This window comes from Pelophylax lessonae (assembly GCF_965119305.1).
Source record: "Pelophylax lessonae genome assembly, chromosome: 9".
NCBI lineage: Eukaryota > Metazoa > Chordata > Amphibia > Anura > Ranidae > Pelophylax > Pelophylax lessonae.
In genome coordinates this window covers 100,433,631-100,505,719 of record NC_138776.1, presented here as the reverse complement: position 1 = coordinate 100,505,719, position 72,089 = coordinate 100,433,631, and the positions used below count along the sequence as shown (strand labels likewise).

Below are 72,089 nucleotides of genomic sequence, written 5' to 3'. Positions count from 1 at the left end.
TGGGTGGGAGAAGCCTCTACCCCTGTCCCCAGGTCTCACCTGACCAAGGCCCTCAGCTTACTACCATCATGCCTCTGCCTGCTGCATGATATTAGCTGGAGAGTGGTACAATGATTGTCTGCAGTGTACCGGGACCAATATTATGGCTGTGCTGACAATGTCTCTGCCTGGAAAATTCATTTGGACAAATGCTGCGGCTGTGCTGACAATATTCCAGACTATAGACTATATTCCTGCCTGCTGCCTGGAAAATTGCTATTGTAGTCGCTAAGCATATCCCTGCCTGCTGCCTGGACTAATGCTCTCCTCTGTGGACAACTGCACTACTACAACCACAGGTAATACTTTTTTTACACTTTCCTTTATAGAATGTATTTTGTAATGTATTTATTGCTATGTACATGCTATGTGTTAAAAATGTGAGGGGCCTTCAAAAATGATAGGTTGTCAGGAAATTAGATGTGCATTCTATGTAAAAGTCTCACACGTGTGGTATTGCCATAATTAGGAGGAGTAGCAGAATGTATTTTGGGGTACAATTTTTGCTATATACATGCAACCACTTACCGACCGCCTAACGACTATATACATCGGCCATTTAAAGCTAAATACTGGGGTTATGGCAGCAGATAGCTGCCATAACCCCGGTATTTTTTTAAACGTCGGGCGGTCGGCTTTCAGATAAGGGTGGTCCCAGTGGCAGATTCGCCGCCGAATCTGCCGCAACGGTGCATGGGATGAGGTGCCCCCCCCCCCTCCCGCCGCGTCCTAGACGTTTTCTCAGCTTACCGGACCCGCCGGCAGCGGGGAAAACTATCCGGTCCCGGATCCTCAGAGACAGGAAGTTGAGTGAGGGCAAGATGGCCCTCACTCGACTCTATGGTCTTGGAGGACCGGAGCTACGTCAAAAGTCGTTGCCTAGCAACCGGTTTAAAGGGCCGGGTTTTTTTTTGTTTTTTTTTTTTTTCTTTTTCAACAATTTTTTTTTTTTTTTTTTTTTAGTGTAGTTGTGAGGTGTGAGGTCTTTTTGACCCCAGATCTCACAATAAAGAGGACCTGTCATGCCTATTTCTATTACAAGGGATGTTTACATTCCTTGTAATTGGAATAAAAATGATCAAAACATTTTTTTTAAAAAAACTTTTTAAAAATAAAAAATTATTAAATAAAATAAATAGGAAAAAAAAAAAAAAATTAAAGCGCCCTGTCCCCGTTAGCTCGCGCGCAGAAGCGAACGCATACGCAAGTCCCGCCCACATATGTAAACGGTGTTCAAACCACACATGTGAGGTATCACCGTGATCGTTAGAGCGAGAGCAATAATTTGAGCCATAGACCTCCTCTGTAACTCTAAGCTAGTAACCTGTAGAATTTTTTAAAATGTTGCCTATGGGGATTTTTAAGTACCAATGTTTGGCGCCATTCCGCGAGCGTTTGCAATTTTGAAGCATGACATGTTGGGTATCTAATTACTCGGCGTAACATTATCTTTCACATTATGGAAAACAATTGGGCTAAATTTACTGTTTTCTTATTTTTTTATTCAAAAAAGTGAATTTTTTTCAAAAAAATTGCATTTGGAAGACTGCTGCGCAAATATGGTGTGATAAAAAATATTGCATTGATCTCCATTTTATTCTCTAGGGTCTCTGCTAAAAAAAAATATATAATGTTTGGGGGTTCTAAGTAGTTTTCTAGCAAAAAAATTATTTTAGCTTATAAACACCAAGTGTCAAAAATAGGCCCAGTCTTAAAGTGGATAAATGGACAACTTTGTGTAAAGAGCTACTTGGATGTTAGGCCTATGTATGTGGTCAGGCTGTGTAAAAGTATTACACATAAATATTGCATAAATTGACAACTTTGTGTAAAAAAAAATGCATTTTCATTTTCTTTCCACAGTTTCCAAAAGCTTGTGGAAAAAAATGACATGTTCAAAAGACTCATTATGCCTCACAAATTATACGTTTGGTTGTTTGCTTTCCAAAATGGGGTCATTTTATGGCAGTTTCCATTGTCCTGGTGCTCCAGGGCCTTCAAAAGTGCGATAGGTTGTCAGGAAATTATATGTGTAATTTCTGCTTCTAGAATGCCGGACGGGGCTACTTGAATGTTGGGCCGCTGTATGTGGCCAGGCTGTGAAAAAGTCTCACACATGTGGTATCGCCATACTCAGGAGGAGTAGTAGAATGTGTTTTGGGGTGTAGTTGCAAGTATACATATGCTGTGTGAGAGAAATAACCTGTTAATACGGCAATTTGTAAAAAAAAAAAAAATCTTCATTTTGCAAAGCATTGTGGGAAAAAATTACAACTTCAAAAAACTCACCATGCCCCTTATTAAATACCTTGGAATGTCTACTTTCCAAAAAGGGGTCATTTGGGGGGTATTTGTACTTTCCTGACTTTTTAGTGTCTCAAGAAATGGGATAGGCCTTCAGTACATCAGGTGTGATCAAGTGTGATCAATTTTCAATGATTCGCACCATAGCTTTTGGACTCTATAACTTTCACAAAGACCAAATAATATACACTTACTTGGGTTATTTTTACCAAAGATAAGTAGCAGTATAAATTTTGGCCAAAATTTGTGAAGAAAAATGACTGATTTGCAAAATTTTATGACAGAAACAAAGAAAAATGTGTTTTTTCACGATATTTTCAGTCTTTTTTTATTTATAGCACAAAAAATAAAAAACCCAGTATTGATCAAATACCATCAAAAGAAAGCTCTATTTGTGTGAAAAAAAGGACGCAATTTTTGTATGGGTACAGTGTTGCATGACTGAGTAATTCTCAGTCAAAGTGTGAGAGCGCTGAAAGCTGAAAATCGGTCTGGGCAGGAAGGGGGTGAAAGTGCACTGTAGGCAAGTGGTTAATGAGTCCCTAGAAATCAGAAACAAAGGTTTTGAAATTACAGCGCTCAATTATTTTAGGATGCGTGGGTGGATGCCATCTGGTCCAGGTGCTTTATCCGCCTTATTTCTGTCTAATCATTTCTGGACCATATCACTTTTGAGCCATTGTGGATCATTTCGGGCTGTGTCAATACCCATCCTTATTATGGTCATGAGCTCCCCCATGCTCCTTTGTATATACAGAGCTGAAGAAAGTATTTAATAAATGTGCTTCTCTTTGTCCCCAGTCACCCACTTCAGATTAATTTATAAAGGGCCTACATGCTCAGACCTAACCCTTTTACTATTAATATATTGGAAGAATTTTGGGGGGTTTGTCCCACTATCTTTTGCAATCTGTCTTTTATTTTGAATTTTTGCATCCTTGATTTCCTTTTTACATATTCTGTTATATTCTTTAGAGATATCAGTCCCACCACCATTTTAGCATCTCTCAGGGTAAAACAATTGAGATTAGCCAAATGACCCATCCTGACCAGTCAACTTTCCTCTCAATCTAAATAGCAACAGTTCCGAATGTGACCTATAAATGTCCTCCTCTGATGTCAGTACCTTTAGGATTGCAACATACACTATATTACCAAAAGTATTGGGACGCCTGCCTTTACTTGAACTTTAATGGCATTCCAGTATTTGCCCGTAGGGTTCAATATTGGGATGGCCCACCCTTTGCAGCTATAACAGCTTTAACTCTTCTGGGAAGGCTGTGTGTCTATGGAAATGATTGGCCATTCTTCCAGAAGCACAATTGGGAGGTCAGGCACTGATGTGGACGAGAAGACCTGGCTCACAGTCTCCGCTCTAATTCAACCCGAAGGTGTTCTATCGGGTTGAGGTCAGGACTTTATGCAGGCCAGTCAAGTTCCTCCGACACAACTTCGCTCATCCATGTCTTTATGGACCTTGCTTAGGGGATTGCCCCCTTCTGTTCCAACATGACTGCACACATAAAGACATGGATGAGTGAGTTTTGGGTGGAGGAACTTGACTGGCCTGTACAGAGTCCTGACCTCAACCCCATAGAATACCCTTGGGATGAAAATAAAGCAAAACCTTTCTTGACCACTGACTTTTAACTGATTTAAAGGTGAAAATTTGGGTAGATCAGTATTTTGACTTGATTTGTGACTTGACCAAAATAAATGACTTGACTTGACTTGCTTGACTTCTAGCAGGGACTCGACTTGACTTGCTTGCTTTTCGCCACAGTAACTTGAGACTTGCTTGAGACTTGAAGGTTAAGACTTGAGACTTGCTTGTGACTTGCACATGTGTGACTTACTCCCATGTCTGACCCAAGGTGCAGACTCTAAGTACCAGGTGGTCGTCACCAGAGTTCTTGATAGTGGACTGGGAACTCTAGGGGTCCCTGGTTTTCTGTCCTGCAAACTGGAACCAGGTCATGGCCACCAGGATCACCCACCAACAGGTTACTGGAACAGAATGGCTACAGTGTGGAGACTGTTTGTAAAGCAGAAGACAAGATAGTATTCAGGTCCAGGCAACAGAAAGGTATGTATTAAAGCTCTTTAGCTCTCGGGTATTTGGCAATAAGATATAGCATCAGCCACTTCAAAGGCAGCCACTTATTATATTGCAGCTTAGCAATTCTTAAATGTGATGGCTGCATTTGTTTCCTTCTTTAGGCTTTCTTTCTTCTGATTTCATCTGGTGATCCAGTCAGCAAGTTTGTTGTTTTTCACAGCACAAACTCTCCAGCAGAATGTATTGGTTTTTATGGATGAGACAAATCACTTAACATTGGCAGCGGTGATTAAAATGATCATCTTTTATCTATATATGCAAAATTTTTATCCAAAAAGGAAAAAAAACTGTTTGCTGCAACGGCTTATAAGGTGTGAGCTGAAATTTGGCTTCAATTTGTTAGTGGTTCTAAATCTGCTAATACAATTTACACTCCCCTCTCCCCCAGACTGGCAATGCTACAGTCTGCTGTGCCTCTTCTGCTCATTCCCCTAGAGTTGTGTCTCACTAACCTGACGTGTGTTACTGGCTAGATCACCAGATTAAAGCAGAGGGGAAAAGCCAAGGAAAGGAAAACAAATGCAGCCACCACATCCAATGATTGGTAAGCTGCAATAAATTTTTGGTTTTGGCTTTAATATCACTTTAAGGAGTTCCATAAAAGTTAAAATTGGACCATATTGGGCTTATTACCAGCTGATAACTGCACAGATATATGAGGCCAGGTTTACTAAAGGAAATTAACATAAGCCAGAATAAAGCAATATGGCATGTTCACACTGCAAACTCACATGAGTGCATAGATCTACATGCTCACAGTTAATGTTGTCCCTAAACTAGCTTGCATATCCTGCACTGATGTTTTTTATGCATACAAGCCTCATTTGAGAGACAGTCACTATGGGTACCAATGGTCTGTGATTGAGAATTAACAAATCATTACCAATTTGTTCAGAGGAGATTGTGTTATGGTGCCCTCTGGCAGGTGATGCATGCTCACCCAAAGCGCAGAATACGAATAGGTACCAGTTGGTCTTCACCAGAGATCCTGATGGTGGAGATGGGCTGGGAACTCTAGTAGTCCCTGTTTTTTTTTCCTGCAAACTGGCTCCAGTTCGCTCCCCCCCAGAATCGCCCACCTAGGGGTTACTGAAACAGAAGGGCTGCAGTGCAGAAACTGTTTATAAGGCAGTAGAAAAGAGAGTATTTTGGTCCAGACAGAGGTTATGGCAGGCAGCAGGCAAGTCAGAGCAGAGATCTAGGCAGGTGGAAAGCAAAAAGGTGGACAGGTCCAGGCAGGAGTCAAGGTAGACTACGGGCAAGAACGTAGTCAGGCAAATCTGGGTTGGCAACAAAAAGGCAACTAACAGGTATGTGTTATATTTCTTTAACTCTCAGGTAGTTGGCAATAAGATCAAGCACCATCCACTTTAAATGCCCATCAGTTAAGAGGACATACTCAGCATCAATATTGGGAACTCTGGAAGCCTTGGAGGTGTTCCCAAGAATCTTGCAAGAAGGAAGTAAGGAATCCTGGAAGACCCAGAAGAGATTCTGTGAATCCTGTTCAACCCAGCAGAAATCCTCAGAGTATTGTAACCGATTTGCTTGTTTGTAACCAGCCAAAGGTTTCAGGCTACAACTCTAAAACGTTTAGTCCCGGTTCACACTGGGTCAACTTATCAGGAGACTTAGCCGCCTGACAAGTCTCGCTCCATTCAGTGCAATGGAACCGTTATAATCGGAGCAACTCAAGTCGCTTCAACTTAGAAAAAGGTCCCTGCCCTACTTTGGGGGCGACTTGCATTGACTTCTATTAGAGAAGTCATTTGCAAGCCACGCTGAAGTCATGCTGCACGGGGCGGCTTCAGAATCGGGCGACTTTGAAGCTGCCTCAGTGTGAACCCAGCCTTAAGGATCTTGTCTATATTTATTAACTTCACAGTCCATAGCAAAAATATTTCTTCAACAATTTATGAAGGAACATATAATTCTTCAGTAAAAGACATTCCTTTGTTTATTAGCTGAAATCCTTAAAGAAGGGACCTTAGCATTCTAAATTTTTTGAGTTAGCCATTAAAATGCATCTCTACTTTTTTTTTTACAATATTATAGATGCAGAGTAATGCTTTGCAGGAATCTACAATAATTAATGTTCAAGTGCGCTGAGCTACTTACTTCCTACACAAACTACTAGATACACAGTATTTTAAACAGACCTCATTACCTCTTACCTTAACTGAGAATGATGATACTAGTGCCGTGTAAATATTAATGAGAATGTAATTGTTTCACATCTTTACTGGTTGCACCAAAAGTTAAAATCCACTTATTTCTATTTATCACAAAACTCATGTGTTGTTACCATTTAAAGGAAAACTGTAAAGGTTTATGCATTTGCGTTTATACATTTTAAACTGTTGTTTTATATTGCTTTTGCTTTTATAAAAAATGTTCTATCTTTATACAATTTATATTTCAGTAAAAATCTATTAAATAAAAAATAATTCTAGGAGCTAGTGATCGACTGATATTGGATTTTCGTTGCCAATACCGATACTGATATTTTGACCATTGAATATTGGTATCGGCCGATATTGGCCGATATTTTTGTACATTTATAAAAATTTTAATTTTTTATTTTTACACTTGACAGTTACTGTTGTGGAGGGATCTGGGGGTCTGAAAGACCCCAAACCCCTCCTCTGCACTTAAAAGCATTCAAAACAGCCATGACATCACTTCTGGGTTTTTACATGGAGACCGATCAGAATACGGCTTTGATCGGGTCTTCTCTTTGGCGGCCGTGCAGGTAGGATGCCCGGGTCTCCCGGTGGGACGGGAGACCTGGGCGAGCCACGGAAGGCGGCGGGAGGGGGGGGACGTCCTCTCCCGATCCTTGTAATCACAGCTGAGCGGCTTCTCAGCCGCATCAGTTGTCATTACAAGACAGCCGACCGTTGGCTCGGGACGCCGGTACTGGGGTGATGCCTCTAGCTGCAGGCATCACTCCAGTACAGCACTTTCCCAAAATATCGGCAATATCGGTAACCTCAGGGGCCGATTCCTATATATCGGGGAAAGTGCAGATCGGCCCTTGATATATATCGGCTTTGCCGATAATCAGTCGATCCCTCCTGGGAGCACTATGGGTTTGCAAAGTCAATGCAGCAGTAGCAGCCTGCCTCAAGGCTCTGTTTGTCTAAATCAGGGTTTCTCAACCAGGGTTCAATAGAACCCTAATGTTCCTTCAGGGGTTGCTAGTTGTTCCCTGGGCAATGTGCAATTTCTGCCTCTCAGATAAGTAACCAATGTGAACATTGATCTATTTAGCTATCTGTTAGAGAGGAATTCTTCCCAATGTCCACAAGTAAAAGGAGCATTCTTTCCACTGACCATCATACTAATGTAATGTGAGTTGTATAGTCATTTTTAGCAGGGGTTCCCTGAGATGGGAACATCATTTCATGGCTTCTGTTTTGAAAAGGTTGAGAAAGGTCTAGATGGAACTTCAGACTGAATTGGTCAATGAAGGATGAGTCACTGCTGATCAGTAATTAACTTCTGGATATAAATTGCAGCTCGAGCTATTGAAGCCTGTCAATAACAAGCTGTCTCAAACCCAGAAACATGAAAAGAAGTCTAAAGCTCCACCTGCTGATTAAAAAATAGAATGCAAAATATTATCAAGCATTATTTTACCTACAACACATTTTTTTTTAAAGTAGGTTTTTAATTCTTGTCAAAACAAGTATAACATAACAATTATGTAAAAAATATACCTTTAAATTCACACATGACCTAATTTCACACAGGAGAGGCTGAAAGAGATATACACATACAATATATTGGGCACTTTTTCCCAGTATCCAGTACTTTCCTGGCTTTTGAGGGAAGCGATAAAAATCAATTGATGAGATTACAGTCAACACAATATAAAGCTAATCAAAAGCTATATTCTCTCATGTCCAGTTGAAAAACAGATGACGAAAAAAAAAAAATCTTAACAGATGACAAAAAAATAATCTTTTGTTCCAAAATCCAAAGTTTAAAAATAAGTTTTGTTTTTAGATATACTTTAAAAATGGCGATTACTGTTGGGGCTCCAAAAGACTGTCCAAAAGCTGCAGAAGGTTGTGTTCAGTGCCACTGGAGTGCCTCGTCCAGTGATTATTGGGCTCGTTGAATGCTATGAACAGTGGCTCCCCTGTGTGCACATGTACTTGTTGATTTTGTCAAGTACAATGCAAAGCATCTCTATGGGACATGATTCTACTTAGATACTTTAGACTGCACTATACAAAGCTGACAAATATAGCCTGATGTACACAACGCTCAGACAGCCACTTAAGTGGCTGTCTACACCTGTCCTTGTGGCTGTCTATGCCTATCCTATCCTAACTAATTTATGCAGCTGCGCCCCTGCCTGGAAATGAGGAAGCATGCGCTGCTTGGAAGTCCCTGAGGATCTGAGCTGATCACAGTTCTTTGGAATGTCATTGTTGACTAGTATCACTACAACTGGACAAGTATTTTGAAGCCTAATTCCACATTTTGTGTTACTTTAAATAGTTCATTATTTAAAGTAACACAAAACCCTGAGTTAGGCTTTGAAGGGTCCCTTTTAGCATTATAATTACTACTATAATTATTATATTTATTTTGCATTTTAAAATCCTTTTTCATGCTTTTTTTTTTTTTTGTTTTGTTTTTTTAGTTTTCTTGTACAACACCTTCCCCTCCTTCCCAATACACACAATACACACATACACACACGTATTTTGTATATTTTCCTTATTTAATTGCTAGTGTTCATTTAAAATATTTGGTGCCCAACTAAAATTTGTTTAGCAAAAGAGAATTTTTAACATCTAAATAATGTGGAGAACTGATTGTTGGCTGCTTAGAGGATGGTTTATTATGATCAGCAGACAAATACCAGTTATGGCACTTTGGTTTGAATTTTTTTTTTTTTTTAAACGACTCAATCAAGAGAGAGGTGGGGGTGGCCATTGTTGGCCTGCTTTTGAAAATACTAGTTACAACACATTGTCTGATTTAAGAACATTTAAGTTTCAGACTTGGCACAAGCATGCTGTAAATGAGTGTCAGAAATCCTTATCTCTGTACTGGTCAATGGCTGGTGACTCAGGCAGCACTGAAGCCATATAATTAGCATGACAGCCAAGAAACTAGCATTACCAAGAGGAGAGTTTAACAAGGGCAAACTCCATTATTCTGTCATAAAGGGGTTTCTTTTTTATATTGTTCTTCGTCTGAGTTTAGCTAAGCTTGTTTCTTACTCATGAATCTCATCAGAGGCTCACTATGCCTTGCCTGTATATTTCCTTTAGAGCTGGTGAATGGTAATCATATTCTCAGATTTGTAGAGCCTGATTATTATATTTCTATTATTATATTTACTATTATTATTCCAATAAATACCTTGCTATCATGGTTAATTATAAATATTTATTTGCGCCTAGGTGGTTAGCATTTCCGCCTGAGAGCACTAGGGTCATGGGTTTAAATCCCAACTATGGCACTACCTGCCTGAAGTTTGCTTAGATTGTAAGATCCTTGAGGGCAGGGACTGATGTGAATGTATAATACATATGTAAAGCTCTGCGTAAATTGATGGCGCTAGATAAGTACCTGCAATAAATAAAGTTCCCTTATAGTTAGTGGGATATCAAGTATTATATACTTTTTTTTAGCTTTCAATATAGAAAACCTGAGTTGATTTAAGAGCCCAAAGCAATTTAAATTGTCGGTGCCTCCCAAAGCATCCAGTCACTTTTTTTATTTTGCATCTTGCCCTGGAAAAATTACAACTGGGATGTGATTGGTTTGCATGGGCAACACAGACACTTTACTGCAGTTTTTTTTTTTCACTCAGCCCCTCTGACATTGAATATATAAAAGAATGGATGGGACTTGCAAATCCCATACTGCCCAGATTAACCCAAGTGTCTCCAGCTGCTAGAGAAGGACATTTTCATGCATTCTTTCCCGACATGCCCTTCACAGCCCAAATCAGTGTCAGTATGGCCTGTATCTAATGTAAATAGAAATGTATGCTCTGCTAGATACCAGCAGCTGTGTTTTTCATAGTCTTGTACTGTCACACCAAGAAACCATGAAGGCCAAGAGAACACATACATAGATATCAACTGTGGGACTTTATGGATTATCAACACTGCCAGGCTATCTAAAGTTTAACAAGCCAAATGCAAGCCAATAACCAAGTAGTTTAGGTGATTCAAGACATCATTTGTCAGTTATAATCTATATACAAAAGGGGTTACCCCCCCCCCCCAACTGATTATTTAAGTCTATGTAAAGCCAAAATGTTTTTTTAATTGGATAGAATGTTTTAGGATTAGAACCCAAGCTTTACACCAGTCAGTTATTGTTTTAGACCTTTTCGCGCAGTGTATGGATCATTACCACATTTTGAGGCCAAATAATACCTTCTAAAGCCAGGATAGAAGATTCAGTTGTCTGCATTAACATGTATAGTATACATGTGACCCAACAACTAGCCAAGGAAGTTGTATATTGGGCCACCTGCCACCAAGAGGGACTTATTTAAAGTAGTCTAATCTGCCTATGCATGGACAGCAGTTTTCTTAGTTCAATTACTAACACTGCAGAGAAAATGCTATGCATTAGGCTCTCCCAACACTGATGTACAGAGGTTATTTACTAAGGGGGCTCACTAAACTTAGTCAATAAGGTGACACTGCATTCAAGTTCATTAGGCATTAGCAACAATTCTTTTTATTTTTCATTTCCCTTCACATGATTGGGTTTTCGCACAGCTTTACCATGTTCACTGAGCTAAGTAAACATTCTCTACTCCTTTAGTAAATCAAGCGCACTAACTATTGAAGATGTCTGCCGCCTGATCGCATTTACATTACATTAAACTGTACAGTGTGGTTGATTTACTAAAGAAGCAAAGACTGTTCATTTAGCAAATGGATGCCTACTTGGCTTAGTAAATACAGTCAAGCTGTGTTCATTTCAGTCACGAGGTAGCAAATATCCTGTTTTTTCTTTCCCTTGCACCCCTGCACACAGTTGGGTTTTAAAAGTGAACAGAGCTGCATCTTATTTACTAAGTTAAGTGAACATTTACTTTATAAAGTATACATGTTCTGCTATTCTACTAAAAAACACCACTATAGACAATGGCAGACTCTTATGGTCAGTTTCATTCAATAGCTAAAGCATGTCAGCTTGATCTCTTCTGGCAATAGATTACATTTAATATGTATGAGCTCAGGCCTATTAAGGCAATGGGGTTGATTTACTAAAGGAGTAGATGCTGTTGGTACATGAGATTAGACTGTGTTTACTTTGAATATTGAATCATGTACAAAGAAAATGAAATAAAGACAAAAAACAAGATTTTTGTTTGCACATGATTGAATGATTAGGGGCCATTCACACTCGCTTCATGCAAAAATGCTGCATTTTAGAGTACAGGCTGGTGCTTGTTGTGACAGAAAGTGAAGGACGGTGACATGCGCTGTTTCAGTGTATTGCATTGTTTTTTTAACTTTATTGGAGTGGGGCAAATTTACACTTCACCTATATCTCCGCAGAGCAGCACATTGTGATGCCTTGCACTGTGGTGACATGTGGTGCCACCTGAAGAAAAATGCAGCAGAACACAACTTCATCTCATTCCCTTAGCTATTTTCAAGTGAACATACATTATACAAAGTTATACAAAGTTAAAGTAATCTATTTATTTAGAAATACAACCCAGCTGCAATTGGTTTGAACAAGAAAGGAGAACAAGCGCTCTGGTTTAGGTTCGGTGGGATAGTGGCAATACTAAACATACATAGTGGAAGAGGATAAAAATTAGGGACAATACAAATGGACTATGGCTGATAATATAAGGAGTCGGGCTAAATATCAACATATATTATTATGTAAAAATCCATAAAAGTCCAATTGAGGTCCAAGTCCAACAATAGTAAATGTCAATAAGTGGAAGTTTGCTGCTTTAAGGGCTAGCTCCGAATCACAGATGAAGCCGGTACTGTGGATACATATACACAAAGAAAAAACAGAGCGCCTCTAAGTGCAGCAGTTTATTGTAGAAGAAATCACAAAAAAATTTGCAAAATTTGTGCAATTGGTTTGAAGGGCATTAAAGGTAGTTTGCTTAAAGTTTTATGTATTTGTATTTTGCATGACATTGTTGATTATTATTTAATTTGTTACAAAGTATTTAGATAGTGCTGACAATTTATACAGTGCTTTCAACATCATCCCTGCCTTCAAGGAGCTTACAATCTATTTATTACAAAGTATGTATATAGTGCTGACAATTTATACAGTGCTTTCAACATCATCCCTGCCTTCAAGGAGCTTACAATCTATTTATTACAAAGTATTTATATAGTGCTGACAATTTATACAGTGCTTTTACATCATACCTGCCCTCAAGGAGCTTACAATCTATTTATTACAAAGTATTTATATAGTACTGACAATTTATACAGTGCTTTCACATCATCCCTGCCCTCAAGGAGCTTACAATCTAAGGTCCTTACCACGCATTCATACACACACATATTAGGGCCAATTTAGACAGAAGCCAATTAACCTACCAGCATGTCTTCAGAGTGTGGGAGGAAATCTGAGTACCTGGAGGAAATCCATGCAAGCACAGGGGGAACATGCAAGTGGATATTTTTTTACTGTTCAATCGCCCAACAAGGCAAAACTTATTTTCTATTTTTAAAAAAAGTAATATTTAACCTGGGGATCTAAAAGAAAGCTCACATAATCATTGGTCCTTCAGCAAATTCCCAAAATATTCTAAAATGTGTAGAGCAACGTAGAAGAGGTTGAGAAGATAGAGCTCTACTAATATTACTGCTATTGATATTAATGAACACACATGTCATAATACTAACATTGCTAAAATACAATCATAAAAGCAAAATACCTTTTTTTGTGACTTTTTAAAAATCAAGTAATGTTGACATTATGCATACAGGGGACAAACTGAAATAAACTAGGACAATTTTTACCTTTGGTGAAATGACAAAGGGAAGAAAAACATATATATATATATTAGATACATAGATTATATATATATATATATATATATATATATATATATATATATATATATATATATATATATATATATATATATATATATATATATATATATATAGATATAGATAGATAGAGGCTATAAACGAGGAAATAACCTGACTACAAAATGACATAGGAGACATAGCTACGCTAATCTATTATAAAGTTTGTGTTGCAAAATGACCCTTAAAAAAAAAAAAAAAAGAAAAGAAAGAAAGAAAACAGTCTATCCAGCTATTGCAGTTGGTGACATTTGTACCAGGCCATACAATACACACACCAAAGGGCAGGTCTAAACAGTGATGATTTCAATAAAATTCCACATTATCTGTATTTACCTGTCCAGGTTGAAATTATTATTATTAAATTCCTGAACATCCTGACAGCTTTTCATTTGCAGTTCTTCGCTCTTAGCTTTATTGAGAACAAAAATAAGAAAAAAATATTAAAGTTTAATTATTTTTGTGCTGCCTCTGCACAAATTAAATCAGGAAAGAAAATGTTCTTCCTCCAAATTCACAGGCAGGGTAGAAGTTTTGCTACTGTAATGTATTTGTAGGGGAAAATGTATTATTTGGTTGTCTGTCTTGATTCCCTTCGAAATGCATCAATTTTGTTTCGCTCCATAATGCAATGAAGGCATCTCTGTAGTGTGAATTATTAACAGGCTGGGTTCATAATCTGAAGAGTCCTGTTTACTTTTCTCAAGTCTCCCCATGTTTATTAGCTTTTCATCGATCTCAAATACATCTCATTAACGCTGCAAAATGAGCAGTTCAAATCCAAGGCAAGCCCTCCGTGTTATTTGATGGCTTACTTCTGTCACTAATCCCAAATACATTATTAATAAGTACTGAGCTGAACAAAACCTCCATATTACAGCTTTCACCAGTCAAACCTTCTATTAGGTTGATTCAATCAGCCTGAACTAGGATGGGCCATGTCACCCCCTGCTGAGAACTTTCACAAAAGTTCTTAAATTATTATCATTATTATTATTTATTGATTATTGGGTGGTTGCAAAAGTTATATCGGACATATTGCATGTTACATCATATGTTCAGTATACAAAAAGACTCAGTATATAATTCTTTACTATATACAGTTATATCATATATATATATATATATATATATATATATATATATATATATATATATATATATATATATATATATATATATGATATAACATATATATATATATACATATATAATGCTATTTTTTATAATATATATATAGAGAGAGAGAGAGAGAGAGAGAGAGTGAAGCAACATATTGTTATTTCGTCTTTGTGCATAGGCTATATATATATATATATATATATATATATATATATATATATATATATATATATATATTTATATTTATATATATATTTAAATCCCCCTCTCTCTCTCTCTCTCTCTCTCTCTATATATATATATATATATATATATTTATATATAATTTATATATATATATATATATATATATATATATATATATATATATATAAACATATACATTTACATCATTTACATGGGTGATATTGGATTTGCATGTGTATCATATCATGGGTGCTGGTGGATTTTCATGTGTTCCTGTGCTGTTGAAAGTTTATGTGTGTTTTATATATTGGGTAAAGTTGGATTTAAATGCCTTATATCATGACTGGTGCTGAATGTTCATATGTGCTTAATGATATGGGTCATTTTGTGTTTTTCATATTATGGGTGCTGCTGGATTTTTATACAGTATGTTGTTTAGGTGCCTTTGGGTTTGCATGTGTCTTAAGCTGGATACACACTATACAACTTTTTTTATTTCCTTCAACTAAATAGTGCAAGAGCCTGCCTAATTGCATACAAATTGAAAGTTTTCAGGTTTGACCCCATATTATATGGTTTTGGTAACTCTAAAGAAAAAAATGCAAAGAAAATTGTATAGTGTATATCCAGCTTTATATCAGAAGTGCTTGTGGATTTGTATGTGTTTCATATCATGGGTGCTGTTGGAATTGCATGTGTGTTTATTGAGTGATTTTTGGGTTTACATGTGTCATATATCATGAGTGCTGTTATGCTTTATATTGTGGGTAAAATTGGATTTCTCTGTGTTTCAAGGTGCCGTGATTATTTTTTATGTGTTTTAGATTATGGTTGCTGCTATTATTTTATGTGTGTCTTATATCCTAGGTGCTATTGGATATTTTGTGTGTTTATAAGCTTTTGAACCTTTATATGCGTATCGGCAAATGTTCACAGTAAAAAAACGATCATTTCTATAAATCAACAAGTCTCTGTCTATCATCTTTTTTTGAAAGTTTAGAACTTAGTACTTGATTAAATATCCCTAATAAAATGCACGTTTAGTGAAATGATACTTTGACAAAATGATACGGACCTGGATATATTAGTATTTAGAATCACTGCAGGGTTTGTGGAACTACAAGTTCCAGCCGCACACTGCATCCGGCATTTGTTAGACAACAGTCATTTAATAGAAAAAGCACGGGATCTCTTTCCTATCCAGCTCCAAGGACAACGTTAGTCCTGTACATGAACTGTCTCTTCTTTCCTGATTTCAGAAATAAAAATTGTCCGGTTACAGTAACAGGCGACTTGGAACGTATAAAAAAAAATATTTGGATCATTCCTAAAATGCATGAAACATATTAGCTCTAATCTCCATTAAAATATCCCAAATGTAATAACTTTTATATAATACTTTGGACTTTTACAAACAAAAAATGCCTATGACATCCATCCGCCATACATAAATGTAGAACAACGAACCTGTGACCCATGGAAGGCACACCAGCGCTGTTGTTGGCTAGAACTTGCTGGGAACTAGATTATATTTCACACTTTTTAGCTCCTTTTCCGATTTGTAATTGTAGATTGCACTATAGATCCATATATAAAATCTGCTATAGCTATATCCCTTTGTGTACATGTAACATCCATTGCTAAGTTAAATATTGGATAAAAAGGTTCAAGTTGAAGTTTTGGGTTTAGTACTTTTTGTTAAAACGCTGATTGGTGCTGCAAACAATGACGTCACTGTACAAGTGCCATTCTTATGTTTCTTTTTTGTCATCACTTATAATGAACACTATATTTATAGCTATAATTTTTCCAACGGGAGGGGGTAGTAACCGCCAAATGAGTTACTTCTACACTGATCACTAATGTGAGGAAATAATTTTTTTTTTAAGGCTAAAACATTTTTTATTGTATGTAAAAAATAAAATAAAATCTGCCCTTGGTTTTAAATATACTAGGTAAGCTATATTCTTTATTCTTTTACCTAAAACTATTCTTTTACTGAAAACTTTCTTAAACTTTCTGAGTATACTAGGGTACCATGAGCTGTAGACTTTTTCATTTTGGCAGAGGTTCTCCAAGACCTAGAAATTATTTCCAGGGTTCTCTGAGATAAAGAAAAAAAGTTTGAGATAGGATGCATACAATTATTATTTATATTATTATTATTATTATTATTATTATTATTATTATTATTATTATTATTATTATTATTATTATTTGCTGCAATTATTGATGGACCTTGCAGTTCTATCTCTGTTGCCGAAGACCAATTCCTACAGATTGCAATCAAACATTAATGCAAATTATTTATTTCCCATTGGTACTAACATTGCTGTCATTAGACAAAAAGTCATTGTATACTGTACATACTGATATGATGATAAACCCTTTGCTGATCTGGCACTGTGCAGATGATAAAACATCTGATAGTTCTGTAATTGAGCTGTACCTGAGAATGATATAAGAATGCAGTTTGAAGATAGAGTTTGGGATTTTGAGAAGTTCATTATCCAGAAATGCTCTATAATTATACCGACCCATAGGTGAATTTGGTAAGAATTATTACTAGAATATTTTGTGTTTGAGGTGGTGCTCATGATTTAACTTACTATACTGGGACATAAAAAAGTAGACCTATCTTGTTCAAAGTTTTTAGGACTTTCAAGGTGTTTGTACAGCTGATATTTTCAATTATTCCTCTGCACACTGGTGTTACCAGAAATATTTATTATATTTATTACAAATCTACTGTATCAGTTGGTATTTATTTTATTTATGTATTTATTCATGCATTTTTTTATTGTCCTTTTTTTTTTTTACCTTTTTTTTACTTTTTATAGTTATTTTAAGTGCATGGTGCGAACTAGCACATAAGTAGCTATTTTGCTGATAATACACAGATAGTAACATTATTGTTCAAAGCAGCATTAGTGATTGTTCAAATGTGTGTGTCATTTTGTTATTTGAGTGTTTGCATTCTCCCAAATGTTTGAAGTTAAGTTGCAACCTCTTATAACAGAAATTGGAGAACGTTTTTCCAGATTAACATACAAATATCCTATTTTTTCAAAATAAAAGTAATCACCCTATTAGTAAACTGGGCATTTTAAATGAGCACACGTTTAATGTTTAATGTAAAAGAGAATCTGCCAGAAAAAGAAGAGTACTTGGGACATGCAGCAGTTCATGGAATAGCTGAGGTCCCATGTTTTTTTTCTCTATAGTTGTTGGAGTCCAGATTACATTTAGGTTTGCTCAGACTTCAGAGACAAACTCAGCAGTAATGTGAGCTCTCAGGTGATTGTAAGGAAAACCAGTCACATATGAGAAATGTTTACAATGTATTTCCTATGCTGCATTTATGATACAATAATGATGCATTTTCAAAGATCTCTATTCAGGAAACCTATTAGAACAGAGCAAAAACACAATGGGTTGATTTATTTAAACTGGAGCACTCAGAATCTGGTGCAGCTGTGAATGGTAGCCAATCAGCTTCTAACTTCACCTTGTTCAATTAGGCTTTGACAATTACAATAAAAAAAAAAAAAAAAACTGTAAGCTGATTGGTTTCCATGCAGAGATGCACCAGGTTTTGCATTCTCCAGTTGTAGTAAATTGCCCCCATTATATGAAGATCACAACCAAAATCATAAGTTAACGCAAATAAAGCTAAATAAATTCAAAAACATGCCATAAAATAAATAACGTTGGTTCTATTGCTGGGTTTCTTCTAAAAATGCTAGCTATCTGGCTGCGCTGGGCTCTCATGCATCCCAGGCACAGACATGTAACAGGCTTGGAGTGAATGTAATTCAGAATTTATTGGGGGTGATTTACAAAAAGAATTATCAGCTGCTCACTTAGCAAAGTTAATTTTTTGCTGTGCTGACATGGCTGGACTGTTTTAAATGATCCAATCACATGTAAGCATAAATCCTCCATGCATTTAATTGGTTATTCTTAACAAAATACAATTTTAATTAATGTCACCTCATTCACTAAAGGTAAGTAAAAATTTTAAATGCATGAAAAACGCATGTTGATGCACTACAGTGCCATTAGTTCCTAATGGTGCCCAAATGCACCGTGCCAATGCTTCTGAATTGCAGCAGAACTGATTTCCATGCATTGTGGTGCAATCAGTTATCAAAATAGTACATGCACTTTCTTAGTGCAATCTTTTGTATCATGGCAGCCACTTCTAATAAATCATCTGCACTGATTTAATGCATGTTAAGATGCAGAAAAAAAGTGCATCAATGCACGTGCATCACCACAGCACACAGATGTGATCCTAGCCTTATTCATTTACTAAATCATGCAGTAATTCAGAAAGTACTGAAGCCAAAACATCATCATGACAGCCCAGCAAATAGCATTCTCTGAAAGGTTTCCTATAACAACATTCCAAACCACTTCACAAACCATATCCTAGATGTCCATGCATACTAGCCCCATGAATGTTGGTACTAATGAATTTCCAGCCACAAACAGAATATCTCCGGCGCTTGGAAAAATTCTATGTGTTCCCAAGGAGTGGGCTAAATCTCCATCTTGGTTCTATGTGGATAAATGCGGTCTTGCTGCCCCCAAAGACTGGGGAGTCTGGAACACGGTAACCACACAAAAGAAACACAAGGTGCACCGACCTAGTGCATTATCTCACAGCCAAAATATTTATTGAAAAAAAGTGGTAAGTATTAGGCCCCTTTCACACGATTGGACTGATCCGCATGTCCGTTTTTCAGGTGTACCTGATCCGGCCACCCATTCTCCTGGAGAGGCAGGAGTCAGCGGAGATGTGTCCGCTGACACCCGTCTGTCACTGTCATCCAATCCAACAAGATCTGCTTAAAACAAATGGATGGCGATACATTCGCAATCCGTCCAGCAGGTCGGATCGGATGGGAACAGATGATCCTCCATAGAGGAGAGTGGGACTCTGACAGCTCTGTCTCTGCACAGTGAGCAGAGATGGACCTGCCATCCACCTGTTCAGCGGGGATCAACGGAGTCCACCAAGTGGATCTGCCCCGTGAGAAAGGACCCTATACTCACAAACCCACTATAATAAAAAGCTCATCACAAATCCAGAATAGATACATCCATAATTTGTCAACTAAAGTTGCAGAGACTGAAGGTCCAATAGATTGGCTGACGCGTTTCAAGGCTTGTCCTCTTCATCAGAGCCAAAAGAACTACTTTATTACCCTTCTTAAATAGCAAAAATGACAAGGAGTGTGCTGAAATGTGGGCATCCCCACCCTGCCCCCTGGGTGGGTCGACCCCTTATGTCAGCAATAGACAGACACATAGTAAATAAACACATGATGAACATAATTGCATCCCATCATTGGGTTCATCATATCAGAATACTAAAACATACACATATATTATATGACCTGTATAAACTGTACATATATTATTAATAAAATCATTTAAAAAAGTAAGATCAATATAGCAACATGGATAACTGCTCTATAACATAAGAACTTTTACTTTGTTGGAAAGACATACACACAGACACACACACATATGTGTATATTTCAGCATGCTGAATGATGAACCCAATGCTGGGATGTAATTATGTTCATCACATGTTTATTTTACTATGTGTCCATCTATTGCTGACATAAGGGGTTGACCTGCCCAGGGAGCAGGATGGTGACGCCCACATTTCAGCACACTCCTTGTCATTTAGCTGGTTGCTAAATGGTAGACAACCCCAAAGCAATTACTGATTATATTGCAGCTTACCAATTCTTAGATGTGATGGCTGCATTTGTTTTCTTTTTTTAGGCTTTCTTTCTTCTAGTTTCATATGGTGATCCAGCCTGTAAGTCTGTTTTTTTTTTTAAGCAAGCTCTCCAGCAGAGAGTTTACATGGATGAGACCAATCATTTAACACTGGCAGGGGTGTTTACCATGATAAGCTTTTTATATTCATGTATTCATGTAAAACCTTTATCCCAAAGGGAAAGAAAACTGTTGCTGTAACTGGCTTTATAAAGTGTGAGCTGGAGTTTGGCTTCAATTTGTTACAGTATGTAAGTTTGCTAGTCCATCTAATACTCCCCTCCCCCAGACTGACAATGCTGCTGTCCAAAGGTGCCCCCGGTCCTCTAACACAGGAGGTGTGTCACTGGCCAGATCACCAGGTGAAAACAGAGGGGAAAAAGCCTAAAACAAACAAGGAACAAAGAAAACGAATGCAGCCACCACATCTAATGATTGGTAAGCTGCAATATACTACATTTTTGGTTTTGTGTTTATTACTATTTTAACATTTTTATAAGCCCACTCTTTATATGTATAGACATGATGATCATGACGAAGTGGCACACAGGGAATACTTTTTCCTGGGATATAACAAAAATCTGGTGAACTGAGACACAGTTATATGTTAGATACAAAAACCATTGCTGACAAGTAGAAATCATTCACTGTAGAATATCATTTTCCAGAAATGTGATGAATACAAATGACCATTAGAACAGAATAGTATTCCTAAATATATCTGCTACTGAACTCCATATTACAAAAAAGAAAACGACTGATCTCCCTGAAATCAAACAGATAAGATAATCACAAAGTATATGTTACTTTCATTCATAAACTAAGAATCATTTAAAAAAAGAAAAGCTTCTAGAGATCCTATGAAAGATCTGCCCATGTATAGACAGCCAATGGACTACAGGCCAGATTACCTACTGAGTACTGACATGGTATCATCGTAACCTATACCATGGCTACCTCTAGTGCATTTAAAGCTGAAAAACAGACATATATATATATATATATATATATATATATATATATATAAACACAACAAAAACAGTAATATAGTATTTAGAAACATAATACAAGTATTTTAAGTTAAATTAGTGTAAGATATTAAATCTGTCTTCATGTCAACCTCCTGTAATCCTCTGTACATCAACATAAGGAAGGGACAACACTGGGAACCAATCAGACTCCAATGCAGTTCCAAAATCTACTTCATTGTCCAATCATCTGGCTAGGATCTGTTATGATGTTAATAACTAAAAATATATATCCTGATATTTGCTCTTTTTCCAGGGTTCTTCATGCACTGAAAACTGCATATATAGGTATATATATACACACATGGTTTGATTTACTAAAAATTGAGGTTGCAAAATCTGTGCATCTCTGCTATAGGTGTGCACAGCCTATTGCATTAGGGTGTGCACCCCAAAGCTCAAACACATACTGTATGTGTGCATGTGTATATATATATATATACTGACAGTGTCAGTAAAGCAGTGGATGGTGTCAGTAGAGCAGTAGATGGTGTCATAGGGGCAGAGATTGGTGTCAGTAGGGCAGTGGACGGTGCCAGTAGTTTTTAATTTAACATTTTTTATAATTTTATTTTTTTAATTATTTTATTTTATTTTTTACAATTTTTTTTTTTTTTTTTTAGTAGAAAAAAGAAAAAAAAGGTGAAATATCAGGGGTCCAAAAAAGGGGGAAAATGTGCAACATGGGGTAATTAGGGTGTGCCCAGGCACACCTGGCACACCCTGTGCGCACGCCTATCTATCTCTGCATTGATACCAATCAGCTTCCATCAGTGTAATTGAACAAGCTGAAATTGGAGGCTGATTGGCTACCATGCACAGCTGCACAAGACTTTGCACACTCTGGTTTTAGTAAATATACCCATTGTATATCACAAAAGTTTCCTACTTACAGCTTTTGTTGTATATATAAGGCTGCATGTACACATAGCCTATTATGCCCGCGGGCCGTGGGAAAACGTAAAACGCGGTCAAAGCGTTCCTATCATGAGCGCGATTCAGAGAGGGAGGTTGAGGGAGGTTGAACTTCCCTTAACTGCAGCAGCTCCTAATGTACATGGACACATAGACTGCATTCTCACCCCGGCGATTTAAATCCGCCCGTGATTTTAAAGCGCCAAGGTGTGAATGACAAATTTCAGAATGCACATTTGAGATGCCATTTATTTGAATGGCACCTAAAATTGCAGTGCGGTTCTGCCACAATTGTCGGACAATAAATCGTGCTGCAATCGCAGCAACCCGCATCATGTGAAGCATATCACAAAAAAGAAGCTCTTGAACTTATTTTGGGCAACAAGCTTAACGCAATGCGGTTTGCCGCAATTGCAGCGTGATTTATCGCGTGACAATCACGGCAGAACGGCACTGCAGTTTTAGGTGCCATTGAAATGAATGGCATCTCAAATGTGCATTCTGAAAATTGTTATTCACACCTCGGTGCTTTGAAATCGCGGGCAGAATTGCGGCAAATCTGCCAGCGATTCAAAACGCTGAAGTGTTAATGCAGTCTTATGGAGTTGAGTTTAGGAGCTTAGGCAAAAAAAAGCCAAACGCTCCTAAACTCAAGTTTAGGGGCTGTAGTGTACATGAAGGCTAACTGGGATGACCATATTACTGGTATGACCAAGCTGAGCTCCTACAGTGGAATTAGAGGACCAGGCAGAGCTATCTGGTCACATGACAGGTAATACACTTCCCCATATTGGTATCTCAGCTCTGTATTTACCTACTTGTCTAGAGCCATATGACCATATATACTTAAAGTGTACCTACAGCCTAAACATTTTTTTTTTTTCAGTTTTAACCACTTAAGCCCCGGAAGATTTTACCCCCTTCCTGACCAGGGTTTTTTTTTTGCGATTTTTTACTGTGTGACTTTAACGGACAATTGCGCGGTCGTGCAATGCTGTACCTAAACTAATTTGACGTCCTTTTTTTCCGACAAACAGAGCTTTCTTTTGGTGGTATTTGATCACCTGTGCGATTTTTTGATCATGCGCTATAAACAAAAAAAGAGCGTCAATTTTGCAAAAATAACAATATTTTTCACATTTTTTTATATGAAATTCCCAAAAAAAATGTAAAAATCAAAATTTTTTAACATTTTCGGCCAATTTGTTTTATGCTACATATGTTTGTTAAAAAAATCGCAAAAAGCGTATTTTGACTGGTTTGCGCAAAAGTTATCGCGTTTACTAACAAAGGGAAAGATTTTTGTAATTTTTGGTGTTTTTTTTTTTAACGAGTAATGGTGACGATCTGCGATTTTTTTTGCGGGACTGCGACATTGCGGCGGACAGATCGGACCCTTGACTGACAGTTTTGACACTTTTGGGGTTACCAGTGACATTACTGCAGTAATCAGTGCTATACATATGCACTGTTACTGTAAAAAATTACACTGGCAGGGAAGGGGTTAACTGTATTGGAGAGGGAGGGGTTAAGTGTGTCCTAGGGGCGTGTTTCTAACTGTGATTGGACATGGCTACTAGTGTAAAAACAGAGATCAACGGTCCTACATAGTAGAACCGTCTGATCTCCATTTTTACACAGGGGAGAATGACAGGCGGCTTTGTTTACATTAGCCGCCTGCCTTTCTCCCTTCCCGGCGAACGATCGCGAGTGACGGGCGGACATCGTGTCCGCCGGTCACACACACTGACTTGTTAGGGAACGAGCCGGGGCGGGCGCGCGCCCGCTATTGGCTCACAAGCGAGTGACAGGCTAGTGACGCACCGGTACGTCACTTTGCCTGGCCGGGGCTGACCGCTGCAGTATATGTACTTGCGGCAGTCGGCAAGTGGTTAAATAGAATGGAGAAGGGTTAGAACCTCTGTCAGGTTTTTTTTTATTGCTGTCTGTTTGTCTTGGTGTCACCAGCACAGAAAGTGTTAGGAAAATTCTAAATTTTCATTTGGCACTGAAACAGGAATAGAGTGGAAGTCTTCCAGTGGCGTTGCATAAGAGTTTGTTCCTGTTGTGTCTATAGAACATGAAAGGGATTCTACCCAACGAGACATAGATCCAAAGGGGCTAAACCATTTCTTTCTCATTCCACAAATGTTGTTGCCTTTAGATATACTTAAGGGTAGCCATTAGATGGTCATCACCAGGTCAGCCCATGTCAGCAAGATCATTTGAATCTCATTATGTCGGATCAGCTGAACTTCTATCTGGCCTGATTATCCTAACAGATGCTTGTATCTGACTGATCACTTGCATTTATGGTCTTCGATGATCAGATTTTTATCAATAATGATTGTACATGAATGAGTTATCAGTGAAATGACATTTGATAGATTGGGGCAGCTTTACCATAGCGCCACCCCTTTCCTGGTTTCAAGGGAATTAGAAGTCGGTCAAGCTGGAATTTTTGGTCAGTTATCCTTGTCAGAGTCACAATTATGAGGCTGGCGCCAAGAGGGTTTGACCATTCTCCTTCCTTCCTCCTCCTAAGACTTTGGATATAGCCAATTATGCATGTTAATCATTTAATAGAAGACCATCCAGGGGTCATTAGGAACAAACACATGATGATAAATGATGATGATGATGATGGGTAATTTGGAAAGGGCCACTGCATGTACATAGAGATATGTGATCATTTAAACTAGATACCTATTGTCATACCGGTTGAAATATTGCTGTGTGTGTGCCTAAGTTTAGCAACAGCCATTAGAAAGAGAAAGTTGATGGCAAGCAACCGGATTTGTTCCACATGGATTACCATGGACACTGGATATGTTAATATGATGTAATGGCATGCATTCACAATTAAGTGCTTGCAAATGACAGATGGATCTCTTGAAATATTATTTTCTTAAAAAGGAAAAATACCACTTCTTACAAATAAAGAATAAAGGAATGGACTGGCCTTGATGGTCTTTGGACATATCTTGTTTGTCTTTGGCTGACACCCTATCCAATGATGTTAAACAGAAAATAAATAATTCTGCAGTAATGCATGTTAATTATGTACACCAAGTTTGCACTTTGCTTGCACTTCACAAATGTTTGTACAGTGTTAGGGGCATGAAGAGAGCAGGACTAATTAGCTAGTGATTACAGCAGTTGTTGTCAAACTTTGCTTCGGGCAAGCGGCACCGCTATATCACCAGTCTGAAGGAAGCTTCAATGACAAGTGGGGAAGAAAGTGGAAGGTATTAGTAATTAACTGGTTGGACTAAAACTGGTTTCATTCATTTTCATTGAAATTACATTTTATTGGATAAAAAGTTTCTTAAAATTGTGTTCTATTCTGAATGGTTGTTTCATGCATGTTTTTTATAACTTACAAGCTTCTATTATATCCTTAGTGATGATACCATTAAAAAGGGTTTTTATAGCTAACCAGTTCAGGAAACCAGTCACGTCCTTACAACGTTCAAGTAGCCAGTTGCTGCACTTGAATATTTATAGGGCAAGGCCAAAGCCCCGTACACACGGTGAGATTATCGAACGATCTATCGCCCGTTTTTTGTGGCATGCTAGTCTGATGTGGAAAGTGAAGAGGTTATTTTCATACGAATTTTCCCGTAGGACCAAATTCTACTTCAGAAGTGATGTCATGTGTTGGATTGCTTTGTATGTGTTCTTTCGTCTCTGAGCATGCCTAGTCTTGCTCTTAAGATTTTCTTCTGTCGAAATCTGTACTAATGAGACGAAAATCGGGCGTTGTATTACGGACAACAAAAATTATATAGCCTGCACATCAGGATTTTGTCAGCCGAAAAGTCAGAGTTGGCTGTCGAAAGCACCATACTAACAATCCGAAAATCGACAGATCGGTTGTTGGACGAATTTTCCCTACAGATTTTCTTATCATGTGTACGGGCCTTAAATCTAGCCACTTTGGACCGAAGCTTGCTCAACAGGTAGCTGGCTATAACTTTCATCCGTTCACTAGGCTAGGCCAATATTCAACAGGGAGCCAATATGAACACAAAATGATAGAAAAGGCAATGGACCCAGCAGACAAGCAACTAGATGCATTTTTCAGATTTAGCCGTTTATATTGGGCTGATTTGACATGCGAAATCTGAGCCTTTTGCCGGCAACGTCACCATCTGAAATGGTGCGATGCCGCACCGATTCCCCCGTAGTTTCTGTATTACTTTTGGCGACTTTGGGGGCAATTTTAATAGACATCTGTGCAGGAACTTGCACAGATGTCCTTCAAATAGCCCCCGAACTCGCACTGACAAGCGGGTCTGAAATTCAGCTGAACTCGCACTGACACGCGGGTCTGAAATTCAGCTGAACTCGCACGATTTCAAACCTGCCCTCAGTGTGAACCTTGGGTTTTTAAAAAGATGATGGTTATTTGTCTCATTGAACACCGTCTATTGCTATATTTGTGTTTTTTGGGGGTATTAAAGGATTTGTAAAGTCTGAAGGTTTTTTTTTTTTATCCTAATGCATTGCCAGCACCCCCTAATACTTACCTGAGCCCCATGTCTGTCCAGTGATGTCCACGAGTCCCTCGACCATCCGGGACTCTCCTTTTTGATTGGCTGAGACACAGCAAGGGCACCATTGGCTCATGCGGCTGCCAGTCAGGAGAAAAAGAAGGCGGACGTGGGCTGAACTGCTCCGTGTCTGAATGTACACGGGGAGCTGCAGCTCGACTCGGCACTCAACAGGATTGATGGTCTGATATTGGATGAGATAAAAATACTATGCCTGTTAAAAGAACTGCTATGACAAAACAGTTTTTTATGTATAAAGTAAAAAAAGCTACTAGTAACATTATCAGGTATAGGGTGGTTGGTGGAACTAAGTGATTTACTGAAGCTATGGAGACTGTCTACTTAGTGAATATTACTACAAAAGATGAACCTGTGTTCATTTTGAATATGCAATCATGTGTGAAGGAAATTTAAAAAGCAGGATTTTTTGGTAGTACATCATTAATTGATGGATTGATTGAAGTGAACACGGCTTCACTATATACTAAGCTCAGTAAACATTATTTTTGCTAAATGTACACTCACCATCACCACACCTTTAGTAAATTACGCTCCCTGTATATATATCTTTGCACTCTTCAATCAAATATTCAGTGCAGCGATTCCGGTCCTCTTCATTCCTCTGAAATTTCTGCACGTGGAGATTAATACCTTCAGGTTTCTGGGCTGAATTCAATAGAAAAATTCTCAACTTTGACCTGAAACGTCATCCCTCCTCCTCTATTGAAAAAGGGTTTTTTTTTGCTGTCACTGTGTGACAATTTCAATGACAGACGAAACGCATTGGGCGGGACTAAGATCTTTGATTTCATATCCGCTAACAACAATTTTGGTCAGTGGAATGCACACCAATGCTAAATAGAAAGTAGGGCAAGCGGTCCCTAATATACCGGTGGTGTGATCCATGTTTGATGCTGGCATTAATAAAATTTTAATGTGAGTGTGCACAGTGGATGTTTTGAAAATAGTTTAATCCTGCACAATGGCTATCTTCTCTTGTTGTTTATCTTTTTGAATGGTGGATGCCGAGAAACACTGCAACAATCTCGGGGACATTTCTGATACTCGGGTAACTTAATCTCGCCCTACCTCCCTTTGGCAAAGCCCATTGGTTTCCACTAGAGTCACACGTTCTGCAAGATTCTTCTGGTGAATTACACATGGTTATCTCACTGTAAAATTGTTTAGCAATCTCTACAGCAGGGGTGTCAAACTGGCGGGCCTCCAGCAGTTGCGTAACAACAAGTCCCATCATGCCTCTGCCTGTGGGAGTCATGCTTGTAACTGTCAGCCTTGCAATGCCTCATGGGAGTCCTGCAACAGCTGGAGGGCCACCAGTTTGATACCTGTGCTCTACAGCATCATACAATTCCTACACCTCAAAAACCATAAGAAAATGCCAAACAACAATTTTTTTCTTACTTGCAAATCCACCATTTTGTGTCATCTCTTATCCAGGGCCGGTCTTCCATCCTATCATTGGCCGACTTTGAGCCCGTGCTTTACAAAGATTCCCACGCTTAGGAATTAAGCTTCTTCCTTTACACCACCTTCCTTTTCCTCATCAATAAAATTAAGCCTTTCTATGCCTTGGCCTGGGTGAAGAAACTGGAAAACTATCGCACAGAAGAGCAATGGTTGAATGCCTAATCTTCCACAGCTCGCACTTCACTCAATATTTTATCTGTAGAAAGCTCCTGCAAGGTGATGTACCATTGGCACTTTTCCCCTGGCTAGAATCTTGAAATATGTTTCTTCCTGTTCTTCTATTTGTTTCCAAGGCTGTGGTAGCCTTGGCACCATACCAGAGGCGTAACTAGAACCTTCAGGGCCCCGATGCAAGAAACCATGAAGGGGCCCTTCCCTTCAAGCCTGGGGCTCTTCCCACTGATCCTGGGGCCCTTTACTCTCGTTGCGGGTCCTTTATTAGGGTCCCGCAGCGGGACCCTTTCACAATTACTGCAGTGGGCCCCCTTCCTGCCATCTTGGGGCCTCCCCACAGTGGTGGAATGCCAGGGCTTGGTTGCAAGTGTGACCTTTGCGATCTTGGAAGTTCACCCACTGGTGTCAGTAGTTTTTATTTTTTGGTATTTTAATTGCATTATTTTTTATCATTTTATTTTATTTTTTACAATGTCACTGACTATGACTCTGTCCATTCAGAAAAAAAAGGAGCTGGTAAATTACATAGTTATCAACCCCTTTCTGGCTCTCTATTGTGACACATCCCCTGCAGGAGCCAGCAGGAGGGGGGGGGGGGAACCAGAGGAGCACACAGGGGCCCAGAGACACCAGAACTCAAGTGAACTGGATAGGAGGAGTGGCCGGGGCAGCATAAAGAGGAACCAATCCCCTCCATTTTCCTCCTGCAGCTACAGGATGAAAAAGGAGGATATTGATTTCTCTACATGCTGCTCCTCCTATCCAGGTGTACAGGGGAGCCACACAGGCCCCCTGGAGCATGGGGCCCAGTTGCAATTGCAACCCCTGCAGTTACACCCCTGCACCAAATTCCACACCCAGTGAACATGCCCATGTACAGCATCTATGGAACAAAGTATATCACTATATTAACCCAATCCAGAGACCTAATCTACAATTGGACCCCAGGGCACCTCTCCTTTTCTGAGAAATACTGAGCATTCCCAAACTAGCATCCAAACTCATTTTACACACTTACTGTGCAACAAAACAAGCAATAGCTAAAGTGTGGAAGACTCTCTCTTTACATTTCAAAGTGGTCAAGACCAGGTTTAGCAATATATACCTAAATGAGAGACTCACTGTTATCCTTATGGATAAAAATGATAAAATCCTGACAACCCTGGACTGGCTATACCTACCCCACCACATTTGATTCTATGCTCTTGACTCTCCAGGCCTCGTGCTTGTACTTGATATGGATGTCTTCCCTGGGATGGGGTGGAGGGGAAGGAGGAACTGGAGGTCTTAACGTTGCCCAACCTCCCTGTTTTTCTCTGATATCTCCACCCCCTCGTCCTACCTCTTTTACACAACATCTTTACATTTCTACAATCACCCCTCTTCTTGTCTATCCTGTCACCCCAAACATCTCTCTGATCAATTCTCCACAACTGACTTAGACCACCCCTTAAATGGAATCAGCACCCATTGAATAGAAAACACTTCCAGGGGTTGTCCACTCTTTGTGTGCTGATAACTATAATTAGCACCAAAAATGAACCGACTGGACTTTTTTTACTGCCTACTTGTACAATGTACACTATTTTACATATGTTAGAGTCTCTGACTATAAAATGATATGCCCTGTGTGGAAATTCTAACAACTCTACCCAATTGGACTTCCTTTGTACCTGAACACTTTAATAAAGACTATGTGAAAGAAAATATTCTGAGGTTCCGTTCAGGAAGGAACCTCAGCAGGATGTGGGGGGCACAGGTATCCTACACCCCTAGAACTGTTGAATTCTGTACAGTCTGATGGAGACTGCAGTGCTGGGACAGAGTAAAGAGGGGAATTACAGTTCATCCAGAGAGTTTCGTATAGTAGCTTTTCTACTGTAGAGGACTTACATTAGTATTTTTTTTAGGACACTTTAAAGCTGGACTCCCAACAGAAATAAACTTGTCATGTAAATCCAGTTGTGTATTCATAAAAAATACATTTATTTTCACGTAAACTAACAGAGGTATGCACTTTTTGTCATTTTATCTGCTTCTGCTAATCTTCTTCTCAGCAGGTCTCATATTGATAAAGGGAGGGGTAGCATTATAAACCAATCAAGCTGCTATTGCTTTGCACAGTGCTACACATCTGGAAGCTCTTTGGCAGAATAGGGCAGACAGATGACCTCATCAGTGTACTGCTGCTCCTTTATTGTCCAATTACAGGCTGGGGCAGGATCTATACCAGGCTGTGCTGATCAACTGCGCTGCCAGGATTCAGTTCAGTAAATGCATAATATTACAGACAATTTTGGAGGTAGTAATACTATATATTTGGTCATTTGTTTGGAGTGTGACTGTAAACTTCAAAAAGTTTTGTGTATTATTTTTCAACAAAAGTTGAGTTATTTATTAAATGTTCTCTATAGATCTGTACATTGTCATTCATCCCCAAAGATTGAACAGATCCTAAGAAACATGTCTTATCTGTTGTTCATAGACCAGTTGTTTGTGGTTGTAAATGTCCCACTTCTGATCCTCTCAAACCGATGACCTAAACCTTGTTTGGGACTATCCTTATAAGAACTCTCCAGAGAGTTTAGGAGTTGACTTCATCTCTTCAGTTCAAGCATGCAAACCTTTGTGGTCACAGACAAACATAAGAAAGTGGAGATAGTATAGTTTACACTTCATATCATTTTTTTGCCCAATCCCACCCACAACTGTTTCAGACTGTAGTAGGAGGAACTATGCAACTGCATAACCAACCAAACATCTACAGAACAGAAAAGTTATTTGATGCTTCTGACAAAATGGACCTAAACTATTCTAAAAAAAAGCATATTTCCTAAATAATATATTCATCATGGCAATCTTGCCTTATGTCACGGATACACAACCCAGCTGTTCACAAACGTGGACCTTATCAAATACAAGCAAACATAGAGTTAAAAAACTGTGAAGTGGTGTAGCAAAACCGTATGAAAACTGACATTTTAGTCAATGAGCTCAAAGACAGAATCAGAGGCAATTAAACAGCTGCTAAATCTAAGTGCCCTGAATTTGGCAGGGAAGGCTTCATACAGCACAGAACATAAAACACAGCCATAAATCACTGTGCATTTTTGTGACTTTCTTTTGTGCTGGAAAATGTTGAGATGGGAAAAGAACATTGGTTTAACTGAGTAGATTTTCTAAGTGACTGAATATTGCTTTTCGAGTTACATAGGTGCCAATCCTACCTCGACCCTTCCACCGGAATAACTTATAGGATGTTTCCTTGGCAACAAATGACAGCATAACTTTATCTTCCATAACAGCAAATGTAAAGGCTATTTATACGCAGTCAAAGTAAGCTACCCTAAATTTTCCCATTGGCAAAATGATAATCTGACTATGACAGGGTTCAAGGGCTACACTGGTGTGTGTGTTTGTGCAGCTTTTTACCATCTACCTCTATACAGTTTTTCCCAATATATCTCTAAGCTACATCGGGTTGATTTACTAAAACTGGAGAGAGCAAAATTTGGTGCAGCACACTATATGTTAAACTCGGCACTACACTTGTCAACAAAGAAATGTAAAACAGTAACAGTTGAACTGTGTATGGTGCTAATCTGGGTTAGATGGGCAATGTTTATACATGTGCAAAACACCCCGGTGGTGTGAACACAGGTAGAAATGTTCTTATAAAAGAAGGTAGGACAGAAAGTCAATTGTCCTGGAGGAGAGATGGGCTGGTAGATAAATAACTTCAAGCAATCTCTTGAAAACACTGCATGGAAGGGGTGAGGCAGCCTTAATGGTGGGCTGGGGGACCTGGCGGCTGTAACAACAAGAAGGGGTTGGTGAGAGAGAGGCGCCAAAACCGCCAATAGTTAAGTAAAGTTCATTGAGTAATGACCAATAATAAAATATAGGTAATGCACTCACAGAATGTCCCCAATGACTGGCATGTAAGATGTGCAGTGGGTCAGCTTGAGGAATCTAGGTCTGTGATGTGGCCGCCATGAAGCAGCCTCCTCGGCGAGCAAAGATGCAGAGAGCCGGGAAGACACCGGCAGCACCAGACTTTACACTCTTCAGTTTTAGTAAATCAACCCGAGTATGTCAGTGGGTTGCCCAAATCTACTGCACATCAAGCCACATTAAAGTAGTTGTAAACCCATACCAGTGAAGTGACCAACCTCAGATGATACACAGAGATAAAACAAATCCTCCTACACAAGTTGTCCCTGACCCTGTATATCTATAGCTGTCTTTCTCTTACATCTATACAAAGTGCAGAATTTACTCGGGATCTCTCAGCTCTGAAAAGCAAGGGGCGGAGAGCTGAAATTACAGTGAGAGCTGATTGGAGGGAAGAGACACACCCCCTTCACACAGCACACAAGAACAGAGCTGAGGCTGTCAGTCTGCTATATGGTTGCTGGGCTCCAATGCAGTAAGAGATCACATTCTGAGCAACATGCTGTTGACTGTTTTCCATAGCATGGTGGTATTGTGAGCTCCATGGTCTTGTTACATCAGATGAATAAACATTTTTCCTGCCTTCATTACAGGGCCAGTAAACTGGCTATAGAAATGGACATTACTGTATTTCAATCAAGAGTGAGACATACTCTTCTAAAATGCGGCACAATGTACCTTTTCAGCAGTTAAGTAATTGGCATGCTGATTCGTAGTGTTGAGACAAACTACCAGTGGCGGCCCATCCGTTGGGGGCGCAGGGGCACTGCCCCCCCCCCCCCATCCTTGCTCCCAGCCTCCAAATCTACATGCAGGGTCCCGGACGCATGCATTCCAATGGGGGATTTTTTATTTTTTTTTTGTGGAGCACGTGATTAGAGCCAGAGAGCCAGAGGCCCTAATAGGCTTCAAAAAAAGGGGTTGGCTTGGTCGCAGAGCACTGCACCCTATGTCCACCCAGTTGCGTGACAATAGCGAATTAATATTGCCTATTGCCGCACTAATTCTCCTCCTGGCCAATCAGGAAGTGGGTCCTGAGACCTGTTTCCCGATTGGCCGAAAGGAGAAGGCATCCTATTGGCCAAGAAGGAGAGAGGAGACAGCCGCAGAGAGGGAACATGGAGCCTGAGGGGGAAGCCGCAGCTACTGCCGCCGCTGCTACCTGCCAGTCCAGTGGAGCAAGGTAAGTAAACTAGCACGGGGGGAGCGGATATGGTAGTGCTGGCTGGAGTGATTGGGGGGGTCCATCTGCCAGGGTCCATCTGACATCCTACGCCCCCCCCCCCCCCGACTGATGGAGCACAAGCCGCCACTGGAAACTACCTGGGTTTGGTTTGGAGCAGGTTCACCAAACTTTACTGAAATTCAAGTGCCGAATCCGAACCACATCAATAGTAATTGAATGTTAAATGCAATGGTCATTTTCCTGGCTAGTAGGCAAGCAATTGTCAAACAAATTTCATATGTGTAGCTACGCACCACCATGGGGAACACATACCAAATCAGAAAAAAAAATTAAATTTTTGTTTGGCAAAGAGCAGCAATTTTAATAATGCTTAAAGAGCAACATTACAAATTAAAAATTCCTTTAAATATCATGCCTGGTGGTAACCTTACCCTGCGTGCAAAATAATGCATCAATACAAAGCATACAGCTGATATTTGCAAAGAAAAAAATATGCTGTTTAAATTGAGAGTAAAAGACAACTTCCATGCACCTTACTTCTATTTATAAACAAAAGGCTAGGGATTTCTTTAATTTATACCAGACATCTTATGCTAGATTAGGTTCTACTATAGATATTAAAGGGGGACTCAACACAAAAAAGGTATGGTGTTCCCTCTTAAAATACATACCAGACCCTTATCCTTGATGTTGTCAACAGGGACCCAACGCAAGAAAAATAATTTGGGTTCTCCCCAAAATCTATTCCAGAGTCTGACACCCCCCCCCCCCCCCACACTGGCAAGGAACCTTATCCCCATACTGATGTCACCGCACTGCTATGCAAATCACATGCGATGTCTGTGCTATGCGTATTCAGCCAAACAGATTGCATGGCTGAATTTGCATAGCATTCGGAACAATGTCACGCAGGACCCTTTATTTGGTCCGCACCAGAATTAGGATCGCATCACCTATGTGATCCGATTCCTGTCTGAACTGACAGCTCGCACTGCAATATGCAAACTAATGTAGAGGTGTCGTTAACTTTGTATTGATACTCCCAGTGATTTGCATATGGCAGTGTGAACTGCCTGCGAGTCGGGTGTGATTCGCACGGTTTCCGCATCGCACCAATGTGAACCGGCACTTACTGATTACATTGCCTGTAACATGATCTGTAAATGAGGGAAAGTCTGCTCAGTCTGATCAGAGTGTGTTACAACCAGTGTAATCAATGAAAGATCTTTTCCGCCAAGGAGGAAGAGGAAATAGGGGGCATGTGTACTGCTGTTTTGCCTGAAGAACTGAGGCTGTTACCATTGGAGAGTTCAGAGAGAAGAAGAGGACTAGGCACCCCGCACAGAAGATTTCTCTAGGATCCAGCTGCCTGCATGTGATTAAAGTGATTGTAAAATCAGAAGGTTTTTAATCTTAATGCATTCTATGCATTAACCACTTGATGACTAGCCGCCATAGTTATAATGCAGCAGGTCAGCTCTGTTACACGAAACGACGTACATGTACGTCGTTTCGTGTAGAAGTTAGTGGGGGAGAGCATGTGCCAATTGGCTACTGGGGGAACCAATCAGTGGGTCAGGCGGACGCGATGTCTGCCGGGCACCCGCGATCGCTCCCCATGGAGACAGAATGGCGGTATGCCGATGTAAACACGGCAGACTGCTGTTCTGTCAGTGATGAACACAGGGATCCTGCGTTCCTCCTATTTAGAAACACAGGTCTCTGTGTTCATCCAGTGAATACAACCCCCACATAGTTAGAAAGTACCCCCTAGGCACACATTTAACCCTTTGATCGCCCCTGGTGTTAACCTCCTTCCCTGCCAGTGTCAAAAATCCAGGAACAGTACATATTTTTAGCACTGATTACTGTAGTAATATCACTGGTCCCCCCAAAAAATGTCAGTTAGGTGTCCGATCTGTCTGCTGCAATGTCGCAGTCCCGCTAAAAATTGCTGATCGCCACCATTACTAGTAAGAAAAATAAATCAATAAATAAAAATGACATAAATCTTTCACCTAGTTTGTAGATGCGATAACTTTTGGGCAAACCAATCAATATAAAACTTATTGGGATTTTTTTTTTACCAAAAATATGTAGCAGAATACACATTGACCTAAAATGATGAAAAAATTTGATTTTTTTTTTTTTAAATTGGGAATGTTTTGTAGCAGAGAGTAAAAAATATTGTTTTTTTTTTTGTTTGTTTTTTTCAGAATTGTCGCTCTTTTTTTGTTTATAGCGCAAAAATGAAAATCACAGAGGTGATCAAATACCACCAAAAGAAAGCTCTATTTGTGGGAAAAAAAGAACATCAATTTTATTTGGTTATATTGCCGCACAACCGCGTAACTGTCTGTTAAATGAACGCAGTGCCGTATCGCACAAAATGGCCTGGTCATTAAGGGGGTAAAACCTTCTGGTCCTTAAGTGGTTAAGATAAAAAGCCCTCTGTGTGCAGCAGCCACCCTAATACTCACCTGAGCCCATCTCTTTCCTCTTGCAGGAGAGACTCGTCTGCCGGGACCCTCCCTCCTCATTGGTTGGAACAGCAGCTGAGCGCCACTGGCTCCTGCTGCTGTCAATCAAATGAGCCAATGAGGGGAGAGAGGGGCAGGGCCTAGCTGCAGCTCTGTGTCTGTACGGACACACAGAGCTGCAGATCGGCTGCCCTATATCAAGCTGCTTGCTGTGGGGGCACTCGTTAGGAGGGAGCAGCAAAGAGGGAACCGAGAAGAGGAAGATCCGGGCTGTTCAGTGCAAAACCAAAACTTTTAAATTATCTTCAAAAACTCAATTGTTCTAAGCTTGATCACAAATAGAGATGAGCCAAACTTCCCTGGGTTCAGTTTGAGCAGGATTCAGCAAACTTCAAAGGCTTTTGAATGCCGAACCTTAACCCATTTTAGGACCCAAATTTTTTATTTAAAAAATAGAAAATGCAACAATAGAAATGCCCAAATACCATATACCATACCTAGGGGATACCCTAATCCTGTGTAAATATAAGTGGTGCGCTAAATCCAGATAAATATGAACAAATCAATGTACATAAATCAATGTGACCAAAATCATAATCATAAAGTCCCAAATTCAAAGTGATGAAAAAATGCCGGCAAATTATTTTTATTTCCAGCTTCATTTTTTAAAAGAAAATGGAACAGAACACACACCTCTCAAAGGGTCTGTTATGTATTGTATGTACTTCATGCAAAAAAAAAATCTGAGGTCCCTCACGAAATCCAAATTAGACCTTTTGGGTCTGGTATGGATTTTAAGGGGAATCTCCATGCAAAAAAAAAAACATGAGGTCCCCCCAAAATCCTTACCAGACCCTAAATCCGAGCATGCACTCTGGGTAGTTAGAAAAGGGAGGATGAATGTGTGGTCTTCCCCCACAACCATACCTTTCCACATGCTGTCAATGTGGAGGAGGTGCTTTTTCAGAGGGTCCTCCCATGCAAAGCACCTTGTACCTATGTTGATATGGATAAGGGTCTCTTCCCCACAATCCTGGCTAGTGGTTGCATGGGTCTGCAGGCAAGGGGCTTATCGGATCCTTGAAGCTACCTTCAACAATAAGAGGGCCCCCAGATACGAATCCTCCCGCCTACATGACAAAAAAAGTAGACACACTCAAGTGTTTGAGAAATCCTTCATTAAAAATAAAATCCTCAAAAAATGTCCCTCGCAAATCCATCATCAATCCTGATGCCTCCTGGCTTGTTGAAAAAAAACCTGATGATGACCTGGCGTACATGACTGATCCTGACACATAGCCGAATGAGAGCTCCCCAAGGTATCATCAGCTATATAAGAGAAGGGACAGGGAAAATGTTGACAGCATTGCCCAAATATGGATATGTGGCTTACATAGGCATTGGTGTTAACCCTTCAATCCCTGCCCATTTATATACAGTATATTACAAAAATGAGTGCACCCCTCACATTTTTGTAAATATTTTATTACATCTTTTCATATGACAACATTGAAGAAATGACACTTTGCTACAATGTAAAGTAGTGAGTTTACAGCTTGTATAACAGTGTAAATTTGCTGTCCCCTCAAAATAACTCAACACATAGGCATTTATGTCTAAACTTCTGGCAACAAAAGTGAGTACACCCCTAAGTGGAAATGTCCAAATTGGGCCCAAAGTGTCAATATTTCTCTTACGTCCTCCGACAGTCGCCGCCATCTTCATATTCGTCACAATGGGTATTAGACTTTGCTCCGTAGGAGTAGCTAGGCAACAGAATATGTCAATATTAAAGCTTTTAACATATCCCCACCCCAGGGGGTGGACCCCTCAGTCTATACCCTCCTGCTTCCTGTTTCCTGCTTCAGTTTCAATGTCTAGCTTGTCAGGAGTAGCTGGATCTCTCTATGCTGGGGCATTTTGTCTCAGCCTTTATCTTCTTTTTTGATTTTTTGTTTGAGTTTTTTCTCTCTCTTTACTTAGCTGTTCTTTTTGTCAGCATTAGTTAGTTCTTCTGATGAAGAGGATTCGTGCGGGCTGGGTCTCGGGCTGATCCCCCTGGTCGCAGGTTGTGGGTCAGTGGCTTCCCAGCCTGCCATCGAGCGTTCAGCCAGGTAACGCTCCTGGCACAGTGAACGACCCATCCCTGTTCGGTGCAGGGATGATTGGTGAGGTGGCTACCTCACTGGACGCTGTGCGGTTTCTTAACCCCGATTTTTGCGTCCTGTATGCGACTCTCCCTGCCACATGCGCAGCGGCTTGTTCGCCTGTGCGGGTTCCCCACGCCATTAGGAGGTAAGTGTATCTATGTGGGGACCTGTCTGTTGGGGGGGGTGTCAGTCTGGGACTGTGTTACCCTGCCTGTGTTCACACTATTGAAATCCCTATCTCTCTGGCTGCATGCTGTGGGCTGCAAGGAGGGGGGGCTGTGCTGCACTGTCTGTGTCAGTTTGTGTATGTGTGAACAGCTGTGTGCTGTGGGGCATGATTTTATCATGTTTGGGGCACTTTCAGCGACCGCTGCGGTGATCTGCCATGTTTTTACATGCTATGCTATGTTTAGTCCACCTCGCTGAGGTGGAGGAACGGCGTTTTCGGGCGCCAAACGGCGCCATTTTGGCAGCGCTCACTCCGGCCGCATGGTATCACTGTGGGCGGCCATTTTCTTGTAGCCTTCCATAGGCTTTCATGAAGCGCCCTGTGTTGCATCGCTTCCTCTCCCTGGGTGCACCGATCGAGGCAGCAGCAGCGATGGTCTCTACAGGTTTTTACCTCCCTATCCCTTTCTCCTTGCCTGAGTTGAGCCTTTTTCTCCCAGTGGGGGCAAAAATTGTGCCTGTGTGTGTGTGCGGTGGGCAGCGCTTGTTTAAGGGGCAGTTAACCCTTTATTTTCCGGCTTATCATTGGGGCAATGGATTCACAGGGAAACGAATTTCCTACCACTTGGTGGGTGACCAAGGGCTGTTTTCCCCCCAAGGGGGGATTTGGCTGCGGTTGTGTCTAATCAGGTGCTAATGCTTGTGGCTGCTCAATCCACACAACGACCCAGAGTTTTCTGTCTCCTCTGATCAGAGGGTGCTGGTGATGGGGCTGCTATAGCTGGGGTCTCCTTATCGGGGTCCCGTTCCTCCCTGGGTCTTGTGGGGTCCGGGGTGGAGTCTGAGGTAGAAGGGGTGGATAATTCTCCCCCTGGCTCGCCTGAAGAGCTTGCACTCATGGATGTATTGGTTGCTTCTATCAAGCAAACACTGCGTTTACGGGTTGAACCATGTCCTCCTGCTGCCCTGGCAGCTTCTGGGACGCAGAAAGACGCAAGCCATCGCAGGTCTTTCCCTGCACTGATGGTTTTCAGCGCGCTGTTTAGAAACAATGGTGCAATATACGCAAGTCTTTTGCTGTACCAAGTAGGTTCAGGCTGCGTTATCCTGTCACGCCCGCTACTGATGAGCGGTGGTGTGTGCCACCTCCGGTGGATCACGCGGTGGTGGTTTTGAATAGGTCCACTGAGATTCCTGCAGAGGATACCCCGGTGTTCCGGGATGCTACGGGCAGGAGGCTGGAGTCTCTTGCCCGTCATGCTTACTCTATTTGCTTCGCTTATGGCAGCCCAGGCTGTCGCGAATTGGACGCAGGTACTCAGGCGCGTCCTGGTGACTGATCAGTCTCACCGGCGACATTGGATTTGGTGGATCAAATCCATCAGGGTGTCATGTATTTGTGTGATGCGGACCTGGATATAGTTCCGTTGGCTGCACGTGTACACAGTGTGGCGGTATTGTCTCGCCGCCTGGTTTGGTTGAAGTGTTGGTCTGTGGACCAATCTTCGCGCAAGACCTTAGCCAATCTGCCCTATGATGGATTTCGCCTTTTTGGCGAATCCTTGGATGCACTGATAAAGGGGGTCACGGGTGGTGAGGGCACGCTCCTGCCCCAATCCCACCAGGCTAAGGCTGCTCATGGTAAGAAGCATGCTTCTTTTCGGCCCTCTCAGGGGTCCTTTTCGTGCCTTTCGGTCGCCCTATAGGGGCAAACCATTCAAAGGTCAAGGCTCCCAAAAGAAGCCGTGGTCAGGTAAGCATAACAATGCGGCCTGAAGGGGCGCCCTCACCCAGTTCTGGGGTGGGGGGACGCTTGCTCGGTTTTTTCTTCAACCTTGGTTGGCCCGTGTTCGGGACAGGTGGGTTCAGGAAATCGTTCGTTCTGGTTACAAGATCGAGTTTTCTCTCCCGGCCGGAGAGCAGATTTTTTCCCTCAGGTGGTTCCGGTGCCTCATCGGGACAGATTTCGGGGGTTCTCTTCCAATCTGTTCGCTGTGCCCAAGGAGGGGGGCAGGGTACGTCCAATTCTGGACTTACAGGCTCTGAACCGCTTTGTGCGGGTTCACAAGTTCCGCATGGAATCCCTGCGGTCGGTGGTGGCTGCCCTGGTTCCGGGGGAATTCATGGCTTCCATCGACTTGAAGGATGCTTGCCTTCACATCCCGTTTTTCGAGGGTCACCAGAGGTGACTTCGATTCGCCATTGCGGAGGATCATTGCCAATTCGTGGGGTTACCTTTTGGTCTCGCTTCGGCTCCACGGGTTTTTTTCGCCAAGGTGCTTGCACCAGTTTCTGGCTTTGTTGAGAGCCCAGGGCATCTCTGTCCTGGGGTATCTGGAAGTTATTCTGGTTCGGTCTGTGACCAGCCAGGGTCTGGAGGAGGACCTGTCCTTCACGATGCTGACTCTCAGGAGTTTGGTTGGGCGATTGATTTTCCTTAGTCGACGCTGTGGCCGTCGATTCGTCTTCCCTACCTGGGAATGATTCTGGATTCGGTCCAGGCGTAGGTCTTCCTACCGGACGACAAACTCAGGATTCTTCAGGAGAAGTCAGGTCCTTCAGGGACGTTCCGTGCTCGTCACTCCGGACGCGCATGAGATGTCTGGGATTGATGGTCTCGGCTTTCGAGGCGATTCCCTTCGCCCAGTTTCACACGCGGGGTCTTCAAGCGGAGATCCTGTCCAGGTGGGACGGGCGACCGCAATCTCTGGATCCAGATTTCGTTGGGCCATCGCACCAGAAGGGATCTTCTGTGGTGACTCCAGTCCCCGGCGGTGTCGGGGGGCAAGTCTTTTCGTCCTCTCTCATGGACGGTGGTCACCACGGATGCCAGCCTGTCGGGCTGGGGTGGTGTTCTGGGCGTTCTGTCCGCCCAGGGTACTTGGTCGGAGGCGGAATCCTCCCTTCCGGTCAGCGTTCTGGAATTGCGTGCGATGAATCTCTGCCTTCAACGTTGGCCGGACAGGCTGCAGGGCTGTCCGGTTCGGGTGCAGACGGACATTGCCACGGCGGTGGCTTACGTCATTCGCCAAAGGGGCACCAAGAGAGCCCGGGTGGCTCGGGAAGTGGCCGACATTCTATCTTGGGCCGAGACACATGTCCCGGCGATATCGGCGGTTCACATTCCGGGGGTGGAGAACTGGCGGGCGGATTATCTGATGCCGCCAGTCCCTGGACCAGGGGGGATGGCCCCTCCGTCTGGATGTTCTCCAGATGTTGTGCGCGAAGTGGGGTCTTCCGGAGGTGGACCTGTTCGCGTCTCGTCTGAACAGCAAGGTGTACAGGTTCGTGGCAAGGCCACGCGATCCTCGGGCAGACGCGTCAGACGCGTTGGCATCAGTACCGACTGATGTATGCGTTTTCACCGTTTGAATTGCTGCCCAGGTTCCTTCGCAGGTTGGTCTCGGAACCAAAACACAATGATTCTTGTGACACCGGACTGGCCTCGCCGGTCCTGGTACGCAGACCTCGTGCATTTGGCGGTCGACGCCCCGTGGCGTCTGCCTCTTCGGGAAGATCTTCGGTCTCAAGGGCTGATATTTCATCCTGCCTTACAGTCGCTGGCTTTGCCGGCCTGGCTGTTAAAACCGAGGTCCTGAGGGATAGGGGTCTCTCCCCTGAGGTCATTCACACTTTGATCGACGCGAGGAATTTTTCCTCGGGGAAGGTCTTTTACCATATTTGGAAGGCCTATTTTGCCTGGTGTGAGTTCAGGGGGTCTTCACCTCGCCCGTGGTCGGTGTCTGGGGTGTTGTCCTCCCTTCGAAAGGGTGTTGACAGCGTTTGGCGCTGGCTACGATCAAGGGTCAGGTGTCTGCGATGGCCGTTCCTTTTTCAACGTCCTATGGCATCTAACTCCTTGGTTGGCATTTTTGTTCGGGGGCATCTGGTCCCTCCTAGGAGGGTGCCTCTGCCTCCTTGGGACTGGAACCTTGTTCTGTCCGTGTTACAACATGGTCCTTTTTGAACGGATCAGGTAGATCTCGTTGTCTATGTTGTCCTAGAAGGTCACCTTTTTTGGTGGCGATCACTTCGGCTCGCAGAGTGTCGGAGCTGGCAGCTTGTCCTGCCATTGTCCGTATCTGGTCACTCACTTGGTTAAGGTGGTCTTGCGACCTAACCCTTCTTCTTTTCCGAAGAGGGTTTCGGAATTTCACCTCACTGAGGACATTGTCTTGCCTTCGCCTTGCGCGAAGTCTAAACATCCGGAGGAGGTGGAGTTGCACTCCTTGGATGCTGTTCATGGCGATTAGGGTTTACCTACAATCGTCTGAATCTTTTCGCAAGTCGGATTCTTTGTTTGTCCTTCCGGGGGTCCTCGGAAGGGCGTAGCGGCGTCGGCTTCTGCCGTCGCCAATTGGTTCAGACAGGCCATTGAACAGGCCTATGCCTTGCGGGGAAAAGTTTCCCCTATGCCTGTGAAGGCGCACTCTACCAGATCTCTGAGTACGTCTTGGGCCTGTTGTCATGGGGCTTCTGTGGCCAGGGTGTGTGGGGCGGCGACTTGGTCGACCGTGCACACCTTAACTCTGTTCCACAGAGTGGATGTTCAAGCATCGGCAGATGCTTCCTTTGGCCGCAAGGTTCTTAGTGCGGCGGTCCCTTAGGGTCCCTGGTTTTGGTCCTTTGGGCTGTTTGGGATTTCTTTTTATCCCTGGGTTATTTGTTTTTTTCATGGGTTATTGCTCCCGTTGAGCAAATTTTTTCTCGTGTTGCCCAGCTGGTTTCCTTCCTTTGGTAAGGTTACTTTCTTTAATGTGGAGACTGCGTTGCCTTTAGGCGCGGCTGCGTTTCCCACCCCTCATGTTTGCACTGCTTTGGGACGTCCCCATTGTGACGAATATGAAGATGGCGGCAACCATAGGCGGCTCTCTAATTAGGCAAATTAGGTGGTCGCCTAAGGCCTCGCACCTACAGGAGCCTCACGGCCAGTGGAGGAGCGACAACATTTAGAAGGGCGCAGTCAGGGAAATCTCCCAAGTAAAAGATTGTTTTAAATCCTCGGATATAAAAGTTGCAGCAGTGTACTGCAGTCCCTTCACTGCGGCTGCCAGGTGTCTGTTGTCCGCTGACACTTACCCCGCCTTCTCTGCCTGGGGATTGGCCATCTGATCATGTAATCCTAAGATGTGGAGGAATCGGTGGGCGTGTACCTGCATCAGTAGGAAGTAACTGCCCTGTCAGCTCACTTTGCTATCATTGGTTGTTGCTCTGGGAGGAGAGCTCTGCCCTGGCCCAGGAACATACAGGTAACCAGGCCCCGACTTGTCACTCTGCAGGCTGGTCATAGATTTGTGGTGTCTACTACGCAAAGGGGGTGAGTAGCCCCAGGGAAGTTGGAAGAGTCTTAGAATGGTTGGTGGAGGAGGAGGAAAAAAAGAAGGCTCTGGGTGGCTGGGGGAGGAGAGGGTGGCTGGAAGAGAAGGAGAGGGCCCCTGAGTGGCTAGGGGAAAAGGAGAGGGCCCCTGGATGGCTAGGGGACCAGGAGAGGGCGCCTGGGTGGCTAGGGGAAAAGGAGAGGGCCCCTGGGTGGCTAGGGGAAAAAGAGAGGGCCCCTTGGTGGCTAGGGGAAAATGAGAGGGCCTCTGGGTGGCTAGGGGAAAAGGAGAGGGCCCCTGGGTGGCTAGGGGAAAAGGAGAGGGCCCCTGGGTGGCTAGGGGAAGAGGAAAGGGCCCCTGGGTGGCTAAGGGAGGAGAGGGCCCCTGGGTGGCTGAAGAAGAAGGAGAGGGCACCTGGGTGGCTGAAGGAGAAGGAGAGGGCCCCTGGGTGGCTGAGGGAGAAGGAGAGGGCCCTGGGTGGCTGAGGGAGGAGGAGAGGGCTCCTGGGTGGCTGAGGGAGAAGGAGATGGTCCCTGGGTCCTGGGGGAGAAGGAGATGGCCTGGGTGGCTGGGGGAGAAGGAGATGGCCCCCGGGTGGCTGGGGGAGAAGGAGAGGGCCCTTGGGTGGCTGGGGGAGAAGAAGAGGGCCCCTGGGTGGCTGGGGGAGAAGGAGAGGGTGCCTGGGTGGCTAGGCGGAGAAGGAGAAGGTCCCTAGGTGGCTGGAGGAGAAGGAGAGGGCCCCTGGGTGGCTGGAGGAGGAGAAGGAGAGGGACCCTGGGTAGCTGGAGGAGGAGAAGGAGAGGGCCCCTGGGTGGCTGAAGGAGAAGAAGGAGAGGGCCTCTGGGTGTCTGGAGATGAAGAAGGAGAGGGCCCCTGGGTGGCTGGGGGAGAAGGAGATGGCCCTTGGGTGGCTGGGGGAGAAGGAGATGGCCCCTGGGTGGCTGGGGGAGAAGGAGAGGGCCCCTGGGTGGCTGGGGGAGAACAAGAGGGCCCCTGGGTGGCTGGGGGAGAAGGAGAGGGCCCCTGGGTGGCTGGGGGAGAAGGAGAGGGTGCCTGGGTGGCTAGGCGGAGAAGGAGAGGGTGCCTGGGTGGCTAGGCGGAGAAGGAGAAGGCCCCTGGGTGGCTGGAGGAGAAGGAGAGGGCCCCTGGGTGGCTGGTGGAGAAGGAGAGGGCCCCTGGGTGGCTGAGGGAGGAGGAGAGGCCCCCCGTGACGCCAGAGTCAGTTGCCAGGGAAGAGAGTGGAGCTGAGCCAGTCCTGCATATCTGACATCAAAGCCTTTGCCCTACACAATGACAGCACCCGAGGTGGAAGGTGAGGGGTAGCGGGGCAGTGACATTATATAGCATATGGACTCTGTACATTATTGGTAGCTTTGGTTGGAGTTGTCCTTTAGATGTTTAACTCTGTTGCCCCCCCCCCAAGTGAGGGACTGAGGAATGACAGCCCACTATGCTGGGACTTATAGTGCCCTAGAATGTGGAGGACTGAGGAATCCTCCCAAAGTTTCAGAATAGCAGGATGCCATGCCTTAGTCCCCACAGAGGGCACTACAAGTCTTAGCATAGCAGGCAGTAGTTCCTCAGTCCCCTACAGAGAGCAGTACAAGTCCAAGCATAGCAGGCTTCCATTCCTCAGGGAGGAATGGCAGTGCACTATACTGGAATTTACAGTGCCCTCTGTGGGGACTCCGGTATGGCAGCCTTCTGCAGTGGGACTTGTCGTGCCCTAGACTGTGGCGGACTGAGGAAGGGAAGTGTACGGAGGTCTCTGGAAACTCTGATGCAATGGGGAGCTTTGGTGACCACAGAGTTCCCTTTTACACCAGAGTCCCCAGCTTTCCCCCTCAAATCAGGGTTCCCAGAACTCTCCTTACATCAGAGTCACCAGCATGCCCTCCTAAATCGGGGTTCCCAGAACTCCCCTTACCTCAGAGTCCCCAACATTCCCCCTAAATCAGGGTTCCCAGAACTCCTCTTACATCAGAGTCTTCAGAGTTCCCTCTTACAGTGTAAGGGGGAAACTCTGGAGACTCTGATGTAAAGGGGGCTCTGTGAAATTTGATTTAAGAGGGGGAATCTAATGTTAAAAGGAATTCTGTGGACTCTGATGTAAGGAGGAGATGCTGGGGGGAATCTGATTTAAATTAGAACTCTTACTGTATGTAAGGGGGGACACTGAACTCTGATGTAAGGAGGGACTCAGGGAATCATGACCTATAGGGAAATGCTGGGGACTGTGATGTAAGATAGATATACATACATACCCGATGTTTAATGATCTTTGATTAAAGAAGAATTGGTTAGAGAAAATTCTAGAAACGGTGAATTCATAGTACAAAGGTTAAGGCTCTTAATATATGCAATGTATACAGTTAATTTTTATCGCTTGAATTATTTTTCCCATTATGGGCGTGAGTGGGGCCTCATGTCCAAGTTTTGCCTTAGGCCTCACAAAGCCTAGAGCCGCCTCTGGCGGCGACTGTCGGAGGACGTAAGAGAAAACTGAATTTTTGTAAAATCTTACCTGTAAAATTCCTTTCTCTGAGTCCTCCGACAGTCGCCGCCCCCCGCCCCTCTTTTGGGGTTTAGGTACTCTACTGCTATTCCACTGAAACTGAAGCAGGAAACAGGAAGCAGGAGGGTATAGACTGAGGGGACCACCCCCTGGGGTGGGGATATGTTAAAAGCTTTAATATTGACATATTCTGTTGCCTAGCTACTCCTACGGAGCAAAATCTTATACCCATTGTGACGAATATGAAGATGGCGGCGACTGTCGGAGGACTCAGAGAAAGGAATTTTACAGGTAAGATTTTACAAAAATTCAGTTTTTGTGTGGTCACCATTATTTTCCAGCACTGTTCTAACCCTCTTGGGCATCGAGTTCATCAAAGCTTCACAGATTGCCACTTGATTTCTCCTCCACTCCTCCATAACGACATCACAGAGCTGGTGGATGTTAGAGACCTTGCGCTCCTTCACCTTCCATTTAAGGATGCCCCACAGATGCTCAAAAGGATTTAGGTCTGGAGACATGCTTGGCCAGTCCATCACCTTTACCCTCAGCTTCTTTAGCAAGACCGTGGTTGTCTTGGAGGTGTGTTTGGGGTCGTTATCATATTGGAATACTACTCTGCAGCCCAGTTTTTCGAAGGGGAGGAATCATGCTTTGCTTCAGTATGTCACAGTACATGTTGGCATTCAGGGTTCTCTCAATGAACTGTATCTCTACAGTGCCGGCAGCACTCATGCAGCTCCAGACCATGACACTAATAACACCATGCTTGACTGTAGGCAAGACACACTTGTCTTTGTATTCCTCACCTGGTTGCTGCCACACACGCTTGACACCATCTGAACCAAATAAGTTTATCTTGGTCTCATCAGACCACAGGACATGGTTCCAGTAATCCTTGTCCTTGTCTTCAGCAAACTGTTTGTGGGCTTTCATGTACATAATCTTTAGAAGAGGCTTCCTTGTGGGACGACAGCCATGCAGACCAATTCGATGCAGTGTGCGAGGTATGGTCTGAGCACTGACAGGCTGACCCCCACCCCCCACACACATACACACCTCTTCAACCTCTGCAGCATTGCTTGCAGCAATCATACACCTATTTCCCAAAGACAACCTATGGATATGACGCTGAGCACATACACTCAACTTCTTTGGTCGACCATGGCAAGGCCTGTTCTGAGTTGGACCTGTCCTGTCAAACCACTGTATGGTCTTGGCCACCATGCTGCAGCTCAGCTTCAGGGTCTTGGCAATCTTCTTATAGCCTAGGCCAATTTTATGTAGAGTAACAATTCTTTTTTTCAGATCCTCAGAGAGTTCTTTGCCATGAGGTGCAATGTTGAACTTCCAGTGACCAGTATGAGAGAGTGAGAGCGATAACACCAAATTTAACACACCTGCTCCAAATTAACACCTGAGACCTTGTAACAATAACGATTTACATGACACCGGGGAGGGAAAATGGCTAATTGGGCCCAATTTGGACATTTTCACTTAGGGGGGTACTCACTTTTGGTGCCAGCGGTTTAGACATCAATGGCTGTGTTGAGTTATTTTGAGGGGACAGCACATTTACACTGTTATACAAGCTGTACACTCACCACTTACATTGTCGGAAAGTGTCATTGCATCAGTGTTGTCACATGAAAAGATATAATAAAATATTTACAAAAATGTGAAGGGTGTACCGAGCATGCTCTGCGACTGTGTACCTGGGAAGACTGGTAAGTATCTTAGCAACTGGTCAGTATCTTAGCAACTGGTGAGTATCTTAGTGACTGGGGAGTACCCCAGGTTTAGTACCAGGGGATAGAGGTAGTGTAGGTAAGGAATAGCAGGTCGTTACCATTATCCCCATAGAGTAGTGGGTAATAATGTCTGACAGGATTGCGGATGCCACTCAGTGCACTTCTTGCTCCATGTATTGATGAACCAATCGAGGGCGAATACTGCTGTGCAGAATGTGGGCGACTTGTTGCTCTTGGAAGCCCAGATCCTGGATCTAGAAAACATAGTGGCAACAACAACCTGGAAAGGAGCTTGGACATTACCCATCAGGCACTGGCAGGGGCTGGCATAGAGGAGGGAGGTGTAGAGGAGACGCAGGCATCAGAGGTAGGCAGTTGGGTGACCTTTAGGAAGGGTATAGAGATGAGGGTCAGGGAGGCCAGTCCTGAGTTGGTACACCCTAACAAATTTGCCAAGTTGCAGGTTGAGGGGGATATCAGCTCAGGGGTGGCAGTGCTGGAGCAGGCGCCCTTCCCCAGCTGCCAGGGGAGTGGCGGCTCCAGGAAGAAGGGGGGCCGAGATTCAGGAAAGGTTAGACAGGTTGTGGTAGTTGGGGACTCAATCATCAAGAGGACAGAGAGGGCAATCTGTCAAAAAGATTGCGGTAGCCGGACAGTATGTTGTTTACTGGACGCTCGAGTTCGGCACATCGCGGATCGGGTAGACAGATTATTGGGTGGGGCTGGGGATGACCCAGCGGTCATGGTGCATGTGGGCACTAATGACCAAGTAAAAGGAAGGTGGAGGATCCTAAAGAATGATTTCAGGGACTTAGGGAATAGATTGAGGAATAGGACCTCCAAGGTGGTTTTCTCTGAAATACTGCCGGTACCTCGAGCCACACAGGAGAGGCAGAAGGAGCTTAGGGAACTTAACAAGTGGCTGAGGAATTGGTGTAGGAAGGAGGGGTTTAGGTTCCTGGAGAACTGGGCTGACTTCTTTGGTAAGGATGGGCTGCACCTTAATGGGGACGGTACAGCTCTTTTGGGGAGAAATATGGCCACCAAGTTGGACGGGCTTTTAAACTAGGAGACGGGGGGGAGGGCTCAGAAGTAGAGTCAGTCAGGAGGGAGCAAAGGACAGAAGGCAGTAGTAGAGTCAGCAGCGACAGTAGTTCCATAACATTAATTGGGGGGTCTGTGCTGGAAAACCTCAGACCAAACAGGAATAAATATAATTACCATTCACGATCAACTTCCACAAAACTAAGAGGGGCATATGCTAATGCCAGGAGCCTAGCTAATAAAATGGATGAGTTGGAAATGTTAGTACATGAGGAAGACATAGACCTTGTGGGAATAACGGAACTAGAAGAGAAGACAAGCGCCACTCTAAGTGCAGTATGACTCGGTATTTATTAGAAATTCACCATACTGGGTACTCACAATGTTAAAACATGGTGGATATACTCTCAAGGGATCGGTTGGTCCAATGCCTGGGCGGGAAGGGACTGATGTGCTCCGAAGATCCGTGTCTGACCGTGGGAATCGGCGATATCCGGACCCAGGGGACACTTGCAGCGCTTCCGGCGGCAGACTTCCGGGTTGGGTGTAAAGCGTAAAGCGTGGGGCGTGATGACGTAGGCGACGCGTTGTCGGAGCATGCGCTCCTTCCTCAGGCCTCTAGACCCGCCATCTTGAAGAGGGGCATTATATAGGAAAAGAACACTCGACTACCGCAGGGTCCTAGAGAGAGTCCGATGTACTGGATGCCTAACTAAGGACACCTAGGCGGACAACGCGTCCGCCTACGTCATCACGCCCCACGCTTTACGCTTTACACCCAACCCAGAAGTCTCCCGCCGGAAGCGCTACAAGTGTCCCCTGGGTCCAGATATTGCCGATTCCCACGGTCAGACACAGATCTTTGGAGCACATCAGTCCATTCCCGCCCAGGCATTGGACCAACCGATTCCTTGAGAGTATATCCACCATGTTTTAACTTCCTGTACATTGTAAGTACCCAGTATGGCGAATTTCTAATAAATACAGAGTCATACTGCACTTAGAGTGGCGCTTGTCTTCTCTTCTAGTACCCTGCAAGTTCTTCTTCTCCACTTGTGATCAAGCTGCCTTCAAGTGTGCACAGACCTGTTGTATTTATGGACTTTATAGACTTTCCAGATATCTTTTAGGTCCGTCACTGTCCTACATGTTCCCATAGTAGGTTTATTGAGGTTCGCCTCTGAGTCCTTGTTGCGCCAGTTTACCCTGTTTGCTTGTGGGAATAACGTAAACTTGGTTCGACCCCTCACATGACTGGCTGGCCAATATCCAAGGGTATTCGGTGTACCCGAAGGACAGGGTAGGAAAAAAAGGGGGAGGGGTATGTCTCTATGTCAAGAACAATGTAAGGGTGATAGAGAGGAGTGATATTATGGAAGGGATGAGTATGGAGTTAGAATCCGTGTGGGTAGAACTACATAGGGAAGAAGAAAAGGGAAAAGTAATTGTGGGGGTTTGCTATAGGCCACCCAACCAAAGGGAGGAGGTAGAGCTGGAATTTATATCACTGTTGGGTAAAGTGGCAAAACTGGGATCAGTCATCATATTGGAGGACTTCAATTATCCCGACATTGACTGGGAAGAGGGGACTACACACTCACAGAAGGCCCGTCTATTCACGGAAACCTTACAGGACAACTATATGTCACAGTTGGTGGATTCTCCTACTAGAGAAAATGCAGTCCTGGATCTATTGATCACTAATGACCCAGACCTAATCTCGGAGGTAGGAGTCCAGGACAACCTGGGCTCTAGCGATCACAGGATGATCACATTTAGCGTGAATAACAATATAACAAGGCAAGTGGGGAACATAAGAACCCTAAACTTCAGAAGGGCAAACTTTCCAAAATTGTGCTCATTGATGGAAAAGGTAAACTGGGACCAAACCCTGGGATCACTGACCATGGAGGAAAAATGGGAATGCTTTAGGAACATATTAAACAAATGCATCTTGCAGTGCATTCCTATGGGAAATAAATTTAGAAGAGACAAAGCCAAACCTGGCTGGCTAAACCGTAACGTTAAAAAACGCATTAGGGGAAAAAAAATGGCCTTCAAGAAATACAAATCAGAGGGCACAGTATCGGCTTTCGAGCAATACAAGGAGGCAAATAAGAAAAGTAAATATGAAATCAAAATGGCTAAAATCAACTTTGAGAGACAAATAGCGGAGGATAGTAAAAAGAACCCAAAGAAATTATTTTAATATATCAACAGCAAAAAAGCTAGGGCAGAGCATATTGCACACATAATTAACGATGATTAGAGGATGGTTACAGAGGACACTGAAAAAGCAACCGTGCTGAACGCTTTTTTCTCGTCAGTCTTTACACAGGAAAAATAGGGGTACACGGACCACGAATATATGGTTAGTAGTAATACACAGGTCTTGCCGCTATGGCTAACAGAGGGTGAAATCAGGGAAAGGCTGGATAAAATTAACACAAACAAATCACCAGGCCCGGATGGCGTACATCCGAGAGTACTCAAAGAACTCAGTAAGATTATATCTAGACCACTGTTCCTGATCTTTGCTGACAGTATTATGACAGGAAATGTACCAGGGGATTGGAGGAAAGCTAACGTGATACCGATATTCAAAAAGGGGCAGAGACATATCCCAGGAAATTATAGGCCTGTCAGTCTGACATCGATAGTATGTAAACTTCTGGAGGGGATGATAAGGGACTATATCGTAGAGTTTGCTAAAGACAACAAAATCATCAGCAGTAATCAGCACAGGTTTACAAATGGGCGTTCTTGTCAAACCAATCTCTTAACATTCTACGAGGAGGTGAGCTGTGAGCTAGATAGGGGCAGACCAGTGGATGTGGTGTACCTGGATTTCGCTAAGGCGTTTGATAGTTTCCCACAAGCGCTTAATTTATAAAATAAGGTCTGCAGGTATCGACCGCAGGGTCTGCTCTTGGATACGGAACTGGCTAAAAGTGCGTGTCCAAAGGGTGGTAATAAACAGCGCATACTCAGACTGGTCTGAGGTGGTAAGTGGGGTCCCCCAAGGCTCAGTCCTGACTCCTGAGACCAACCTTGTTCAATTTATTCATAAACAGCACTGGAATACTTTGTACACGGATACTGTCGTTTTTTGATCAATCCAACTTTACCTGGTAGACAGAGATGCTATCAAACAAAATCCCCTTCCCTGTGTGTGGCATATTGATCAAATGGGTTTTCAGCTATAGAAAAGTCCTCAGAAAAGTATTATAGTGTCCTCATCTTCCAATGAGGACACTAGTTCTGGTGACCTGGGGGTCCCCAAGAAATTCCCTTATTTTTCAGGGATTTCCTCTCACTTTCTGTTTGGTTATGGGTTAAAAATCTGACAGGGGTTATAACCCTCCCTTAATCTATCCAAAATGAAAAAAAAAAAAAGTTTTGCCTATAGTTCTACTTTAATGGGCTGATTCACACTAGTGTTAACTGAAATGGCTGTAAAGAGCTGTGCAGAGGTAAAGCTGCTGGTGCAGACTTCTACATGGATCTTCGGCATCCCCAGTGGCCCTCCAAATATTAGATTTTAATACTTATATCAAGCCAAGTTGAAACACTGTAGGTTTGCAACAAAGAAGATAATGGAAATGTACTAAAACTGGTGCACAGAGAATTGGGTGCATCAGTGCATAGTACCCAGTTAGCAGAATGCTGAAGAAGTCCCGCCCCTAGGGACGTAACGCGTGCGGAGGGGGAGGAGTATGTGACATCACTGGCAGTCCCGATCGGAAGTCAGAGTAGCGGCGCTCAGGACGCCAGCGGCTTCATATTACCTGGTTTATGTATGCTGACATGCTGATATCTTCTTCTATGCAAGTAAGAGGCTTTTAACACTTCTAAATAAAGGTAACTGGTTGACAGTATTACGCTATGGTGTGCCTTTTTTTGCATTTATTGGGGGACATATAATCTTCTGAGTGGCAAGAGGAACAAGGAGCCCTTTGAAAGGTGGAGATCTGAGCACTCACTGCCTTAGAGCCGGTTCACACTGAGGCAACACGACTCCTTACTACTTCGGGGGCGACTTGTGCATTACCATGCACCACGACTTCGGAGCGACTTGCAGGGACATCACATAATGGAAGTCTATGCAAGTCGCTCCGAGGTCGCCCCGAAGTAGTACAGGACCCTTTTTCTAAGTCGGAGCGACTTGTGTCACTCCTATTAGAACGGGTCCTGTACCTGTCAATGGACCGCGAGGGAGCGTGACTTGTCAGGCTGACAAGTCGCCTGACAAGTTGCGCTAGTGTGAACCGACTCTTAGTGCCCTACATCCAGAGGCTGGCTCGTGGTTGTTACATGCTGTTTATATACAGCTCTCAGATGAGAGGCTGGTACTATTGGTGGAGGATATTCACTGAGTGTGAGCACCTTTGATCATTGTTTCAGCACTGTGCACTTTTGGGTCTCATTAACCTGGATGGACTTTCCTCCTGATATTATACAGAAGATTTTATATGCATAATATTATTTATGATTATTATGGACTTTTAAGCATATTTTATTTTAATTTATCCTTATTGAGATTTGTAGCGCTGCACCGTTTTTTATACTGTATTTATTTCTGGTGTTGTTATTTGTACCTGGGTGTTCAGCGGCTTGGCTATAATTTATTAGTGTTTGCGCCGATATAATTTTTCTCCTAACAGTACCCAGTTAGCTTCCAGGTTTTATTGTCAAAGCTTAGTTGAACAGGCTAAAGTTAGAAGCTGATTGGTTACAATACAAAGGTGCACCAGATTCTGTGTGCACCAGTTTTAGTAAATCCCCCCCAATAAGTTTTTATGGAAAACTTATGCTAATATTAAGCCTGCAACTGCCAACCTCTCTTTCTGAAAATGCCAGCTCTTAAGCTGTCACCCTGATCCAGTGGTCCCTTTACTTCTTTAATACTTGCTCCAGATCAGTGATTTAGAAAGCATGGATGCCAGAGGCTGCCAGGCAGCTAGCATTTTCAGAAGAAGATCAGCAATTACTAACAACACATATCTTTTAGTGTGGGTTTCCTTTAATACAAGTTGATTAATTTCTCAGACTTAGTCCATACAATACACATTGACAGAAGCCAGCTGACAGTAAGGGTCATTTTTATGTCTCATATTTTCTGTTTCCAATTACTGTTTATTACTACACAGTAGAGGAAGGTGTCACAAAATCCAGATAATGCTACCCGTCTCTACAAGTCATGAATAAACTTATCTTTTACTACACAAGATCCGGCAGTGTGCAATGATGGAAATAGTTAATGAAGAAACCTTCTGGCTATTCTACTCCCTCCCTGTGACTACTACTGGCTCCACACCAGGATAGAGACCTCTTATGGGAGATATGTGCACCTTCTGATGTGAGGATACAACCAATAAAAGGGTCACATTTGGCTTTAACTGAAATCTGAACATGTATTTATCCTCATAAGAAAGGATAGATGATAGATAGATAGATAGATAGATAGATAGATAGATAGATAGATAGATAGATAGATAGATAGATAGATAGATAGATAGATAGATAGATAGATAGATAGATAGATAGATAGATAGATAGATAGATAGATAGATAGATAGATAGATAGATAGATAGATATGAATAAAAAGAGAAACAGCAAACAGTTAGACAGACAGATAGATGTTAATAGATAAATAGCTTGAAAGATAGAACGATAGATAGATAGATAGATAGATAGATAGATAGATAGATAGATAGATAGATAGATAGATAGATAGATAGATAGATAGATAGATAGATAGATAGATAGATAGATATGAATAAAAAGAGAAACAGCAAACAGTTAGACAGACAGATAGATGTTAATAGATAAATAGCTTGAAAGATAGAACGATAGATAGATAGATAGATAGATAGATAGATAGATAGATAGATAGATAGATAGATAGATAGATAGATAGATAGATAGATAGATAGATAGATAGATAGATAGATAGATAGATAGATAGATATGGATAAATAGACAGACAGATAGATGTCAATCGATAAAAAGCTTGAAGAATAGAACTAGAATAGATAGATAGATAGATAGATAGATAGATAGATAGATAGATAGATAGATAGATAGATAGATAGATAGATAGATAGATAGATAGATAGATAGATATGAATAAAAAGAGAAACAGCAAACAGTTAGACAGACAGATAGATGTTAATAGATAAATAGCTTGAAAGATAGAACGATAGATAGATAGATAGATAGATAGATAGATAGATAGATAGATAGATAGATAGATAGATAGATAGATAGATAGATAGATATGGATAAATAGACAGACAGATAGATGTCAATCGATAAAAAGCTTGAAGAATAGAACTAGAATAGATAGATAGATAGATAGATAGATAGATAGATAGATAGATAGATAGATAGATAGATAGATAGATAGATAGATAGATAGATAGATAGATAGATAGATAGATAGATAGATATGAATAAAAAGACAAACAGCAAACAGTTAGACAGACAGATAGATGTCAATAGATAAATAGCTTGAAATATAGAACTAGAAAATATAGATAGATAGATAGATAGATAGATAGATAGATAGATAGATAGATAGATAGATAGATAGATAGATAGATATGAATAAAAAGACAAACAGCAAACTGTTAGACAGACAGATAGATGTTAATAGATAAATAGCTTGAAAGATAGAACTAGAAAATATAGATAGATAGATAGATAGATAGATAGATAGATAGATAGATAGATAGATAGATAGATAGATAGATAGATAGATAGATATGAATAAAAAGACAAACAGCAAACTGTTAGACAGACAGATAGATGTTAATAGATAAATAGCTTGAAAGATAGAACTAGAAAATATAGATAGATAGATAGATAGATAGATAGATAGATAGATAGATAGATAGATAGATAGATAGATACTGTATGTAGACAGATATGAATAAATAGGTACATAGAAAGAGAGAGAACATTTATAAGCCAGATGATTTGATGTAAGTGTAAAGATACCTTTAATCGACTGTAAATGTTGCAAACTTAGAATTCATACATGAATAAGGAGATCCATATGAAATATTCTTATAGAATACAGCCCAAAGTATTCTGTGAGTTAGTCCTCTTATATTATTAGGTACAGGTCCTCTTTGTAGTCCTGAATCAGTCCTGATTTCAGGGAAGATGCATTCTAGGACTATTCTCCTTCACCCTCCCCTCCCCCAAGCTCTGGAACTTTGGCACAAAACAGTGGATCCAATTATTGCTAATCTGTATTTGTTAATGTATGTGCTGTAAAAAGCGGACATGTTTCAGATTACACATGTAGCATTTTTGTAAATACTTTAATGCTTCCAGTGGAAGTGATACATGAATCGCAGCCTATAGCAGACTGACAATCCACTGCCTGCATACAGTATGATAATCGTTTTAGGTTAATAATTGCTGCTATACTGTATGTCTGGCCAAGTGATAGCTTCTAAGTCCCCGCACTTCTACAAGCTGGATGTGTGCAATCATTAATCCGGGGATTTGTGGTGTATATTAGCCAAAACATTATTTTATGTCTGTGAATTTAAAAAGTCTTTGGGGGAAAACCCCTAGCAGACCATGATTGTATATACAACTGTCTAATGTCTAGATGATGCTCTGATCCAGTGTTTCTCAACTTGTTTAAAGTCAAGTCACCCTTAAAAATTGTGCACAATCTCCAGGCTTCCCATTCTAAAATGAAAAAGAAAGGAATAGTTGTACATAATGCAGCAGCATTGACACACATAGAACACTCAACATTAGAGATTATTTATTTTATACGCCTTTGCACACTGGTACTGACTAGTATGCCAGTGTTTCTCCTCTCCCTCATTCAGCTAATGTGACCAGTGCAGATAGAGAAGGGCAAACAAGGACATCCTCAGGTGCTCAATGTCTTCTTTATCAATTTATAACATCATCATTTATTAAAAATTCCAAAAGCTGGATCACATGGTGCCCAAGGTTGTAATGCTGCACAAATTAAAACCTGTGGCTTTGTATAACAAAAAAAATGCAGACAAGATCCACCTGCCAGCATGCTGACAATTTTGGGCAATTTGAAGCCATTTTTTATATTTTGTCAAGGCCCAGAAGGCACCCCAGGGGGCCATGGATGGCACCCTGATTGAAAAAGGCTGCTCTGATCTCCAAAGAGGTAGTGGGGTTGATTTACTAAAGACAAATAGGCGGTACACTTTACCATTTAGGAAAGTTGCCATTTAGGGATTTTTCCCAGAGTTTTGCCAATGTGGTGAAATTTCACTTTGTAGAGAATACCCAATCATAAGTGCAAGAATTAGCATTTTGGCTTGCACATGATTGGATGATGGAAGTCAGCAGAGCTCCACCCCCGCCCCATTCTCTCACTCAATATCTCTTTGCCAAGTGAACGATATAAATCAACCCCAGTGACTCTAATATAAAGGAGCCCACTCTGGTTTACTATTATAGTAAATATTGTTCTTTATAGATTAAAAAATATTATAAAAGCCGTACCCAATTGTATATTGGGGGAAAGATTACACAACCATAGGGATACTCAATGTTCACCAAATTCACAACAAATGTCCAGGAATGCTATCCAGAAATTATGAATTATTGATTATGACAATACTGAATTTGGTGCTACACTTCTAGCTGATTATGTTAAATGTAAAAATAGGCTCCGCCCACTTTCAAAATGAGCCACTCCTTTACTGTGACAGTATTTAATTAATAACTAGCAATCCACAGAATCCACAATAATGTTAAGTTTATTATTTGTAGTAACACAGAGAAAGGTTACATAAAGATAATTTAATGCTTTTTTTTTTTCTTCAGAAAAACAGGCAAGAGTTGTTTGTAAATGTTGAATGTACTATGTACATAATGGATATATATATATATATATATATATATATATATATATATATATATATATATATATATATATATATATATATATATATATTATTGTGTACATAAATGCAGCATGTGTGGGACAACCATATTTGCTCAATACATTAGGTTTTGCTTCCAGCTTTACAGTGTAGTGTCCATGCACACTGGCTTACAAATTGATACTCCTATATGTGTTCTGCCTGTAGAAGCAGCAGCCCAATGTTATCCTATGTGTTCATGCACATAAGGACGATTACAGGCATCTTTTAAGATCAGCGTTTAGAGGCAGGGAAAAATATTGGTTTAGGTATCTGATTGAAACTTTCTGGCAGAAAAAAACGCTACCATGTACAAAACGCTTTCTTCTGCAGAGGGAACTGGCCTGTTTTTTTTAAAGTGTTAATAAACTCAGCACCCTGCATTGGCTATATCTGGTCTCCCACAGTATACAGGATATGGGAATTCAATTATTCTAGTAAATATAAACTGCTACATACCTTTTTTTTTTCTTAGCAGTATTTAGCAGTCTTGTGATTTCTATCAGTGTCTAGTTAAAGCTTGTAGGAGGAGTTTTTCATTCTCCTCTGACTGTCATATGAGGCTGCAGGACCCCTGACCTCTGTCTGCACAGTGCTGATTGGCCCTGTGCTGATCACATGCACCCTCCCAAGAAAAAAAAAAACTCTAGCAATATTCACCAAACTGAGCATGTGCAGAATGACTTCAAAAGTTCTGTTATATCAGGAGATGGATTGGGGACAGTGGAAGAAGTGGAGGATCAGAGAAGGCAGGATCAAACAGCCTTTTTACACAATGTGAAGGCTTAACCCCTTAGGTTCCACAGTGAGTAAAATAATCATGCTTTACTGCATTTTGATTGAATGCATTGACTGGTTTTACTGTTGAGAGTTTAGTTACATTGTTATCATACAAGTCTAGATGTTTAAAAAGTGCATGTAAACTCTAATACAAGCTCACTTTGCTCTGTTTTTTGGGACAGAGCAAAAAAAGAAGAAAAAAAGTAGCTGGTCAGAAATCTTGTAATCTGATAACTTTCTGATCTCTTTGCTGCTGGACTGTTGTCAGTTAGCATTGTTCCTTGCTATCTCTGTGGACTACAAAACACCTCCTCCTGTTACAGAAAGATAGTGAAGTGGTATGTAGTCCTAGCACACTTCCTGTTCTAGGGTCACAATACTGCTCAGTACAGTTGTCACCCTAGGACAGGAAGTATGGTAATAGTAGATGTGGAGAAAAAAAAAAAACAAATGCAGCAAACGCATCTCTAAGCTGTATATTATGTTTTATTCTTGGGTTTAGACATGGTTTAAGTAATGGGGAGTTAACTTTACATAATAAACAAAGCTCTGTTTACTTCAGCATCAGTTTTTTTTTCTAATACTCCTATTTATCATCATGGGGTATTTAGTGAACATTCTCTATAAGTTCTATGCATCATTAGACTTATTGGAAACAATGTGCTACCTATATGAAATATATCTTATCCCAATAGTTGGTAAAAGATAGGAACAGTGTTTGTATTGAGCCAGTGAGACCTCCCTCTAGTGGCTAATGTACAAATCTTGATATTTAATATATACACAAATATTAGACATGTAGACATGCAATCTTAAACACATGGCAAGTATAAAAAACACTGTAATAATCATATGGTCCCATTACCCCCCCCCCCCCCTTAATATTAACACAAATATTACAGTGTAGACATGCGATCTTAAACACATGGCAAGAAGAAAAAACACTGTAATAATCATGTGGTTCCATTACCCCCCCCCCCCTTAATAATCCACATTGCTGAGACTTGATTGTCACATGTATCACGGATGGCCCTTTAAATACTGCATTGGTGAGCGGCGGGAACGGAACGTATGGCTATATATGTCACTGTACACACAGTCGTATGTAATATATAATGATGTATGTCATTACTGATGTACCCCCATTGCAAGCCACTCAGAGTATTCAATAAATGGTATTTATTTGAATCTAGCGATGTCTGTTTAATTCTTAGGTACCATGTGAATTACCTCTCTTATGTATTCCTCCAATCACCCAGTGCAGAGTCTCCATCTTCTGTGCCTGACAACACCTGTGTAAGTAATTAAAGATAAGAGACACACATTAATAATGGCCTGCCCAGGGGACTGCAGGAGGAGCAGGTCAATGGCTTGCTGGTCTCCGATTCAACGCTGTCTGCCCACTATTCCTTACAGATCAAAGTTTGCTTGTTTGTTTTGTTCATGCTTTATCCATATATTGCTAAAGAGGAAAGAAGAATTTGTATTGGATGGAGAGAGGCACGTGACTATAGGAGGCATTGCACTGATATATACAGTCAATAATATGTGATAAATACAAAGCAGTGCAGTCTAAATGCTCAACACTTTACCCTAGAGGTATCTTTGTCTTTCTTTCTTTCCTTCATTTATTAACATGATTCAAAAATATTCTCTCCCCTATCTTTCTTTACCCTTGTGTTCTAGAGGTATCTGTCTTTTCTTTCTTTCTTTCTTTCTTTCTTTCTTTCTTTCTTTCTTTCTTTCTTTCTTTCTTTCTTTCTTTCTTTCTTTCTTTCTTTCTTTCTTTCTTTCTTTCTTTCTTTCTTTCCTTCCTTCCTTCCTTCCTTCCTTCCTTCCTTCCTTCCTTCCTTCCTGAGGTATCTGTCTTTTCTTTCTTTCTTTCTTTCTTTCTTTCTTTCTTTCTTTCTTTCTTTCTTTCTTTCTTTCTTTCTTTCTTTCTTTCTTTCTTTCTTTCTTTCTTTCTTTCTTTCCTTCCTTCCTTCCTTCCTTCCTTCCTTCCTTCCTTCCTTCCTTCCTGAGGTATCTGTCTTTTCTTTCTTTCTTTCTTTCTTTCTTTCTTTCTTTCTTTCTTTCTTTCTTTCTTTCTTTCTTTCTTTCTTTCTTTCTTTCTTTCTTTCTTTCTTTCTTTCTTTCTTTCTTTCTTTCTTTCTTTCTTTCTTTCTTTCCCCTAGCTGTTTATATATTATTCTATGTTTAAGCATAAGTATCTCTCTATATAATGCATTCTCATCCTCTTTTCTTTTATTAACACGATTGATTCAAAAATATTCTCTCCCCTATTTTTCTTTACCCTTGTGTTCTAGAGGTATCTGTGTTTTCTTTTTTCTTTTCCTTTCTTTCTTTCTTTCTTTCTTTCTTTCTTTCTTTCTTTCTTTCTTTCTTTCTTTCTTTCTTTCTTTCTTTCTTTCTTTCTTTCTTTCTTTCTTTCTTTCTTTCTTTCTTTCTTTCTTTCTTTCTTTCTTTCCCCTGTTTATATCTCATTCTCTTGTAAGGCTTATATAAGTATCTCTCTATATAATTCCTTCTTATTCTCTTTTTTTTTATTAACCCGATTCAAAAATAACAGCAGTGATACCTAGCCCATAGCAACCAATCAAAATTCAGCTTTCGGTGGATTTAACAAAATGCTGAATTATAATTGGCTGTTGTAGATCATCGCACATTGCTACACCATCAATCTTTGGCTCTTTCTGTTGACAAAATAAGTTTCACTGAAAGGAAGTGAATTTAAGAAGGAAGTTACAGGATAGCCAGAACCTGGCAAAGGTACAGAGCTGCACAACTGTTCTTCATCAGACATGATGGAGCTCAATGTAAGCAATATAAATAATTACAGATTATGAATAAACTGAATACATAGGTACACACTGCCAGGGCATACACTCAGTACTCAGTAATAAATATACTTATACATCATTATTGTATAATGGTTCCTACAGAAGAACAACTAGGGGAATAAAGAAAGGTTTGGATACAAAAATAATTGCGGAGTTTGGCAATCCAGCTTGGTAGCTGCTGCAGACTGTAAGAATGATGTCCCTATAAATAATGTGATAATTTGATAATGATTTTATAAAGTCTAAAGAAAAATGTAAATTTAGAAATTCCTAAATGAAGGTGATACAGTACAAGAGTATCTGCCCACAATGCAATTACAACGTGGTTAGGAAAACTCAGATGACATGAAATAGGGTAGGTTCCTTTAAGAGATGGAGCTAGTTACATTTATGGGCATTTCATGCTCTTAAATATTAGAGGCGGAGAAAACTAAAATACAAATGAGATCAAAGAGAGAGAAAATGGTAGAGATGGTTGATAGATGGATAGATAGATAGATAGATAGACAGGGCAATATATATATATATATATATATATATATATATATATATATATATATACATATTAGTAACAAACAGTCTTGCAGACATGCAGCAGTAAGCACTGAGAGTATCAGTCACTTAGAAAGTGGCTTTGGTTGATTCCTGGGTCCCTTTGGCCCTTTCATTAAACTGATAAAGCATCAGCTGAGTCCAATGTTTATTTCCTCTCCTCCTGATAAAGCCATACTTCAAGCAGAAGCTGTTTATCCTCTGGAAGATGCCGGCCTGGCTTGCTGGCTCTATTCTGCATCCCGAGCCTATGCTTTACAAGATATACGAGATCTTTAATGATATGTCATATTTTCAGGCAGATGAGAAGCTATTTTGTGGCCCCTGGAAGAGACACTAGATTATCAGAGTCTCAAAGAGAGAGTCCCTGGGTTTATAACACCACCCTGTCCCCTAACTGTTCCCCTGTCCTTCCGCACTTCTGTCCCATGATAGGGCTCACAGTGACACCAAAAGGGATAATTGTATTAAATTGTATCGTGATCACCATAAAGGTAGCATCTGACTTTACGAAAGTATCACAAAAATATACAGATATATCACCTACATTTTACATGGTTGTAAAAATCTATAAAATATATTTAAAAAGGAAAAAAAATAAAAAGTGTCTACTATTGATATAATAGTATTGATACTAACGGTATTATAATAGTATAGTAACAAAGTAACAATAGTAAAATATATAAATAAAACAAAATAATAATAATTGTAAGAAAATAAAACAGCACAGTAAATGATAGGAATATATCATATATATTGACTGTGCTGTGTGTGTGCATATATATATATATATATTGTATATATATATATATTCTGTAATAAAGATAGATACACAAATATATATGTGTGTATATATATATATATATATATATATATATATATATAATGAGAAAAAATGGTTACACAAATATATGTGCATGTCTATATATATATATATATATATATATATATATACACAAACACACACACACATATATATATACATATATATATATATATATATATATATACATATATATATCCTACTATTGTCTACCCTCTGATGCAAATTGGGGGGGGGGGTAGAGGGCAGTAGTATATTTTAAGTAAGAGCAAGCCCCGACAGAGAGAGGCTGTCTGTTAATTAATGAGCAAGTTCAATGTCTACAACGCAAAATCTATCTATCTATCTATCTATCTATCTATCTATCTATCTATCTATCTATCTATCTATCTATCTATCTATCTATCTATCTATCTATCTATCTATCTATCTATACACACACACATATATATATATATATATATATATATATATATATATATATATATATATATATATATATATATATATATATATATATATATATATATAGATACATATAGAGGTATAGAGATATATCTATATATATGAATATATAGATATATATATACATATAGATATATCTATATATATGAATATATATATATATATATATATATATATATATATATATATATATCGTTTTAATATCGCTACCAGTTCTCAATTAAAGGTTGCCTACATTGCAAAAATAATACAAAATCACATCTACAAGAAGAAAACAAACCAACTAGGATGCTTTGATTATAAAAATAACTATGAAGCGACAAAAACACAATACATACACTCAAATTGTTGTCTTACCTGCAATCCTCAATTATTTTCGTTCCTGTTTTAGCGATTCAAACATCATCTCTCTATTACTATGATCGAGGGGAAAAATAATAATAAAAAAACAAAAAACAAAACAAAGGGAATTGCTATTTTTTGTAGTTTAGCATTCGTATCTTGCATTATCCTGATTCAATAAAGGCTGGGTGTTGTGTGTGTATAATGTAATTTAAAAATATATATGGCCAAACAAATGATAGGGGGGAGAAAGTGACAAGTGCATTAGGCATTATAATTCAACTGGGCTCCACCTACCAGCCGTGCCTGGTAATTAATGGAGCTCCCAGCCTGCAAACGGCTGCATAAGGCAGGGAGAGGCAACGAGAGAGCGAGAGACATGCCATTGGAGATAATTGATTACATCCCAATCAACAATAACTTGTTAGCCATAGTCAATGTATCAGTCTCTCCGTTTTTTCACTCTCTCTCTTCATTTGAAGAATGAGGGCAAGTTGGAAGTAGTCTGAGAAAAGCAGAAGGGAGATTGTTTTAAGCTGCAAACTGAGATTCTTGGACAATAGTGCAAAAAGTCATCTTGTGGAAACCTTATCTGCTCATTCACACCTCCTTCCCTCCCTCCCCCCCCCTTTTTTTTTTTTTTTAAATTCGTTTTAACCTTGCACAGTCAGCCTCGCAAGCCTTGAAGAAGACAGAAAGGAGACCTTGGAGTTCTACAAAGAACTTTTTTTTCCTTGGGAAGCTCTCGCCTTTGTGAAGCTCGAAATGACTTCCAAGGAAGAAGCTAAAGCATCATCTGTGGAGGAGAGAAGGAGAAACGCTTTGGACCACTTGCCACCTCCTGCAAACTCTAACAAGCCCTTGACTCCCTTCAGTATTGAGGACATCCTGAACAAGCCTTCAGTAAGGAGAAGTTACACTATCTGTGGGACAGCTCACCTACTGTCCTCTTCTGAAAAGCCCCCTCCAGCAGGACTACCCCTGTCCAGCAGAGCTCTTCTCTCCCAGACCTCACCTCTATGTGCCCTGGAGGAGCTGGCCAGCAAAACCTTCAAAGGTCTGGAAGTCAGCGTCCTACAAGCTGCTGAAGGTAACACTCAAGTCTTTCTCTAGTTGAAATAATCCTCCAAATTGTTTATTTTTGGAAGACAGTTCCTTGTTTATTTGTATAAGTTCATTTTTTATTTATTTATTTATTTTTTTAGTTCAATAATTTTTATTGAATTTTAAACATAACAAATCCAAACAGGAAAAACACACAAAAGAGAAAAAAATATATCAAATTTATAATTAAACAATATAATGAAATATTGGGTTTGAACAATCATTATAACATAGGTAGTATATGTATAATTTATTTATGTTTTAATTCTTTATTTATTGAAGTGGAAAAGGCATACAATATTGTCAGGATGCGTCTAAAAATAAATATTATCTTACTTTTACCGTATTTATAAACACAACTGTGCTTTATTATTATTATTATTATTATTATTATTATTATTATTATTATTATTATAAAAGAAAAAAAAAAGAAACATATGTTTTTATTTGTTCTGCAAATTTTAAATTGTTTAAATATATTTAGTAAAATAAAGAAAAAATAAATTCTTATATTGTAAAATTAATGAACATTTTTTTGATTTTCAGGACGAGATGGGATGACCATTTTTGGCCAGAGACAGACCCCCAAAAAGAGGAGGAAGTCCAGAACAGCGTTCACCAACCACCAGATTTATGAGCTGGAGAAACGGTTTTTATACCAAAAGTACCTGTCCCCGGCGGATAGGGACCAAATAGCACAGCAGCTGGGACTGACAAACGCTCAAGTCATCACCTGGTTTCAGAATCGCAGAGCCAAGCTCAAAAGAGATTTAGAGGAAATGAAACAAGATGTGGAGTCAGCCAAAAAATTGAGCCCCAACACAGTAGAAGCGGTGCTTACTATTTCAGAACTGGACGAAACAGAGTCTACTATGAGCAGCACCAAATCTAGGACCAGGTCACCCCATGTACTGGGCAGTCACCTCCAGTTGTCACCTTCTTCACCCCTTTCAGATCAGCACACGAGCAAAGAGTGCTCAGAAGACGAAGAAGATGTGGAAATCGACGTCGATGATTGACTTTTTTTTTTGTTTATTCCAAAAACGACTTAAATTAAAACAAGAAAGGACGGTATTTTTATGCTGCACTTGTTCATATGCCAGATTTCAAAAATCATACCTTTCAGCCAAGGCAGTTTCTTTTTTCAAATAAAGCAATAAGTAATATAAGAAAGACTTAAATTACAACGGCTGCCCAATCAGGTAGTTTTTGTGTTTTTTTTATTATTATTATAATTATTATAATTATTGTTCTGATTTTTTTTGGAATGGTGCAATTGTGGATGGCTTCTGTAAAAACAAAAACATATTTAAACATATTTTTTTAAGCTCTTTTTAATCTCTATAGATATTTTCCTCATCATCACACGTTTCGATAAATCCAAAATTTTTATTTAGCTAATGTATCTGCTAAGACTTGCCATAATTCTCTTGCATGTTATGCACGATTTTTTTCCCTTCTATATTATGTTTCCTTTTTTTTTTTTAATTAATACCTATGTCAGTTTACCTAATTTTCTAATATCAAATACATTTTTCTTTAAACGCAATTTCTATCTCGTTATACCATTTAGAATATCTATATTTTCTTGTCTGCTGCAACATGCTTTTTTAAAACAATCCTACCTTTCATAATATTAATATAAAAGGAGGTGGAAATATAATTATTTTTACTTGTTTTTAGAATTTTGCATGACACAATGAAATACAATAAAATAATACTGCAGAAAAAAAAAGTTCTATAAAATCTTACATGTACAGAAAAAATGTTTGTTAGAAATGTAAAGAGAAAATGAAAATTGTAAAGGCCCGTTATTTAAGTTTTAGCACTCTAAACGGTGCTGGTTTGTTTACCTAATTTGGGTATTGTACAGATATTTTTTTTTTTTCAAATACAATAAAATAAATTTTAATAGTATTGACAATGTATTCAGTTTACATACATATACACAGACACACACACACACACACACACATATATATTTATATATATATATATATATTTATATATACATACATATATTAAGATAACATGCATATATATTTATATATAAAGTGTTTCAAGACAATGTGTTGACTACCAGGCTTCTATGTTTTCCCAATGTAACAATAAATAAATAAATAAAAATAATATTATATATAAATGTATATATATATATATATATATATATATATATATATATATATATATATATATATATATATATATATATATATATATTTAGACACACAGCCACACACACACATACTAAACTGTTTAAATACTATTTTTATATACTTATATACTGCTAGATTTTCTCTGTAATTCTGCAAAACCGAACCAATTTAGATGGAAGTATATTGTGTGTATATATATATATATGTGTGTGTGTGTGTATGTATATATATATATATATATATATATATATATATATATATATATATAATATATATATATATATATATATATATATATATATATATATATATATATATATATATATATATATATATATATATATATATATTTATATTATAAATACATGATATATATCATAACTTTTTTTTCTTTATTCGAGCACCCTATAAATTTTCTAAAATAATGTTAAATATATTCCTTTCAAGAAAACAATTTTAATAGTATGTGCTTTGCTTCTTCTTTCTTTAATTTTTGCCAAGTACAGTTTTTTTTTTTTTTTTGTTATTTTATTTCCAAAGTGTGCCTTGCCTTCTTGACCCAGTAAGGCATGTTTGGCTATTCTTTGCAAAATTTATGTGAGAAGCTCAAATCTGGCCGACTAAAAAAAAAAAAAAAAGTGTGTTGTATGTGTGGGGGGTGTAAAAGGAAAAAAAAAAAAGTGAGTTTTGGGCCAGTTTCTCTAAGGCTATATAAATCTCTCTTCCTCTTTGAAAATGGATGGGGCTATAATTTTAGCGTAAAGCATGGAAACTGGGGACAAATGAGACCCCTTCCCTGATGTGACAAGTGACAATGGCCCGTGTACAGCCTCCTGCAGCTCTCAATGCTGAGACAAGCGTGGCCCTTCAGAGGAAAAGAGGGGAAGCGTTTGGAGGCCATATGGTTTGTGAATTTTCTTCACAATTTTTAGACAATTTGATGGATTGGGTTAACCCTCCTCGAGACTGTTTAACTCCACTTTACAAAGGCGGTAATGAATACATGGCTCTCTTCAGAGGGGGCATCTGTGCTGCTCCTTGTGTTCATAGCTATTCTCAGCAAGTCTATGAATGACAATGAAATCCACTTTTCCCCCTATTGCTCTGGCTTGGACAAGACTGCTTTCCCTTTTTATTTTTGGGCTGGGAAGGATAGATTTGACTTTTGTCCAGCCATGATTGTCTATTTCCCCCCTATACAGCTCTATATCTCCAACTTGTTTTATGCTAAGTAGGCATATCGTAAATGTGAGCTGCTTTGACATTTATGCCAAGATCTAGTTAAAGGCTTTTTATTTGTTTTCTTTTTCTTTTATTTTCTCCCCCTCTTTGGCTTTTATCCCTTTGTTTTAGAGGGGTTTAATGAGGCTGAAAACACACGGATTCAATGGAGTCAAAGAGGAGAAAAGAGAGAAAGGAGTCGAGTTAATTTGGGTTAGTGCTTTTGTCTGAGATGTGGAGGGGAAGGAGATGGATGGACTTGTGATACAATGAGGGCACTCAAGTTTGCCACACGTGGCAAAGCCTCGGCTAATGTAACCATTCAGCAAAAAATACTACTGTGCCCTGGCTGTTAACTAGCTTCCAGGGATGCAGAGAATGAAAGGCAGCATGGAAAGGAGAAGGATGTGCAGAAATGGTGCACCTTAGATTGGAGTATGAATTACCCTTCAGCTACTGTATGAGAAAATATTTTTTTTTTTGGTACCCTTTTTTTTTGGGGTGTGTGTGCTGGTGGTGGGTTTTTCAGGTCAAATACAATTAAGCTGCAACAGCACATGCAGTTACACCATATTATTTCACCTACCTTGTACCATATATATGTGATGTAAATTGCATTTTTACTTTTCAGGTGAAATTATATATGTGTGTGTGTGTATATACTGTTTATACATTACTATACTATATATATATATTCAAAACTATATTTGTACATCTATTTATCTATAAGTTATATATATATATATATATATATATATATATATATATATGTATATATATATATAAATATCTACAGTATGTATGTGTGTGTGTAAATATATATATATTCAAAACTATATTTGTACATCTATTTATCTATATATATATATATATATATATATATATATATGTGTGTGTATATATATATATATATGTGTGTGTGTATATATATATATATATATATATATACATGTATGTATATATGTATATATATATAAATATATACAGTATGTATGTGTGTGTGCAAATATATATATATATATATATATATATATATATATATATATGTATATATGATATCAAGTTTAATATATATTTATAAAAATAAATACAAAAATAAAATATTTAATAAATATATATTACATAATAGTATATATATATATATTTATATATATATATATATATATATATATATATATATATATAAATTTACACACACATGCATACTGTATATATACAGTATATAGCTTATAGATATATAGATATAGTTAAATGTACAAATACCGTTTTGTGTATGTAAATAATAGTGATAATCGTGTTTGAATGACTGTATATTTATAGCTATCACATACTTCTGGTACTGCACTTTCTCTACCAAGGGTAATATTTGGAAAGTAGGAGTCACAGACAGATGACAGAACAGTCAATACACACGAACATTCCCAGCGAACGCCTTTTCACTTGATATACTATCGATTTGCGTTGAATGGAGCAAGATGGAAGCCTGTGTGTACGCAGACATAAGAAGATTTGCCAATATTGATCCCATACCAGTATAAAGCAGGAGATGCATTACTGGTGATGGTGGTAGATGGAAATGTTTAGCCATGCGGTTTAGCCCCTCTTGCAGGGACATGTGTGCTGCAGTAGCTGAAAGCTGTGTTGAGCCCAGATGAACGTGCCATGGATGGGACTAGCAGGTGTTCCTGTGTCTAGCTCACTGATGTGCATATATCTCTGCTTCACATCTTAACTCATCCTTGGCGCGTAGCATGTTCAGCATTTGCATTGGGATTTGAGACTCATAAATGTATAAGATTTCCTTTGGCATTAAGGGGATGTCTAGGGAGTCTTGCCAAGTAAACTCTTTGGTGCTGGCAGAAAAGCCCACACATCCATTTGTCTCCGTTTTGTCTGGTTCCCACCCTAGTCTTCACTACCCCTTTGGTGTCTTTATTACAGGGGGCCACCCAGGCCCTGACCTGTCTGGAACCGGGAACAGCAATGTGCAGTAACCCAAAGCAACCATCAGAAGCCACTTGTGTCTCTAGTGACACAAGTTGACATTTATTTGTTATCATGGCTTTAGGCCCACTATTATTAATTATTACATAAGCCTCAGTTGAGTTACTTTGATAGACAGAGAAGTGAGTTAGAAGAATGACCTCCATGATTTATGTACTAGCAAATTGGAAGTCAGTATGAACTCTATACAGCAATAGCCAGTAACACCCAATCAGAAATAATCTTTCATTCTTCAGACTGCTTTAAAGGAGAGAAATATTCATTCTGATTGCTGTGGGTTAGTGCATATCATTTATTTGGCCCACATGGGATATGTAAAATATATGCAAGAATGTATTCGGAACAGTATTCACTATCCATGGGACCAATTTAAGCATTATGATATATTCATTGCTTAAGTGCATTGAAATTCTTTTGTATAAAAGTTTTACAGCAAGCATTTTAAAAATAAAAAAAAGTATAAATGTAAAAATTGTGAGAAAAAATAATAATGAGCAGGTCTAAACTTTAAGGAAAGCATTCTAGGCTCTGGCCTTTGATGTCACAATTTCCACTGGCATCACAACTGTTCATTGTTTTTTATCTGACCACATAACCTCCTTATGTTTGCTATAGACCTTAGAGAATGATCGGACATGAATTAGCTTGATGTGGGTCAGAATGGAAAATCATTTTCATATGATATGTCTGTACACATATGCAATGATCGTACAATCAAACACTATTGCTGCTCAGCAGCTCCACACTCCAAAAAGCTCCGGGTGGGTTTAAAATTTCCTAATCTGAAAAATGTTTTCATATAGTCAAATCTTATAAATGTCAAGCCAGCAAGTACCAAGAACAAGCTTCCTCAGGTAGCTAAAATGATATATCCTTAGGATGTTATTATACCACCCAATTTACAGCAATTTTATAGACATCATCTGAAGTGTGCAAATATGTGGGCTGCCAATGACTTTTATTTACCCAACTATTTTCCAGGTTGATTTTGTTCAGGATGGAAAATAATATTGTATGGTTAGCACATTGGTGCCTGTATGCAATTGTTGTGCACGTTTTCCTTGTCTCCTTAATGAGTGCCCCAAACCCAAGAAAAAGTGTAATTTATTGTAGCTTACCAACCCTTAGATGTGGTGGCTGCAATAGTTTTGGTTTTTTTAATAGATTTTTTTTTCCTTTATTTTCATCTGGAAATGTTTCCCACAACATGCTTATTGTCCTATGGTGACATGGGGGGGGGGGGGGGGGGTTATTTACTAAAACTGCATGGTGAAAAATCTGGTGTAGCTCTGCATAGAAACCAATCAGCTTCCTGGTTTTATTGTCAAAGCTTAACCGAACAAGCTGAAGTTATAAGCTGTTTGGCTATAATGAACAACTTCACCAGATTTCAGAGTTTACCAGCCTTAGGAAAATTCCCTCATGGTTTACCTAGTGTACTGTATCAATAAAGGAGCAGCATTGTCATCCTAGGACAGAAAGTGTGTTAGTAATA

At 40.4% G+C, this 72,089-nt stretch overlaps 1 protein-coding gene and 1 long non-coding RNA gene across 2 annotated transcripts; one reads left to right on the top strand and one right to left on the bottom strand.

Annotated features, from left to right (window-relative positions):
- Window positions 1-13,868: 13,868 nt before the first annotated feature.
- Window positions 13,869-64,266, bottom strand: LOC309564505. Its single transcript, XR_014225750.1, has 3 exons — window positions 64,125-64,266; window positions 60,318-60,379; window positions 13,869-13,945 (listed from the first exon to the last, which is right to left on the bottom strand). It is a non-coding gene; the product is annotated as an uncharacterized lncRNA (long non-coding RNA).
- Window positions 64,267-64,743: 477 nt separating this feature from the next.
- Window positions 64,744-66,583, top strand: LBX1 (ladybird homeobox 1). Its single transcript, XM_082269132.1, has 2 exons — window positions 64,744-65,199; window positions 65,760-66,583. The coding sequence occupies exons 1-2, from the start codon at window positions 64,875-64,877 to the stop codon at window positions 66,230-66,232; spliced, it is 798 nt and encodes a 265-aa protein (XP_082125258.1). The 5' UTR covers window positions 64,744-64,874; the 3' UTR covers window positions 66,233-66,583.
- The last annotated feature ends 5,506 nt before the right edge of the window (window positions 66,584-72,089 follow it).

What these genes read in the sequence shown, in the direction of transcription:
- LBX1 (XM_082269132.1), top strand. Translation starts at nt 64,875, where the DNA reads ATGACTTCCAAGGAAGAAGCTAAAGCATCATCTGTGGAGGAGAGAAGG. An exon ending in CGTCCTACAAGCTGCTGAAG is followed by an intron (nt 65,200 to 65,759) that starts GTAACACTCAAG and finishes TTTGATTTTCAG; the next exon opens with GACGAGATGGGATGACCATT.